The sequence below is a fragment of the Plecotus auritus genome (genome assembly GCF_963455305.1).
Source record: "Plecotus auritus genome assembly, chromosome: 11".
NCBI classification, from domain to species: Eukaryota; Metazoa; Chordata; class Mammalia; order Chiroptera; family Vespertilionidae; genus Plecotus; species Plecotus auritus.
In genome coordinates, this window is record NC_137777.1 from 13945640 (window position 1) to 14017728 (window position 72089).

The following is a 72089-nucleotide window of genomic DNA, read 5'->3' on the forward strand; positions in this document are numbered from 1 at the left end:
ATACCCCATAATTGATAGTAAGAGCTTTCTATGTGCTGGGCACTATGCTTGCTAAGTGTCTCAATGCATTTCTGCTTCACAACAAACCATGAAGTGGGTGCTATTAATATTTCAATTTACAGATGAGAAATTAATCCTGAGAGGGAGAAGCAGCCTTCTTCTTCATTTTTTTTTTCTGTTTGGGGCTATCATCTGTTTCCCCCCTGTTCTTTCAAAGGCTCTCTCTCATTCTCATTTTTCAGGACTCAGCTCAAATGTACCGGCCCGGCCATCTAAAGTAGCCCATTGGCAACCTCAGCCTCTGTCACACTCCCCTGTTCATTTCCTTCATGCAACATATCAGAATCTGTAGATAGCTTGTTTATGTATTGATTTGCTTGTTTATTTTCAGTTTCTACTATTCAAATATAAGCTTAGGAGGGCAGGGACTCTGTCCCTCCCATTGCCCTATGCTAGTGTCTAGGGGGGTGTCTAGAATATAATAGATAATAAAAATTTGTATGAATGAGTGCATAGAATATAATAGATACTCAATAAAAATCTGAATGAATGAGTGCATACATGAGTAAGTTAATCAAGGGGATTTTGACGAGTTTGTCTAATGCCAGAGACCAAGTTTATAGCCCCTCTGCTCACATATTTACTCACTCATCTATTCAACAAGAATTTATTAAATTTATTAAATAACATCCCCTAAGTGCCAGGCACGGAGGTAAGTACTGAAGAATCACATAAGATGCAGTCTCTGCCCTTGAAAATCTCACCTATGAGAATCAGAGGTGGTAGTTGGGGTGAAGTGGAGTTTATTTTTAAAAAGCACAAAAGTATAATGTGATGTATACATCTTGTGATAGAGTTAAGTACAAAGTGACACACAAGAAAAAGAAGGGACCACCTAGATACTGGACTTGGAAGACTTCTGCAGAGCAGGTGACTTTGAACTTGACCTTGAAAGAGGACTCTGGACTGTGGTGGACAGAAGAAGGTGTGCAGAGGCAAGGAGGGGAGGATTATGGGTATACCTTGGGAGTGGCATGGAACTCATCTCCTTGCCTGCACTGCTGAGTTACATTTTTATCTCAGTGCCAGATGTTAGGAGGGCCCCTGACCCGCTGACCTCTTAATGGAAATGTCACAGAAGTGGGGGTAGGAGGGCCGCAGAGGTGTGTCTAGCAGTCTCTAAGATGCCCTAATGAGAGGGTTAACTATAACCAAAGTGTAAGTATTAGCTTGTGGTTTCCAAAACATCTTCTCAAAATTATCTCATTTGATCCTCCAATAGCCTGCTAGATATTCTGAAGCTCAGTAAGATATGTATTTGGGCAACAGTTACAGAGAGAGCTCCAAGCCCTGCCAAACTCGGGCAGTGCCAGGGTGATCAGCCCAGCCCTCTGACCCCAAAGCACTGACTTGCACAGAGGCAATGAGAGCACAGTGTAAAGTGCCGTGACCCCACTCTCCATGTAGGGAATAGATTGAGCCCAGGGACACAGGTGCTGAGTGCTGAAGGCGTGGCTAGCAGCATGGGCTCCTGAGTCAGGCAGTCTTGGGTTCAAAGCCTGTTCTGTACTCACTTGCTCAGATAATTACATGATATAAGTAAAAATGAATTAAAGGAGACAACACGTGAGCTAGTTAGGTTGTAGGCTGGTTACTAAAACAAAGACTCTGAAGTAGGTAGTGACTTTAACAAGATTGAAATTGCATTTTCTTTCTTTTTTTAAATATATCTCTATTGACTTCAGAGAAGAAGGGAGAGGGAGAGAGAGAAACATCAATGATGAGAGAGAATCATTGATGGGCTGCCTCTTGCGCAACACCTACCGGGCATGTGCCCTGACCAGGAATCAAACTGTGACCTCCTGGTTCATAGGTCGATGCTCAACCACAGAGCCATGCTGTTTGGGCCATCTTTCTTTCACATAGACACTCAGCCAGATACTGTGGCTCCAGGAAGTCATCCAGTCCCAGGCTCTTTCCATCTTGTGGCTCTGTTTCTTCTAGTGGGTTGACCTCATCCATCTGGTTCAAGATGGCTCCTGATCACAACACATGCTGTGTTCCGATGCAGCTGTTCAGATGTAGCAGTGGGAGGAAAAATGACCACCACGACCTGGTCCTCTCAGCGTAGCTCCCCTCTCCTCAGGATGTTGGCCATATTCTCAAACAAGCTCTCCCGTCATGTTAGTAAAAGGGGAACTTCACACCTCATGTGCTTTGTGCCCAGTGTCTCCCTTCTAAGAGTCTTGACTCTCAGTAACCTACAGCACTCCCAGCGGCCAAGGAGGTGGGAGAAGTTGGTGAGCTAAGACTAATGAGGGTTCTCACAACTACACAGCTGGGAGTGGAAGAGAAATGAGTTCTCACACAACATTCTCCATACTGTTATACTGGAGAATAATGAATAGGTGCAAGGTGGTAAAAATTATCCCTCACTCCTTCCTTCAATCAATTATACATATTTCTAGGGTACTACAATCCACATTAGTAGTCACTGAACTCTACCATATAAAAACTAATTTTGACTATGCCTCCCACAAATACATTTATTTCTTTGTAAGTACTATATATCCATATACTATTCTACTGATATAGTACTGCGGTGAGGACTGCTAAAGGCACTCCAGGGTCCATCCTTTCCTACTTCCTTAGAATAGCATTCCCTAATGAGCACATGACATCCAGAATAGACTATACATATTTCCCAGGATCCTTTGCAGCTAGAATTTAGCCATATGAATGTTCAGAAGTGTAGGGTGTAATTTTTAGGAGGTGTCCTTAATGGGAGGTGCATGTAGTTATTCCTTTCTTTATCCCTCCTCCTGCCTAGGCTGCAGCACTGAGCAGCTTGCCTCCAGACGCCATTTACATGAGAGAGGAATAAAGTTCTCTCTTGGTTAAGTTATTGTTTTGCATAATCTCTTCTTTCTTAATCTCAGCCAGATCTGATTCTACTTGATATAATTATATACTACATTATAATACTTATACCAAAATAGATATAAAAAAAGAAGAGATAAAGTAACTATAAATGGAATTTCTAATATTTTTTGTCATTCACTGGGTAGAGTCTCATGTTCCCTTGGGGTGCATCCCTGCCCCTTCATTTTAGAGAACTCTGGTGTCCTCCCCCTTGCCCTGTGGTGCCCGAAGGGTTACTTTAGTTACATTTGTGAGTCCTCTTCTTCTCCCTGCCCCCCTCCACTACACTTTGTTCCTTGAGGCAGGGGCCCCCTGAGGCGAGGCCTCTGAACCATCTAGCACAGCTAGGGCGGGTGGGCGGAGTCCCTCTCAGGTCTCACCTTCTGCTTCCTGCTGTGGCTTCCAGGCCTTTCTATCATCCTGACTTGGCTTTTGCAATGGGAAAGAAGACCAGGACAATCTGATGGGACTGACCAAAGGAGATGTGATCTGAACCCAGAGAAGCGGGCAATCCGTAACTGTCAGAAAAATGTGCATGTCTAGCCCGTGCTGTGGGCTGAGGCACACCCACTCACAAACCAGCTGCTAGGAGCTCCAGACTGGGGCCAACCCGCTCACGCCATCTGGTTCCATAGGGGAGGGGTCAGGGGGTGGAGAGGCAACGTGCTTTGCTGTTTGAGAGCTTTCTGCAGGCCTTGACTTTCCCTTCTCAGAAAGCAATGCCCACGGGGCTGTGCCCACCATACCACGTGAGGGGTGGTCAGAGTGGACCTGATTCTATAACTCTGAGGGAGTCTGAGAGTCTACAGACCCCACCAAGGTTGTGCCTGGGGAACCAGGCGCACCTGCTCTCTTCAGGACCTGGGTGAATTGGTGCTCCCTCCCACCCGCTTCCACCCCCTGGAGGCATCAGTGTCCTGATTGTATCTCAGCTTCAAAATTCCCTCATGCCATCCTTGGATTTTTAAAAAAGAGCTTCTTCAAGTGGTGTAAGTTGCATGCTCCACAGCACGTGTGTGTGTGTGTGTGTGTGTGTGTGTGTGTGTGTGTATGAGTGTGTGTGTGTCAGAGGGGCCAGAGAAGGGAGAGGCTCCTGAAACTAGAAGCAAACTTGTATTGCTTTCATTATAAGAGCAATGGACCGCTGCCCAAAGAATGCCTGGCTCTTCACCCCAAGGCGGGGGAGAAGGGAAATGAGGAAGACACTGGGCCATGCAGGTCTGCTAAGGAAAAGCAACTGAGCTGGGGAGGCTGATGGGCTGTTCTCCTACACTTCTAGGTAGCAGAGGCTGCCATGTGGTTTGCTAGTAACCATGGCAACCAACCCTGTTCCTGAAGGGTATGGAGAGAAATCCCTGGGAAAGAGACCCCAGTGCAGCTGGCTCTAACTCCGTCTGCTCTTTATCGGTGCTGTGGCTGCTGTTGCTGAGGGAATGGCCGTGATTTGCTCTCTTCTGAGCTGGCGACATTGGCTTCCTGGGCCTGCCTCTTGATCTCTGCCTCCCATATTGTGGAAGTCAGTCTCTGAAGACAAAAATAGCTCTCTGCCAGTGAGAGGATGCTGATGCACTGTGTGCTTTTAAAGACTGGCTTCTCACTGCAGAACGTCCACCGCGGTCACCGAAACCTCGCGAGGGTTCCGCTCGCTCCCCCTGACCGCAGCGAGAGCGCGCTGTCTGCCAGAAGCCAGAGCGGTTCCGGGAGGCTGAACAGCAGCGAGCGGGTGGAAGGGGCTCAGACAGTCTTTGTTGCATATGAAGGACATACTTATAATGTGGGACCACATGCATTGTTAAGGGCTGCAGCCACAGCGGCCCAAAGCCTGCTGCCAGGTGATGTGGGTGCCCAGGGCCGCCCCTCCGAGCGGCGGTGGGGACCTGCCCTTACAGAGACCCGCTGGTAGCGGCTGCCTTCTGAGGGGGCTCTTCACTCAGCTGTTCACTGCCTGCGTGACCTTGACCACGTCCCTTCGTCTCTTCGGGTGGCACTTTCTCCATCTTTAAAAGAGGCGAAGCAATATTTCTGTAGTCTTTTGGAATAATCATATTTTGATATTCCAAGGGAAAGGAATGAAAAACTACAAACCCCTAATGGTTTCATTATCCTCTTCTGAGTTGTAGAAGTATCCATCCGTAAAGGATTCTGAAAGTTGGAATGAGTAATTAGGCCAGAAGTTATGGTAGAGCAAAGCTAGAGGCATTGCCATGGTAGGGATTTTAGCTACCATTTCATGAATGCAAAGCAAATTGCATATTGCATATTGCATTTCATCTTAACATCACCCCACTGGTGTGATGTTTCCATTTTCTAGATGAGGCCCAAATTCACACAGCCAGTCATAACGTCAGGATTCAAGTCCCGGCCAGTCTGATTCCCAAGTCTTCCAAGTCTAGGGTCTTGACCGCTGCTGGGGCCCTGTGCTGGGCGGGTTCCCTGCTGTTTTTTTAAAATATATTTTTATTGATTTCAGAGAGGAAAGGAGAGGGAGAGAGATAGAAACATCAATGATGTGAGAGAATCATTGATCGGCTGCCTCCTGCACACCCGCAACCTGGGCATGTGCTCTGACGGGGGAATTGAACCATGACCTAGTTCATAGGTTGATGCTCAATCACTGAGCCATGCCGGCTGAGCAGTGTGGGTTTTGGATAGGTTGCTCTGACTCTTACATGGAAGAAGAATTTGAGGTGGACAGGGTGGGAAGAGAGAGACTTTTTAGGAGGCGTAATAGTCATCCAGGCAAGAGATAATAAGGCCCCAATGGAAGGCAGAGGTCCAAGTGATGGAGAGGAGGCAACTGTTTGGAAAACGACTTTAAATGGTAAAATCTCAGACTTTAACGGTTGGTTGCCTTTGCTATACAAGATGGGTATGAGGGGGGTGAGTGGGGGAGAGACTCCTTCCCAGTCTAAGTGGCAGATGGTAATAGAATCACCAACTGAAATAGAAAATGGAGGGGGAAAGCAGATTTGGAGGTATGGTGGCTATTTCTTGTCTGTCTGGGACTTCTTGCACCTCGTCCCCCTTTATGCTGATAACAGACCCACAAAGTGAAGCCGTGACCCAGGCTGGGCATGTCAGACTCGCTCCTGGGAACTTGAATACATGCCTTAAGCTGGTTCTTGCCTCCTAGACGCCTCGTTGTTCTTGTAACCAGAGCCTCAATGGAGTGGTGAATTCGGTTCTGGACATGCTGGGGATCAGGCCCATGAGACATCCTTGTGATGACCAGCTCTTCAGGAAATATGAATCAGAGGGGAAAGGTCTGGGCTGGCGTTGTCGGCATATGAAACGTGGTTGAAACAAAGAATGACTCAGACACCGAGAGAGTGGGGGTAAGAATGCAATGAGCAGAGGGCGGAAAACCAGGAGAACAAGCAGAGTATGACTCCATAGAAACCAAGGGAGTAAGAGCTTGAAGAATGAGTAATTGAAGGTTTTATGTACAACCAATGGCCAAAGTAAACGAGGGGCTGAACTTTGGATTTGACAAGTGGATTGTGGGGGATCCGTGGGCTAGTGTCCCTCAAACAAGGTGTAGAACAGAAGCCAAACTGTGAGTGGGAGGTGAGGAAGAGGGGCCAGTGGCTCGCGGGGAGATTAAAGGAAAGGTTAGCTTTGAGAAACTAGATAATGGCATTGAAGGATCAGGATTAGCCTGACTCAAAGCTCATGCTCCTTGTGCTCAAAACCTGGTCTCCTGTGGCCCGAGAGAATGGGGGTTTGACGGGAAGAGAACCCCAGCAGAGCAGTCTTTTCAGGTCAGTGTTTGTGCCTGCTGTCAGATGCATCACTGTGGGGCATGACTAAGTGTGGGAGGGGCCGCAGAACATTTGGAACATACACTGGCTGGTGGATTTCTTGTGCCTGCTTCCTGCCTGACGTCATTCTAGGCAGGCCAAAACCCAAAACAGCAATAAGTAAGTAAAGGAAAAGAGGAAAAACTCGATTTTCTCTTTTGTGTTCAAACTAAAAACCCCCTTCATGCCCGCCTCACCCCCCAAAAATATTTTCAGGAGGAAAAAAAAGACTATCTGAGACATTAGTATTGCAAGGACAGGAACAGCCCTGTGTGTGTGCCTTCAAGGAAGGCAGGCTTGGCAGGTCCCGTGTGCTGACTAATGCTTCAGAGATATAATTTTCCTTTAGACATGTATTGGCAAAGGATGGATGAAACAGAGTTGAGCCAATGACAAAGTTTGTTAAAAACCATTTGAACAGTCCTTGAAATTATAAAATTTATACATGCTCTTTGTAGACACTTGGAAAAGACAGAAAGACCTAAAGTATCCTGAAATCCCACCACCAGTAGTACCCTCTTGGACTATTTCCTTCTAGATTTTTCATCTAAGAGTAGGCCCCAGTTTTGATAGCTGTCTTTATGGCAGATCCACCAATGTCAGTTGCAAGACTGATTTCAGAAGTGACTGCACAGCAGGGTCCTAACCACAGTGTGTGAGGGAAAGGGAAGAGGATGACACACCTATATCCGGGGCGGGGGGGTGGGTGGGTGTGGAGACGGGGGTCCACTTGACGGTCTAATCTTAACATCTATGGCACAGAAATAATAAGAGAAAGACTGAGTATGCCCCCAACTTAGATCTGGAGCCCAGAAATCCTGACTGTAGTATCAACTCTGCATGAGACTGTCATGTTACAGGTGTGCCTCACTTTAAGAAACCCACCATCCTACTCCGCTCCTAATGCCCATGCCTGGAGAATCACTCTTATTTTCTTTGTTGAGGCAGATTGTATTATTGTTGCCTAGTCTGTACTCCTCCCACCATATAACCTTGCAGCATCTCCTGACAGAGTTGGCCAATACTTCCTCACCACGTTGTCTTTGGATTTAGCCAAGGGACTTGCTTTGGCTAATAAAAACATTAGTGGAAGTGATGTGAGCAGGGGCTTTAAATATGTTTTCATGGCTTGGCTTAGTCTCTTGCTCTTCTGCCACCTGCCCCAAGGTGAATTTGCCTGGATAGTCTCTGGTTCCAGAATGAGGAATAGATCTGAATACAACTGGTAGCGTGGAGCCAACCCTATCTGGTTCCAGCCACCCACGAGAATCCTAGCCTACCTGCACACCCATAAGCAATAAATAAATATTTGTTGTTGTCAGGCATAGATTATGGGATTGTTTCTTACTCAGCACTTTAGTAGCAGACACCTGACTATTGTAATTGCTCAGATGTGTAACTTGAGTCATCTTTGACGTCTGCATTTCCTTTATCTCCTTCAAATCATCTTCCATATTTGTTCCCTGACTTCCATCCCACTGCCATTATTTCATCACTTCATATTTGGGTTCGTGCAATGGCTTCTTTAATGAACTCTGATTTCTTCCCCATCCAATCTGTCTTGCACAGAAGTTCTAGATTCAACTGCCTTCGCACAACAGGAAACCTCCACCCAAAAGCCTGCAAAGGCTTCTGTTTTTTTCTGAACCAAAGCAGCCAGGCAACTCAGAACCAAATTTTATGTATGGTTTTAATAACCAGCCTTAGCTTAGAGTTCTGGTACAATTCTTTCCCTTGCTTTCCATAGCTCTTACCTTTCATCTTTATGGGATGGTCCTAGCGATTATGGTTATTTTACTTTAATTCTTCCCAAATAATTTTTTAGAAGTAACAAATATAAACTTATCACATCAAGGTCAAATTTCTCTCCTTGGTTTTTCAAGCCCTTCTATAATTTTGTCTCACCTAATCGATTAATTAACACACACACACACTTAATAATAATATTTATCTAATACTTATTGAATTGCTTATGTGGCAGATATCGCTTCAAGTGTTTTATAGATTAAGGTTAACCAGCCCTGGTTGGTGTGGCTCAGTTAGCTGGAGTGTTGTCCTGTACACTGAAAGGTGGTAGGTTTGATTCTCAGTCAGGGTACATACCCAGGTTGCAGGTTTGATCCCTGGTTGGGGTACATGCAGGAGGCCACTGATCCATGTCTCTCTCTCTCTCTCTCTCTCTTCCTCCCTTACTCTCTCTAAGATCAATCTACCTAATAAAAGAGTAACATGCTACGGTAATTGACCATACCTTCGTGACACCCACCAGCCAATCAGGAGTGAGTATGCAAATTAACCCAACAAAGATGGTGGGTTAATTTGAATACATGGGCGCTGAGCAGCCAGGGGCAGGGCAGGATGCTTGCATTGTCACCATGGCGATGACGCAGGCGTTCTGCCCCACCCCCGGCCGGTCCGGGCCTCTGAGCAGTGTAGGAAGGTGGAAAGGTGGCTCCGGCCAGAGAGAAGGCGGTGCCGGCAGCCAGGGAAAAGAAGGCCCATTCTGGCATGAATCTTCGTGCATCGGGCTTCTAGTCTAAAATAAAAAACAGCCTGGCCAGTGTGGCTCGGTGGTTGAGTGTCAGCCAATGAACGAGGAGGTCACCGTTTGATCCTGGTCAGGGCACATGTCTGGGTTGTAGGCTCAATCCCCAGTAGGGGGTGTGCAGGAGGCAGCTGATCAATGTTTCTCTCTCATCCATCAATATTTCTATCTCTCTCCCTCTCCCTTCCTCTCTCTAAAATCAATAAAAATATTTTATAAAAATAAAAAACAAACATATTCTCAGGTGAGGATTAAAAAAAAAAGCATTAGGCTCAATCATGAGCAACGAAGGCCCCCAGTAACAGTGGCTTAAATAAGATAGTTGTTTATTCCTTTCTTATGTGAAAGCACAGAAGTAGGTAGTCAAGGACTGGAAGTCTTTAGGGACACAGGCACCTTCCAGCTCACAGTTCTACCATCCTTAGGGTGTTGCCCTCATCTTCATGTCCAAAATGGCAGCTAGACAGCAGATGTCATATCCACACTCCAGGCAGAAGACTGGAAGAAAAAACAAAAAAGAAAAAGGGAGCAAATGGTATATGCCAGCTGACCTTTTCAGGGAGTGACCTTATTAGCATTAGCTTATATCTCATTGCCAGACATAGTTATATGGCTGTACATCGCTGCAAGGGAGGCTGGGAATTGTAGTCTTTATTTTGGAAGGCTATGTGACCAGCTAAAAATTGGTAATCATTACTTGGAAAAAGAGGGAGACTTGGAATAGAAAGGATTACTACCTTGGCCAAGGTCACACAAGGTGAACTCAGATAAGGTGCCTCCAGAGCCTGTGCTCTTCACCCCTATGCCACTCAATTTCCATGGAGTGAGTCGGGTGCACCTGAAGGCTGGAATTGCCTATGTGTTCCCCCAAGTAGGTTCTCTTCTGTGCCCTCCACCTCCCTTCAGGCTCTGCTGCTTCTTACTGAGCTCCTGGAAACCACCGTGGCATCACTGTCTTGGCTTACATGCGGAGAGGCAGAGACGCAGTCTATGCCGCATCAGTATGAACTCCATCTAAAGAGTACAGTGTAGTGATTAAGAGCTTGGGCTCTGGAGTCCAACAGAGTGAGGTTTGAGTCCTGTGTGACCTTGCACAAGTCACTTAACCTCTCTGAGCTCAGTTCCCTGTCTATAAAATGAGAGCTTCGAAGAAACCTGCCTCAAAGGGCGCTTACAAGGGGTAAAGGAGATCATGCACCTAAGACCTCAGGCCAGGGCGTGGCACACAGCGAGTGCTCTATGCAAGGAAGCTCCTGTGATTGTGCCAGCACTGCTGGTGCTTCCACCTTCTAAACAAAAGTGCCTCAGATACACAGAGAGAGGGACCGCAGTGGAAGCCTTTCCATTTAGGCCTCCTTCCCTTTTCCCAGGGATCCGCAGGGGCTGTTCGAGAAGAACGCTCCTCTGTGGCTCTGCCCCTTGAGACACAACCCTAACAGCCATTGGGAGCTAAAGACTTTGACTCCCTGGGTGTTGAATGCAAACTGGCCACCCATGGAATCTTAGTGGGGGAAATGCTGCGACTTAGCAGATGTGAAATGACGTTCTTGGACAGAGCACAAAGCAACCATGGTATCCATCAAAAGGAACCGTTTTTATTGTGACACACAACATTTGCTATCAGAGAACAGTTGCCTCTTCAGAACAAACAGATTAAATACCTGTGGTGAACTGAAGGGCGGCAGGGAAAAGCAGGCCACATTATTTTAAAATTCGGCAACGCTTTGAATTTAAATAGAAGCGAGAATCAGGACAGAGTGAGAAAAGCACTTGCTCATGAGCAACCCGCCTCCCCAGGAGGAGAGCTCCTCATGCCGCCCATTGTTTCACGCAGAGACCAGCTCCCCTTCCCTGGGCTCGGGGAGATGCAGTAACGCCCACACCTGACACGCAAAGACAGGCCTCCTGGAGCCCACCGTTCTGCATCTCTACTAGTAAGTGGGCCAAGCTCATGTGCTCCCGCGTCTGCCCCGGGTACCTTCAGAGACATAAATCAGTTTCACCCTCAGGGGCGCAGGGCACACATTGCCCCTGTAGTCCCACGTGGACAGCCAAGCTCTGTTTATTCGCTGACACCTGTTCCTTCCAGTCCATTCTGACTGCTTCCACCCCTTCTGCCTCACACCAGGGCTGGTGTCGGTCGTAGTGTCCTGACAGTTTACGCTGCCTGTCTCCTGACCTTTCCTCTCTGTTTCACCCACAGTCACTCAGCTATCCAGTCTTCAAGGCTGACCTTTTATCCATCTTTCCTCTGAGTGTAAATTCTTCTATTTCCTAAACCATTTTCAGAGGTGGAGAACTCTAATTCTCAAGGCAGCCCACTTGTTCTTTAAGAGTTCTAATTTTGTTCTGCTAAATCCAAATCTATGCTCCTGGTAACTTCCACTTGGATGGGATATAATTAATCAATCATCTCCCTCTCTTACAGTTTTTCTTCTCACATGGAATTCTTCTTTTTCTCTTTGTGGTTCACTGTTAATTGTTTTTCCAATATCAGTTTTCTCCTTCAAAAGTAATAATTTTAGCTGGGCATGGGGTTACCAGTGAAAAGACTACATTTCCCAAACTCCCTTTCTCCCAGGTATAGTCATGTGACTAAGTCAGGCCAATGTGATATAAATAGAAGCAACGTAAGCAACTTCTTGGTTATGTCCTTAAAATGACTGAGTGGTACACCTTGGTCTCCGCTGAGCATGGTGAGGACTGGGGCAATCACCCTGAACATGCAATTGGAAGCCCTTATTTGCTCTTTGTGGCTCAAAGAGGACAGGGGCCCAATTGTAATCATTGCTTTTTATTACACAAAGCCTAGCACATTGCCTTGGATATGACTGTTCTCAATAACGAGTTCAATGAATGAATATTCTCCAATTCTGTCTATGCACACAATTAATTGAAACAAAATGAGCAGCTAGTAACATGTGGTTAAATAACATATCCAAAGACTGCTAGATAAGAAGACAGAGAATGAGGTGCCAATCAAGCAATCCGCTGGTCTTCCTCCTGTTCAACATTTGCATCAACAACTTTAATGAAACAGTCAGTGTACACCTCACACCTGTGGACCACAGTGGGCAGCCAATAGACTAGACAAGAGCATCAAGAATCAAATAGGTCTATTCAGTCAAGAACAATGGATGTGGATGAAGTTCTAAATATCAGTTCAAAGTGGACAAAAGGAAAGGATGAAGATAAGTCAATTAATTAAGACAACCATTCACTGCGTGCCTCCTAAGTGCTAGGTGTTGTGTGGGAAACAAGGATGAAGAAAGAGTATCCCCTACTTTCAAGCATCTTACAGACCTGGCATGTGTTCCACCTGTAGGACAAGGGAAAAGCTTTCGGTGCCACAGAAACTAAGAGGTAGGGAGCTTGGCACAGTGTACCAGAAAGGGAGTAGATGAATTTAGCTGAGTGTGGGCTCCTGAAGACAATGGGACGATCAGGTAGGAGTGTTTAGCACCAATCTGTCTGGGCCCCGAGTGCCAAGCTAAGGAAGTATGTGAAAGGAGGGGGCACCGGGAGGATTTTGCAGAAAAAAAGAAAAAAATCAGTGTTTTAGGAAGATTTCTCTGGAAGCAGTCTGTGGGGCAGATTGGAATGGAGAGACACACGGCGCCTTAGAATTAGAGGTATCTCTTTAGAGACTGTGTTGCTCAACATCTTCATCTTATACGTGGGAACGGGTAAATCACGTACCTAAAGACAGAGCTGGCAGAGGCACAGCAGAACCCCAACTCAGGACTGTGGCTTCTTTGTCCGGGATGGGTGGGCGAGTAAACCAACAGCAATTAGACTGTGTACAGCTACTGGAGTTTAGACAAGCATTTCTGGACACACCAGACAAGCAGACCTGCAAAGGGACTATTTCCAAGTCAAGGGGAAGAATACTGAGCAGTGGAAATAGGAAGAGGGAGAGTGTGAGAGAGACTGCTTGGAGGCTGGATTGGGAGGGAAGAAGGGGAAGCGAAGTGACTGAATTTCAGAGAGGGGAGACAGGAAGGACAGCAGTGGGATTACAGCAGAGGGACAAGTTGGGGGAGTCCCATGTGGGGTGGGACCCCTTTGAATAAAAGGGGTACTGAGAACTGGAAAGGATCAGTGGAATGTGTCCAGAAGAAGTACCTAGAAAGCACGTCACAGGAGGGAGTGATGGAACTGCTTAGTCTGGAGAAACCTAACTTGGAAGAGTAGAGCTGAGCCAATTTAGGGAGAGAGAAGGTCGCTGGCTTTCCTGCACATATCTGGAGGGCTCTTACAGAACCGTTGTGAAACTGCTCCTAATTAGCATGGCACCAATGGAAGGTCCTGGGGAGTGGCAGCAATTCAGGTTGTGAAAAGCGCTTGGGCATCACACAGACCTGGGTTCTAGGCTCAGGTGCAAGCTGTGTGACCTTGGGCAAGTTGCTGAACCTCTCTGTGCCTTGGCTTCCCCATATCCAAAATAAAGAGGCTAGATTAGAAGACTTCAAAGACCCAGTCTAGACAGATGGAAGTTTTAGGGTTGTCTGATTGGGACTGTGGTGCTGAACCTGTGCTCATGTTGGTGAGGGAGTGTGAGCAGCCAGCCTGCTTCTGTGTCACTTGGTGATGGCATGTAATGATGGAACAGAGCTGACATGTTCACAAAAGCACTTTTCTTAGTGAGTAGGAGTGGGAAATAGTCCCATTTAGCTGATATCACCAATTTTTAAAGAAAACCATATGAGCTTAAGAGAACGAAATACAAATGTGGGAGTGATGAGTCAACCACTAAATTTCAGCTGCATTAATTTTACATTATAAGTGACACAGTTTCAGTTTCTTCGATTTTATAAAACTTGTGATTTTTCTTTAAAAAGCTCCTCCAGATACATGCTAATCCATGTGAAAAGTACTGAACATTTACTCCCATCCTAAAGCACCTTTAAAACAATGATTGGGCTCGTGGCTATTTTTAATAGAATCCATTTTCTAGCAGTCTTATAAACTGGTAGCAGTCCTTTCTGTGAAAACTAGCTTTTCCTACAAAAAACAAACAAACAAACAAAAAACCCAGCCCTTGTTACCCTTGTGGGATTTTTTTTTTTCCTTTTCAAATTGTTTTATAATGGAGAATGTTGCTTTAAAACATTGAGCATTTCTGTTAGAAATGAAATATTCAGAAGGCTTCTGGGTAGGCAATATTTATGTATAACCCCTTTAATCTTAAGGACCTAATATTTCAGTAGCAGGAATGAGAGATTGTTTTCCTTTACGGTGGTAGAATCAAAGTGGTATTACGAATCTTCAGGTAGAGAACAGACACATAAGACCTAGAGATTATGTAAGAAAGACCTGCACTCCCAATCCTTACCTCAGAGCAAAAGACCCAGAGGCAGGAAGGAATTCCAAAGGAATGTGAAAAGTAATTCTATCAAATCAGAGTGTAGGACAATCTTGGACAGTGGCAAGAAGAAAAGAACATTTGGCACACTGTTAAATATAGACGTCCATTCTCTTACCCATACACATATCCATTCTTTTCACATCTCACATTAGCAACACAGAGAGATTGGACCCAGTTTTAGTTCATTCTCAGTCACGTAACTCCTCCAAGCCTCAGTTTAATAATATTACCAAAACGAGGGTCATATTATTTGTTTCCTTCTGAGGTGTGAGGCAGAGCTATTGTCCAATAATACACAGTTGGTATCAAAACTGCAAGTGGCATTCAGATTGAAATCGCATTAGGGGAAAATGGCGCGGCAGATTGCGACTGGGAGACAGGCCGTTCCTTGGCACAGACTCCCACTTAAACTAATTAAGCTCCACGCAATTCTTTTTTTTTTTTTTAAATATATTTTATTGATTTTTTACAGAGAGGAAGGGATAGGGACAGAGAGTTAGAAACATCGATGAGAGAGAAACATCGACCAGCTGCCTCCTGCACACCCCCCACTGGGGATGTGCCCGCAACCAAGGTACGTGCCCTTGACCGGAATCAAACCCGGGACCCTTCAGTCCGCAGGCCGATGCTCTATCCACTGAGCCAAACCGGTTTCGGCCACGCAATTCTTTTTTAGAGATGGAGGCAGGGAGAGGGGAGAGGGGAGAGGGGAGAGGGGAGAGGGGAGAGGGGAGAGGGGAGAGGACAATGCTACAACCAACTGAGCCAGTCGGCCAGGTCTCTAGCTTTAAAAAACAAAACAAAACCAGAAAGCAGCATTCTCTTTGTTTAAATGACAACAAAAAGCGTGGGGAGGGGAGTGTATGTGGGTTTGTTCAAATGCTTGAGACAATTGTTTTAAGCAGCTGGAGGAATGAAGGGAAGGAGCTGGAGGAATAAAGAAAATGTGCTGGAAGCGCAGCACCCAGGAATTGATTGAAAATGCCTGTGTGAGGGGCGAGGCATGTAATGACGAGAACGGATGTGTGCGTATTGACCAGGCAGGTGGAAAGCAGGTTCTCCTTCTAATTAGCTTGGCTGCTCGGAGAATCTTCTCCAGTTTCCGACCACCCTCCAGCCCAGTGTTGTTTGTGGTTTCTGTGATGTCCTGGTGAGGCTGTGGGCTGGCTGACAGGGCGGGTCAGAAACTGACCTCAAGGCCACCTCACACCCGGGGGCCAGTCTGGGGAGGAGCGGCCAGCCCGGAGATAGTGGAGTGTTCCCTCTACAGGAGGAGCAGGGAGGGCACACGTCTTGGCTGTGACTGAGAGACCTGCAGCCAGATGTCACGGAATGAGATCAGGATTCTTCCCCCTCCCCCCTCTGAAATGTTTTCTTTTACAGGAGTATGCTAGAGAGACTACTTGTCTTTCCCCTTGTCTGTTCTCTTCTCTCTTCATAGAATGTTTTCACTGGTTGCCCAAAATAAAGGCACTCCCCAGCCTTACTTGTGGCGTGTGCGTGTGCGTGTCTAAGCACTGGGTGCTGCCTCTGGGCGGAGGCCATGCCCTGCCTCCCTCCTGCCTGCATGTGGGTGCAGTGGGCCACCTGGGGCCTCCCTGACGGGTAACCAAGCAGTGAGGAGCCTGGGTCCCTGACTGAATGCAGACACTGCACTAGTCCTAAGAGGCCGATCTTCAGACTTTTAGCGGGGAGAGAGACAAACCCCAACAGAGTTTAAGCTGAGGGTCTCTGTTAGATGCAGTTGAACAAAAGCACCTTGTTGACTCAATGTTACCCTTTTTTTTTTTTTAAATATATTTTGATATTTTACAGAGAGGAAGGGAGAGGGATAGAGAGTCAGAAACATCGATGAGAGAGAAACATCGATCAGCTGCCTCCTGCACACCTCCCACTGGGGATGTGCCCGCAACCAATGTACGTGCCCTTGACCGGAATCGAACCCGGGACCCTTCAGTCCGCAGGCCGACGCTCTATCCACTGAGCCACACCAGTTTCGGCTCAATGTTACCTTCTTATTCTGATGATTTACATGCAAAGAATAAGTTTAACTTTGTCTGCATCTGGGGTAAAGACGTCTGTAAAGGACCTACCCAGCAGTTCTTCAGTACATCTGGTTTTCTCAAAAATATTCCAGAAAATTCATGGGACTGGAAAACTGGGCTTAGTAAGGGATAAAAATGGGATTTTCCTACAGAGGAATCTTTGGGAAGCTGACCTCCTCAAATGCAGTCTTCAGGGGTGTCTCCAGAAGGCACTCAGTCTTCTGGGGAACGTGTGCGGACAGAGAACGTGGATGCACATGGCGTGGCCGCAGCCTGGGCCTCGGACGTCCGCAGGGAAGGAAGGCCAGGTCAGCTCTTGTGAAATGATTCTCTGTTATGTTATCTGCATAAGAACTGAGCACAAGTGAGGCAGCGAAGGTTAAAGATGAAAACAGCAGCTGAGGCTGGACTAATAGACGGATAGACCAAAGCAAGTCTGTTCTATCTGGCTTCACAGTGTCTGGGGAGAGGGAGAGCTTGGAGAGGAGTAATGTGGGAGAATCTGTGTCCGGCTATTCCACCCCCTGATCCCAAACACACACACACACATATATATTCCTGGGCTGGAGTGTAGCATCACTTGGACAATATTCTTTACATTAAAATCCACTTCCATGATAAAGAGGTTCACAACTGGAGCTTTCAAAGAATCTTAGAACTAGAAAGAGGACTAGACATCCTGTGGATAGAACGTGAGATTCTGTGTGATCTGGATAGATGGAGGGAGGACCCCATCACCAGCAAACTGCCTCCCCCCCTCCCCCCCATCTATCCAAACAGGAATGGTCTCCCCACCTTACTGATTCCTTTTGGAAGCCTCACAGATTGACTTTTTAAAATTAGGCATTCTGTAATTTTTCCAGGAAACAAATTCAAGCTTATTGGCTTGTACTGTCCATGAGTCACCTTTTGGACAACAGGTTGACATTTCCTTGTTTCCTGCCTTTTGGCCATTCTCATGTCTCATGAGCTACACGAACTTAGGGCTATTCAGTCACATGTGGGAGTCTTTCCAGTGTTCTGAAGGTAAGCACTTAGGGCCTTGAGGCATAAGTACACTGTACAGCTATCTACAGAGAATGTTCTCTTTTAACCATGTTTGTTTCATCTTTTCTAATTTTGATACAGAAGAAATAGAAAGGAGTTATTTTTTTTATTTGAAAAGAACTAGGTTTCACGTAGAATGGAGCCTTTTAAAAAGTGTGATACATTTCTAATGTTTAAACAGTAGAGGTTCTCCACCCTGGCTGCACATCAGGGCAACTTAGAAAGCTTAAAACAAAACAGAAAAAAAACACACACACACAAAAACAAGCCATGCCTGGGCCCCTCCCCAGAGATCGATTGAATTGGTCTGGCTGTGGTGGGGACTGAGCATCTGTATTTTCCTATGTGCAGAACTGAGGATCGCTGTAGCTCTAATCACCAGAAAAGGATTACATTTTTAAGGCCTTATTCCACAGGAAATCTTGCCTGTTGTCCAATAAATTAGGCTGCAGCTTTGGTGGATAAAAAGGAATTTTCAGGCTGTGAGCCCCCAAGGATCTTACTGTCCCGCAGCCTTAGCCAGTGGCACGCGACCTCGTGACATGTGGCTCGACAGCTCGAGCACGGGTTAGTGTGTTCAGAGCAGAGCTTTTCAGTGCTGGGTGTGAACAGGTGAGACCTGACACACCAGGGCTGCCTCAGAGTTCAGGTCTGCGCTTGACCTGCAGACTCAAAGGAAATGCCTGGTCCTGGACCAGAGAAACAGATGCTGACAAATCCATGCTCTCTGGACTGTTGCCATCACTTCTGGGGTCTTCCTTTACCAATCCTTCCCAACACAGTATTCCGCTGTTTCCTGTCAGCTGTTGTCTTGAGTTACACTCCTCCCTTGACCTTTGCTCTCCAAATACAGTCTCTAAGTACTAACTAGCCCTGGTTGAAAAGCCTTGGGGACCAGCTTCGGCTGTCCTGCCAGTCCCTACAGTTGATGCTCTTTCAGGTGCCCTCCTGGCACCCCCACCTTCCCCCGCCCGTAAGAGCCTCTGAGAACCTTCTTTCTCTTGTCAATCACATGTGATTATGTGACAGAACTGCCTTATTTAGGACTTCATCTCTTGCCCCCAGTCTCTTTAGTCAACAGTTATGAAATCCTACCTATAGTTTTCTACGTTTTGCATTACATCCCGTTAAAGCGAAGACTCTGTGAACTGGACTCCACCCGGCCCGAGTGAGCTCCGCTGACCCAGGCCCTCCCACTGGAATCCGGGCACAGCTTTTGCTTTTTTGTTTTCACACCACTTTTCCACTGTTAGTTTCAATACCTTTTCTATATGAAATTGCGAACTCTACAATGATGTATTTTTCATTATTGGTGAGAAGTATATCTAGATAGTTGACCCTCATTTTTCATTCATCTTCTCAGAGGTGAAAATGTCAACATGCCAAAAGTTACCAAATGTGTACTCTTTTAGCAGAGTGAACATTCTAGTCAAGACTTAGATAACTGAAATACATTTTTTAAAGATATATTTTTATTGATTTCAGAGGGAGAGATAGAAACATCAATGATGAGAGAGAATCATTGATCTGCTGCCTCCTGCATACCCCTCACTGGGGATTGAGCCAGCAACCCCGGCATGTGCCCTGACCAGGAATTGAACCAAGACCCCCTGGTTCATAGGTTGACGCTCAACCACTGAGCCATGCCAGCCAGGCTGAAATACATTGTTATTTGTTACTACGTCTTACCTTTTTGGAACTTGGACTAGGAAACCATGGCCTACAGATGCTGGTAATGGCCTTTATGCTAACCTCCGGGGTGAATAACGTCTGATTCTCTTTCTGCTCCGCCCAGTCTCCACCATGCTTCTCCTTGTGCATTTCTGTAACTGTTGTACATACACTACTCCTCAGAGGATCCATGTGCTAGTCCTGACCATGTTTTAGGGTACCTGGGAAATACTGATTTCTTCCAGGTGTTAACATCTCAAATCCCTTTTGCTTAATACTTGAAATCAGATATAGTACCTCGAAGAAGACTGTTTCACTATAGCACTGATGAGATACCTTAGGAACTTAACTGTTATTTTGTTGTAAGCTGTCCTTAAAGATGGAGAACCTGTCAACACCATGGGTAAGAGGACTTACTGTATCCTATTCCTTACCTTTTCCCATGCAAACAAAACTAAGGGGTTCTCTAATTGCTCTAAGTTATGTCACACACCTTTTTTTATGAATACCAAGAGTTACAGGTTCACCCGAGCAATTTTCCCACCCTCTGATGTGTCAACTTCAAGCCTTCTCAGTGAAGTTACTGAATCTCCCCTAATCTTCACAGGGTGAGTTCAGGCCCTTGCTTGGAGTCCATCGTTCTGGCAAAACAGTTGTTCCCCAGGTCACCAGCTTGCTAGAGGCAATCAAGGGTTTGGGAAACCCTTATGGCAAAAAGGACAGATGACTTTTGGCTCATGACTTTTTGTGCTATCCGCAGTACGGGTGCTGCTGGATCCCTGAAAAGACCTCACTCCGGCCTCACTGTGGGTTTCAGTGCTCCCGAGGCCCAAGTGCTGGGCTGTCCTTCCTGTGGCTGCTGCTCATTTGCTGAGGTGGGAGCAGGCCTCTGCCGCCAACAGTTGCTTTTCTTTCATTGTACTCCTCAGCAGCGGGCCCTGTGGGGTGGTCACTCGGCATTCTTAGAGGACATTTGGATTCACTCCCTCAGAGCTAAGTCAGGGACATGTGAGTGACACTGCTCAGAACCAACTTCCAAGGGCTGCCACCTGCTGATAAAGCCCAGTCACTCTGACCAGCCCGATCCAGCGGAGTCCCTGCTGACCTGGCCCTCTTCACCCAGTGGCTGGTGGCATCTCTGTAATGAAGACTATTAGTCCCAATGTTCTTTTTACAGATTCTATCTTAAACAAACAAACAAACAACAATCAAGTAGATGAGAATTTAAGATGCCCTGGACTTGGCATCCTCCTCCAGTGATTAACCCATCCCGCAGTTCCCTTTCCCAATAAAACTCTTCAAAAGGGAGGTCTACACATGCTATTTCTACTTTCCCATCTCCCATTCCTTCTTAAACCCACTAATTTGGCTTTTGTCCTCACCGCTCACTTGAAAACGACCGTGTTCAGATCGCCACCATGCCCTCATGTTGTTGAGACTTTTCTAGCTTTGTCTTACTGGCCTCAGCGTTTAGCAATGAGTGTTCCTCCCTGAAGTGCTCTATTCCCTGGGCTGCTTGGCCCTCCTCCCTGGACCTCCCCTCCTCCTTCTCTACCTAACTCCTGACAGTTAGGGTTCCTCAGGGCTTGGTCCTAGAACCTCTTCTCTTTTCTAAGCGATCTCATCCAATCCTATAACTTTAAATACCTCCCACATGTTGACAACTCAAGAATTTGTCTCCAGCCCAACGTCTCCCCCAGAATCATACATGCACTTGGGATAGAATTGCTTCAAGTGCAACGTACCTGACATTGCCCCTTGGCTAGTGCACATCCCAAACATGTCCAGAACTGGGTCCTTACTCCCCGATTATTCCTTCTCACCTCTCAGTATATGGCATCACTATTTAACCAGCCAGGTTGGCCACAAACCTGAGAGGCCAACAGCAGGTCCAGATGCTGCTGCCTTTCAAATACCTTTTAGATCAGTCCACTTCTCTGTGGACACCATCCAAGTCCAAGTCTCTAATATCTTCACCTGGAAAACTGTTACAGTTTCTCCTAACCTGTTTCCATGACCACACTTCCAAATGATCCTCCAACACCACAGGAGGAGCGCTCTTGACAAAATGTAAATTGGATCCCATCACTCCCCTGCTTAGAACATTAGAACATCTTCAGTTCTTCCCATTGCACTTAGAATAAAGTCAGGCCCAGCTGGTGTGGCTCAGAGGTTCAGTGTTGACCTATGAACCAGGAGGTCATGGTTCGATTCCCGGTCAGGGCATATGCCCGGGTTGCGGGTTCGATCCCCAGAGGCAGCTGATCAATGATTCTCTCTTATCTTTGATGTTTCAATCTTTCTCCCTGAAATTTAAAAAATAAGTAACAATTTTAAAGTCTGAAAGCCTTGTCCTAGCTGACAAGGCCTTGTCCTATCTGGCTCCTGCTCTACTCTAACCACATCCCAGGCCACCCCATCCTCGGAATGTTCCCTTCACTCCAGCATATGGTCCCTCTTGCCATTTCTACCACAGGCTGACCTCTTTCCTGCCTGAGGGCCTTTGTACTTGCTATTTCCTCAGCCTGCAAGGCCCAGGTTACTGGCCCCCAGAGAGGAATTTGGTGACCACTCTGTCTACAGGAGGGCATTGGCATTCTCCTACCCGACTGCCCAGCGGACTACCAAGTGCATGAAGGCAGGGGCCCTTCTATTATGCATGGGGTTGCACCCTCGGTTCTTGGCACATAGGTGATCAATACCGAACAATGATCTAGATGTGGGTCTATTTGGCTATAGGATTCCTAAGGGCCTACCTTATATGCCACATCTCCCCACCCTCCACCAAAAAGGATGCATTTAAGGTCTGCAGCACCCATGAGAGAGTGCTGTTCAAATCTCCTTGAAGACAACCAGCTGTGGGAAGCCTAATTGACTAACAGACCCAACTATTGCCCCATTGCTTCCCCATCTTTGTGCTGCGGCCAAGCTCTCCACCTGCCGGGGCACGGCCCCCAGCCACCGACAGTGGGGCAGGGGTGGTGCTGGCCTGTCCCTGCCCTGCACAGGGTTCCTCTCCTGGGTGACTCTGGCTTGGAGACACTCCACTGCCTGACAGTTTTCTCAGAATACACTGCAATCAGAGGCTTTTCTACTCAAGACTTCCTTTCTTCAGCATGAGAACCACACTGTGGTCGGAAGGCTTCCCCACCCTGTCCCCACGTTCCCCCTATTGTGCTTCAAAGGTGGATTCCCGCATCTGTTAAACTTACAATCCTATTTTGGCAGCAGCTTCCCAGGGGCCCCTTTAGAACTTTGTCATAGTGATACTATAAACCATGGCACGGAAAAACAAACTATCTTATTTGAGGCCACATATAACACCATCTGTTCACTTCCCATACTCTCCCAGGCATGACCTTCAATGGGAGAGATTAAAATACCACCTCTACTCAGAGCCCTTGTCTCACCACCAGGGCTCCAGGTCACAAGAGCTACAATCCAGATTCCATTTCACATTTGTTCCAGGAGTTGGCAGAATGAGTCACCACTGGCAAACACAGTCAATGCAGGTACAAGGCCCGTGGCACCAGAAAGGTGGCTTTAAATCCATACTCAGGTATCTATGAATCCCTAGTAGACAATCACCAACTGCTGCCACTTGTTTTACACTAGTGACAAACATCTTCGTAGCTGCTGGTGACTAGACGTTTCATTAATTTTGTGAATAAAACCTCTCTTCCTGAGATTTTATAACTTGAATATGTGGCATTTCTTTCAAACAGTATTAATTTAGTTCTACTCTGCGTAAGCCCCATGAACACCAAAACTGTTTATTTTGTCCACTGCTGCATCCCCTAAAGCCGTGGTTGGCAAACTGCGGCTCGCGAGCCACATGCGGCTCTTTGGCCCCTTGAGTGTGGCTCTTCCATAAAATACCACGGCCTGGGCGAGTCTATTTTGAAGAAGTGGCGTTAGAAGAAGTTTACGTTTAAAAAATTTGGCTCTGTTGACTAATGAGTTTGCCGACCACTGCCCTAAAGCACTCAGTAATTATTTGTTGAGCAAATATTCCTCCAGGTGCTTTTATGTTATCTCATTTAAGCCTGGGAGGTAGGCACATTCTTCATTTGACTGAAACTCAGAAGGATCAAGTGACTTTCTCAAAGTTCCTGGCACTCTCCAAATTCAGACACCAAATAGTCAAGCAGCTTACCTGCCAGGGTCAGAAAATTAGGTTGCTTATTGTGTTTAGTTAACATTTAGTGAATCCTCTGCTCTAAGCAAGCACTTAATACTTTTATCACATTTAAGAGGTAATTAACTTATTATCATCCTACTTTACCCAATGAAACTGAAGGTTGGCTAGACTGAGTGACTTACCTAACATCACAAAGGTAGGAGGCAGGGCTGAAACTCAAACATAGGTGAGCCCAGAGCCCATGTTCTAAATTCTCATGCTATATACTATTTCATCGCAAATGACAAGAAACAATCATTCCCCCCAAAACAACCAGAATTTAAATATTGTTACATTTTTGGGAGACTAATAAAAAGTCAATAAAACATCTGGTAGAAGCAGTAAATGACAGGACAGAATTACACTTTACCTTTCCTTTAAAGAACAATACTGCGTTTTCGGTTGGGTTGGCACCCCTAAGCCCTGCATTGCTCAAGGGTCAATTGTGCAGGGATCCCAGTGTGAAAACACTGACAGTGGTCCTGACATTGACAGCATTCTGTTGACACTGACACTAAAGGATTAAGGCGCCCACTTCAAGGTCCAAAGATACAAGGACAAAATAAGTGGGGCAGTATCCTCTCAGGCGGCAGTGAAAGAAATCTGTGCCTAAGAGAAACAGAAAAGGAAGGTAGGTGTCACCACTTTAGTTGCTGGATATACCATAGGCTGTGCTATTCCCTTAAAGTAGCAGGCTCTCTTATTAGGGCCTTTCTTAACACAGGCCAGTTAAAATCTGTTTTTATATTGAGTTGTTTTAAAGAACAGAGGCCCCGTTGAGCTCAGGAGCAGTCTTCATCAATTTTCCCCTTTAGACAATGCAAACAATCATTTAACAACGGTAGCATTTTGAATTTAAAACCCCCAAATCATCAACCCATCACTCAATGAACCAATTAAAACAAAAGGAAAACCAGTTTCATGGCATGGATGGAAAAGGGACTGTTGCCCTGGCTGATACACCAAGGCTGCGGGTTTGATCTCGGTCAGGGCACATACAAGCAGCAGCCAATAAGTGGGTAAATAAGTAGAACAACAAGCCGATCTCTCTCATCCTCTCCCTCTCCATGTCAAGTTAAAAAATGATCAGTAGTTAGCTTGCTTTTCACGGCTGGAAACCACACACCAGTGTGCTGGCACCGCCCTGGAGAACCACTACAGCCCCCCTTCAAAGGGCTTCACACGGTACAAAAGCACTTTAACATACTTAAAAAAAAATTCCTGCTGCTAGTGCTACCAGGAGCTTCCGAATGTCTCCACCACTGCCCCATGCAAAACAGGCTGGACACAGGCCTTGTACCCTATGTCAAAGGACGGCCAGTGTGAAAGCGGCTGCGTTTTCATGCCCGAAATTTCACTTCTAGAAATTCTTTCAAGAAAATAACCACTACTACATTTTTTAAAACTTAAAAATGAATCTCTATTCCCTGTCCAACCAACTCAAGGAATACTCTGCTTTCATGCTACCAATGAAGGCTAGTAAATTTTATATATCACAGAGGACTAAAACACCGAAGACCTAGGTTAAGATGCTATACTTAAATATGGCATATTTTATGTCTTAGTATTTTATGCCAACATTTTAAGTATAAGTTAAGCATATTGTGTTTAAAAAATGAACACCTTACCGTACATTTTAAACTGTGAGCACTTTTTCTGCCCAACCACAAACAGGTTTCCCTGGCCATCAGTGCTCTAGGTGGCTCTGAAGGACACTTGTCATGTGACACTACCTTACATCTGCTCCTTTCTTACCTCCTAGCTTCTACCCCTTCTGTTTTCCTGAAACTACACTTCTCTGACCTCAGGAAAGCATTTGGAATAATGACCACTGCTGCTGAGAATGTGTTTAATCCACACATTGGCTCAACGCAGACACTCAACGAATGAATGGGAGCTCTTGCCCAACTGCCCAGGCTTGCTCAGTCTCTTCTGCGAGCCCAGATTGGCCTGGTACTCCTTACCCTTTGACTGCTCTTTTGATGACTCTTTCTAGCTCAATCTCTACCCACCCAGTCACCGTGAGGCTTTCTGGTTTTATCCTCTCCTTATTGTCTTAGAGATATCGCTTATTTCTAAGGTTTCAAAGATCACCTTTATGCAGATTAATGCAAATCTCTCTCTTCAGTCCTGACTTAAGTCCCAGCATCATATTTCAAACTACGTGTGCTAAATACTAAAACAAAATTTGCCACAAACCCTTTACAAGTTTACTTTTTCAAGGGAATAATGTATCTTATCTTACACTTTTTACATGCTTTGCAGATGTCTTATATACAGCATGGGCACTTTATACATTTCACTTGCTTTTACTGATTTACACAGATCTATGCATCTGTAAGTTGCCAGAAACTCTTAAGCTTAAAAACAAATGGGAAACTAAGGTCCCAAGTATTATGCCAAAGAGCGATGGTTTCCAAAGTGAAGTGCATGCATTCCAGGTGCTAATGCAAGATGACCCATTAGGATGTGGAAAGAACATATTAGAATGTCTTTTCATCTCATCCTATTTTAATGTCTATTTTTGTGGAGGATTTATAGTTACGATGGAAGAACATTTCAATAATTTATAAATACATTAGTGGTATACAGTCGAGAATTTTTTTACTGACAGAGCTTTGTAATTTTAGTGTGGAATCCACTGACATAAAGAATGGTCTTGAGCCCTAGCCAGTTTGACTCAGTGGATAGAACACTGGCCTGCAAACTAAATGGGCCCGGGTTCGATTCCAGTCAAGGGCACATACCTTGGTTGCAGGCTCCCGGCCCTGGTTGGGGGCATGAGGGAGGCAACCAATTGAAGTCTCTCTCTCTCACATCGGTACTTCTGTCTCTCCTTCTCCCACTCTCTCTAAAAATCAATGGAAAAATATCCTGAGGTGAAGATTAAAAAAAGAATGATTTTGACTTAAACTATACTTACATTATTATAAATTGCTTTGCTAGTTGACTAAAAGAAGCATTTCTAAACTAGGAGGCTATTAAGACACTGAACACAAATACACCCTATAGTCGGATGCAGAACTCAAGTCCAAATGTGAAGAAGATATCCTGACTCCATTTAAAACTTACAAGCATCTGAGAAAGATAAGGACAAAGACCAAGCAGTTTGTATGTTAAAAAAAAGTCAATATAAGAGCAGTTCTTCCTACTATTTTTATTGCCCTCCTGACAAGACTTGCTCAAAGCACAGAACTATCTGTGCCCCCAGGACTGTGAATTACTGGACATCGTAGGCTTGCTGGGTAAGAAGGGACCTCAGAGCCTATCTACTTTTCCTCCCATCAAGTGCTACAAAACCCTGCTGCACTGTCCCAGATGTGATTAGGAATCTCTTTGCAAGAACTTGAAAGGAGGGATGCTCACTCATAAGGCAAACCATTCTGCAATTGGTTAGATCCAGGCATTGTAATAATTTTCCCTACATTGAGGTCATCTCCACCATGGCTTTCACAGCAACTTTCCAAGGGTCTCCCTTGTAAACAGTTCACAGTCTACTCGCCATCTGAGACCTCTTGCCCCCAGTGAATGAAATCTAGCCAAGTAATGTTTCACTTAAAAACAGCAAAACATCCAGAATCAAATATAAGAACTAATCAATGACTATGACTTTATGTAATTAATATGTGTATACTCCTAAACTAAGGTTACATTCCCACCTTTTAAAGCAGAGAAATCAGCCCTAGCTGGCTTGGCTCAGTGGATAGAGCATTGGCCCTCAGACTGAAGGTTTGATTCTGATCAAGGGCATGCACCTCGGCTGCAGGCTCGATTCCTGGCCCCAGTCAGGGTGCATGTGGGAAGCAACCAATCAATGTGTCTCTCTCACACCGATGTTTCTCTGTCTCTCCCCCTCCTTTTCACTTTCTCTCAAAAAAATAAAGCAAGAAATCATACTTGACTCATAAGCCTACAATAAACTAACATATTGGCTCACACATGAAAAAAATGCCAAGATGAATTCCTGTTCATATTTTGGAGTTGCACACTGCAATTTTTATAAACTCTAAATAGATTTACATTTATTCCATCTGAACTGCTTCTTGTCACTTCAGTATTTCAGCCTAAATCTTTCTGAATTGTAATTTTCTATTTGCTTTCCTCATATTTTGTGCTGTCTGTAAACTGTTCACACACATACACACATCATTTAAACTGGACAGGACAGACTGGCTGGTGTGGCTCAGTGGTGCATCAACCTATGAACCAGGTTGTACAGTTGATTCCTGGTCAGGGCACTTGCCCTGGTTGTGGGCTCAATCCCAGTGTGAGGCATGCAGGAGGCAGCCGATCAATGACTCTCTCTCATCATTGATGTTTCCATCTCTCTCCCTCTCCCTTCCTCTCTGAAATCAATCTATACTAATAATAGACAAATATGTAAATTGATGGTCCCTCCACAACACCCACAGCCAATCAGGAGTGAGTATGCAAATTAACCCAACAAAGATGACGGGCCTGTGGGCAGCGCGCAAGGGCACAGGCGCCGAGTGGCCGGGGTGGGACCCTGCCCACTTCGAGCCCGTGGCTAGCACGCACATGTGCGCATGCCGGTGCCAAGCAGCCGGGGTCCTGGGGACGCCACTGGAGTGCCCAGTCCTGTCAGCCCGGCCTGGGGGCAGCTGGAGTTCCAAGTCCTTTTGGTTTCTGCAGCCCCTGGACCGGAAGTGGAAACTAAGAGTGCGGGGAGCACCAGGAATTCTAGGAATTGTAGTTCTGGTGGCAGCCCCTGACCGGAAGCGGAAGCCCAGAGCACAGGGAGTACCAGGAATGCTGGGAATCATAGTTCTGGTGGCAGACGCGTTGTGGGATCTCCTAAACTAGAGCAAAGTGAGCCTGGGGCAAGTTACTGAAATTAGTCCAAATGAGGGTGGGAGATGGAGGGAAAGCAAAGGTGAGAGACATAAGTAAAGTCAGAGTGTCGAGGAAAAATTAAAAGGAAGATATCCTGCAACTTCTAGGAAATCTCCACTAATGGAGCAAAGAAAAAAAAAAGACCTCTATTATTCTGTGAGCACCAAACCAAACTGGGTTGGGGTCTCAGACAATTTGCTCATATGATTGCAAAGACAGACACAAACTCCTGGATTGGAGAGGGCTCCCCTGAGGGCTCCCAGATTGGAGAGGGTGCAGGTCAGGCTGAGGGACCCACAGTGAATTTCGTGCACCTGGCCCCTAGTAAAAACATATTAAAAAAAAAAACTGGACAGGACAAAGCTTTATGAAACTTGACGTTGTTGCCATACATCTATTAAATATATGAGTACAGAAATTCAAAATTAGTTTAATTCAAATGTGCTACTGTCTGTATGAAATCTGTTATGATTACAATATATTACCCTGCCTTGCTGAAATTAAGGTATATTATCACGCTTTCTTCAAGTGTTTTTTCATATGCATTTCAAAAAAGCAGAAATACTTTTTCAAGTATAAAGTATTCTACATGCATGGCACTGCCTGTAACAAACACTCTATGACTTTAGTCATTTATTTTTATTTATTTATTTTTAATATATTTTATTGATATTTCACAGAGAGGAAGGGAGAGAGATAGAGAGCTAGAAACATCGATGAGAGAGAAACATCGATCAGCTGCCTCCTGCACACCTCCCACTGGGGATGTGCCCGCAACCAAGGTACATGCCCTTGACCGGAATCGAACCCAGGACCCTTCAGTCCGCAGGCCGACACTCTATCCACTGAGCCAAACCGGTTTCGGCATGACTTTAGTCATTTAAAAAAGTAAGTAAAAAAGCTTTTAAAAAGTAATCCACAAAAGGAATGAGAATTGTGTCTAGTCACATGGTTGGTCATAAACATTCAAGTAGGCACAAAAACAAGTAATTCCTGTTCCCAAGGACCCTAGAAAGAACAGAATACATAATGATGCAAAGATAAAAGACTACTCCAACTGGCTACGCAAGTAAGAAGGAGTGATCCTAGTACATTAGGGAGCATCGGGAAAAGTCAGAGATAAGTCTCAAAGAAATGGAAGAGAAAGAGGGCATCCTAGTTTACAGACCAAAAAAACTGTTTGGAGGTAAGAAAGAGCCATCAGAGTTACTCAAGTACAGCACGTAATTCACCTTAGCAGGAGCCTGGGATCAGATATGGCAGCAGAAGGGGTTGGCTGGAGCACATGGTAGGCCCGGACTGTGGAGGCACTGCCAGCCACAGCCCAGGAGTGCGGGCTCATCTCATGGGCAATGGAGAACAGACAGCTTCAGAGGGGATGTGCCTGGAACTGGGCTGCGGGAGAATTCCTCATGTTGCAGGGAAAGCAAATGTGGTTGAAGGAAGAGACTACACATGAAGTTAGTCCAAATGAGGAAAAGGGAGGCTCACAGTAAAAAGATAATGCATGTATTTACCTAGAGACTAAGAGTAAATATACAGTTCTGCACTTCCTTCAATGTTCTCTTTTGTGCTTTTTGAAAATCAAGACACAAATTACCTACCTCTAGTCCTGTGGGTAGCTTCCCATCTATATCACTTTCCTAGAATGACAGTGGTTCTGATTTAAGGTGACTTCTTATAGCCTTATGAATTATAATTAATCAAGGCCAGGTGAACACCCAATGAAATCAGATGTCCCCATATTATTTCATATTAGGCTTGTTTCATTTTTACAATGAGACTTGACATGGTGAGTAAACACAAGTGGCTAAGGCAGTGCTAGTGAACACACATTCCTTGTTACTGGTGCATAGCTGAAAACCAAGCTTTTTTTCTTTACCACCTTTTAGGAACTTTGCCCTCCTAAAACTCAAGTCTCCTGACACTATTTTTTTTTTATAGTTTTCAGCCTTGTTTCATATTTAGTACTATGTATTCCTCTTTCCCACATTTAATACATTTTTCTTAAAGGGCTAAGCTTCATGAACAAAAACAAAAAAAAAAACAACACAAACACAAAAAAACACACACAAAAAAAACCACAAAAAAAAAAAAGAAGCATTTGAGTTGAGCCCTGAAGAATGGGTAGTATTTCTACAGAAAGAGACTGGGGTTAGATGGAAGCATTTCAGTGAAGAAAAGCACAAGAAGAAATGGGCAAAAATAAGGATGAGCACCAATGATGGGCGCAATTACTTATACTTATGTCATTCATTTCCTCCTTAAGGTAGAACAATCCTTTGAGGTAGGTATTAGTTTCTGCATTTTATAAGGTGACAGAAGATACCATAGCTCAGAGAGGTGAAGTAACCTGTCCAAGTTCACTCAGCTTTGAAACAGAGCCAAAACTAAACTTAGACTTTGCCATTTTTCTCACGGGGTCTCCAGCTTTAAATTTTCATGTTTTACAATCTCCTATCCGATTTCAGGAACTCTTCCTATCAGAAATATTCCTGACTACTCAAAGCCAGGCTTAAGTACTGTCTATTTTGTTACAATAAAATCCAAACATGAAAATATTAATAACAGAACCTAAGAAAATGCAGAACAGAAAGATCTAGAAGCATGAAAGGCTATTTTGTTCCTGTAACTTTCTGAACTGACTTATAATAAAAATTACTTTTCCTATTTCTTCCAACAGGCAGGTGTCAATAAATTAAAAGCAGATTTCATTAGTCTTGAATAACAAATTTCCCTTAAGGTGGGGGTTGAAGGGTGGGTGGGAAGTGATTAACCGGGGAACTTATATACATATATGCATGGCCCATGGACACAGACAGTAGAGTGGTGAAGGCCTGGGAGAGGTGGGTAAAGGTTGAAGGGGGTCAATGGGAAAACAAAGAAACAAAGGGGACAACTGTAATTCTTTCAACAATAAAGATACATTTAAAAAAAATTTCCTTTAAATACAAAGTGTGGTTTTATACTTTATCTATAGCTAACACTTAATCAAGTTGTGCAGACAGAGCTCACAATTTCGTACTGTGCAAAGTTAGTATGAGTTTCATAACCCTAGTTATCCAATATCCTCTGGCAAGTTTCAGTTCTTCCTAGTTTACTTTAGAGAGCAGATTTAATGTAATTAGAATGCCTTAAACATATAAATGGGCAATGGACAATTCACAAAAATAGGAAATGTAACTGGTTAACAAATGTAACTCCACTAGAAATCAAGAAAATACACCATGTTTAAGCTATCAAATTCATGAAAAAAGTACTAGTATTCAAACAAAAGGCGGTATTGAAACACTGTTGGCCAAGTATAACCTGTTTCCCTTTGCTATACAGCCTACAACTCTGGTTCTATTTTAATATACATAACACATTCTTCAAAATATCGTCACCTATCTCTCAACATGAGCATTAAAGTTTATGATGCTTAATTCTAAATGTTGGAGCCCTGGCTGGTGTGGCTCAGTTGTTTGAGCATCATCCCCATGCACTGAATGGTCGCTGGTTTGGTTCCCATCAGTGCACATGCCCGGGGTTGTGGACACGATTCCAGTAGGGGGCATGCAGGAGGCAGCTGATTAAAGTTTCGCTCTCACAGTGATGTTTCTCTCTCCCTTTCTTCCTAAAAATCAATTTTAAAAAATCTTTAAATGTTGGAAATAGACTTCTACACATATTAGAAACAGGGGAATTGTTTTAAAAAAAACGTATAGCAAACCTACCCAATGGATCATTATACAGCCACAAAAATTTCACAAAAAGTTTATAACATGAGAAAAACCCCACTTGTTATGTGTGTTAACTGAAATGGCAAAGGACAAAACCATAACATGCAGAAATGACTACATAAAAACAAAAATATGCATTAACTTATACATAAAAGATAAAAGCTTATGGTACAAAACCAACAACAGTCAACAAATTGAGGGTGCACAAATACTGAAATGATTCTTGATGTTTGCGATTCCATTGCTTTGCGTTAACAGCAACGCCTGGACCAGAACAGTCATCAGTTTGAAAATAGGCATCAATAAAAATAACTGTTCATTTCTGTAGATTCTTTTAAATGTCGAAAATGAATTATATGTTAGTAAACATTGACTTCATAATCATCCAAAGTGTGTATACATTTTTGGGGGACACCCTGTATTTGCATGTATGCATGTGTAGATGTGTGTCTATGTGTGAGAGAGAATAATCATCAAAAACTATCTATCCTGGTAAATACTTAAAATTCAACTTCACTATATTCTCCAAATTTTTAGATGTAATGAAAAGGTATTACTTTTATAATAAAGTAGAAGACAATAAATATCATTTAGAGACACTGTAGTCCGGGGACCATGTAGTGCAGAGGCAAACGTTCCTAAATACAGCACTCTGAGCACTAGCAGTATCACTGCATTACAGCAGAGCAAAATTACTGCCTGTAAATCTGCATTCATAATGACCTTGAATAATCAGAGGTTAGATTATGGATGATATACTCTGCTGAAAAAATAAGAAAAGTACAAGAGTTTGTAAAAAAAAAAAAAAAAAAATCTCACAGTAACAGGATATATATCACTGGTAAATATTTATCTTCCTAACTTGTCATTCCCCCACCCCCAAACCCTGAAAGGGTCCTCATAGTGTTAGGAGTAATTTGAACTATTTATTGCAGTGTGCACACATCACACAATATGGTTCCATTTTAATGACCATTCCCCACTCTCATTCGTAGGCTCAAAGGCTCTTATTCACAAGCCTTACGCTCTGGCTGGCCTACTCACTTTCTCTCAAAGAAACTTATGTACTTGACTGAGCTTTTTGCTCACTCAGCCATCCTCATTTTGATTCCCTATTCACTCCTACTCCTCCCCCATTCTTTCAGGCACAGATCAACCTCTCCAACCCATAAGTCATCTCCCTCTTATGTATTCCCATAGAAATTGTCTATACACTTAGCCATATAGCTTAAAATTATGTAAATAGATATATGCACTAACTCCTAATTTCTATAGATAAGGAAACTTAGTTATATTTCTTTTCTAATAAATTGCTTTTATGTAATGCTTTACAGCTTATAAAGCAACTTCACATACATTATTCTCAATAAATATGTTGAAGTTAAAAGAGAATGCTTCAGCAATGATGCGTAGAAAACCCAGAGAACTCATCCCCTAAAGATCTGGGATAAAGATACTCTTCTTCCTACAACCCTCAAATAATATTAGTTAACAGTGGGGAGAATTTCAACATTTCATAATAAAAAAAAAAAAAAGCACACAAAAAAACCCTGCCACAAACCTCAGACCCAGTGACCAGATCTTGTTTCTAAATACCATTCTCCAATAAAAGGAATCAGGGCTCTTTGAAGAAATGGCTCAATCTAGGGCTGGGCAGAAAATAATACAAGATGAGCTGGGAGCTCTTGTAGTACTTCCTTACAGAATTCCAAATAATATACATATATACATATACTCTGCCCTCCAGGAGGTGGAGCTAAATCCCTACTCCCCTTGGTTAGGGTTAGACTTACTTTGAAAAATGAGCATATGAAAAGGAAAAAAAACAGTAACTTTCCAGTGAACTTGGCAGACAGCACCTTAATCAAGTGATGTCATGTGGGGATCATTCACTTGCAAGGTGAATGAGAAGGGCACTTCACCTCTGCGGTCTTCTTCCCAAAAACCTATTACCCTAATGTAATCATTAAACAAATACAAATTGAGAGATGTTCTAGAACATACTTCCCTACAAAACTTTCAAGGTCATGAAAAACAAAAAGAAGACTGAGAAACCATCACAGACCACAAGAGACCAAGGAGAAATGACAACTAAATGCAATGTAGCATTCCAAGTTGGATCGTGGAACAGAAGAAAAAGTCCATTAATAGACATATGAGTTAATGTTAACACACCAATGCTGGTTTCTTAGTTTTGACAAGCCCAACACAGTTATGTAACAGTAGAACTAATTAGGTATGGGTTGTACACCTGAAATTAATATTTTACATAAACTATAATTGAAAAAAACTATTATTAAAAAAAAAGAAAAACATTAAGCCCAGCCAGTATGGGTCAGTGGGTCAGTAGTTGAGTGTTGACCCATGAATGGAGGTCACGGTTCGATTCCTAGTCAGGGCACATGCCCAGGTTGTGGGCTTGATCCCCAGTGTGGTGCTTGCAGGAGGCAGCCAATCAATGATTCACTCTCATCATTGATGTTTCTCTCACTCTCTCCCTTCCTCTCTGAAATCAATAAAAATATATTTAAAAAAAAAAAAAGAACATTAGGGATAAACTGAAATTGAGTGAGGGACACAAGAACTCTTTTAGACTTCTATTGCAACTTCTCTGTAGGTCTAAAAGTATTCCAAAATTAAGAATTATAAAAAAGAAAATTTCAGCCCTGACCGGTTTGGCTCAGTGGATAGAGCGTCGGCCTGCGGACTGAAAGGTCCCAGGTTCGATTCCAGTCAAGGGCATGTACCTTGGTTGCGGGCACATCCCCAATAGGAGGTGTGCAGGAGGCAGCTGATTGATGTTTCTCTCTCAACGATGTTTCTCTCTCATCGATGTTTCTGACTCCCTATCCCTCTCTCTTCCTCTCTGTAAAAAATCAATAAATTAAAAAAAAAAAAATTTCAGAGATCCAGATCAATTATGTAGAAGCACCCTGTATCAAAATCAAAAGATTTGCCATAAGTTTTCAATACTATTAGCCCAGCAGACATCTAACTTGCAGCCAATGCTGATTTCCCTTCCTTCCTCAATAAGTGTTCTATAGTAACAGGTAGCAATACCTCTAATCCCAACTGGCATTTTCCATTATGTCGTTTGGGTGTAAAGATGATAGAAAACAAAAGTATGAACTTGGTACAAACACTATGTTTATATGAGTGCCTGTGAATTAAAGGTATTTCAAAGTTTTGGGAATCTAGTTCATTTTACCAGATACTTAAGTCTCAGTTAGGAGTTTTAAAATAACAAATAAAAATAGATTCAAGGACTTTAAAAGACAAACCTTGCTAAGTATCACATGTTCCCATTTAATGAGTAAGAATTTCTGAGTATGAGTTTTTTTAAAGCTACATTTTAAAAAAGCAGTTACTTGACATAAACTGACACGTGTGAGTAAAAGTGGGTAATATTAACTTATAATGAGCTACCTTTCTATCTAATATTAATTTGATGTTTAATCTGAAATACTTAAACCAAGACTGTCTTTGGCAAACCAGGATGTATGGTCACCCTAGCCATAAGACCTCATTTTGAGACACACTATTATACTGTTATAGAGGAAATATTATAATGGCTTCCTTCCTAGTAATTAAAATTTTAATAAGAATCCAAAATACAAGCTATATTCTCAATTTTATAAGACAGTAAACAGTGATAAAGTGAGGTACCTATGTGGCCTATAAAAACCTAAGCTATTATTAATATGTATAGAAAAAGATGTTGTATACATAAAAAATGATTAAAAATACTGATTTTACCAAAATTACTTCACACTGTAGGTATGCCCATATGGACATAAATAAAGAATTTAAGTCTGTTTCTACATGTGCAGATTTTAAAATATGAAGCCATACTGAGTACAAAATTAGAGTTAAAGAATGGTTGGTCAAAAACAACCCCTCCCCCAAAGATGGTATACTCAGTAAACAGTTTATCCAAAGAACATTTAAAATAGAAGACATTTAATTTTCATCTTAATAAGTTAATATACAATTAAAGACAGGATAAACTTTTATTAATAAAACATCTATTTTTTCAGTCAAGTTGACAGATGTTTTATTAAATCTACACATTGGAAATGCCTAAGATTTTTCTGAAACTTTTACAATAGATAAAATTAGGCTAGTCTAGAAGATTTCAGAATGTAAAGTTACAGTAAACACAACCCCCTAGTGTTGATCTTCACTGTTAAACACTCCAAAAATTATGTATCTCTGACCAAAACCAAACCAAACCCTAAACCACCACAAAAATGAAAATCTAGCACAAATGAATTCAGATTCAATAGTTTAAATGATAATGTTGGTAAAGTCTATCTTATCCATGTGACATACATCTCAGAACTCAAATTATAATGTAAGTAATTAGCTATACAGTATTTTAAATAAAGCCAAAAGTGCTATCTCAAATCTGAGTCAATGTCATAAAGGACTTATCCATCCAATTCAATGAACTGACCTAAGCATTTTTTAGTATTATTTTTATATTAAGTCAATTACTTCCCCCTTCTAACAACTTATTCTATAGAGTGAGGTTTCAGAACGACAACCTTTTTCCTTTCATTTTTAAGAATAGTCTATAGATCCAAAATAGACTACAGAAAAAAAAAAAAGAGAAATGAAAGAAATCTCTTGTCACCCTTAGAACTACTGAGCTCTAAACTCGAGAGATAAATTCTAAGTTGAAAAATTAAAAGAGAGAGAAGAGGCAATATAAAAACCCCTACAATGTAGAAGAAATTAGACTAGTTTAGTTTTCTTTAATATCTCCTTTAATAAGACATTACAGCACACAACGGAGCCCCCAGTGTGTCAGTTAAACAGGGGATGTAGATCCATACGGAGAATGGAAACAAGTTTAATCTTAACCCCATTCCTTTTGGCAACTAATGGAAATACAGAATACAATTGACCAATTCTCTCAGTGTATTTTATCAAGTCTTTGAAGACACCATAACAGTTTTATAATAAACTTTGCTGGGATCTGTTAAAGAATCTTCAAATTGAATAACAAGGATAGTTAAGAATTTTAATTTCTCCTTAATAGCAGATTTAGCTCAAACACAATAAAGAGGGGATTGTACTAATAATCCTCACATAGAGGATGAGAATGCAGCTCTTCCCATCACTGAAATATAGTTAAATATGATGTCGTCAGCTGCTTATAAAAAAGAGTTAAATACAAGAACAAAAAGCTTTTATTCTGAATTAGAGTCAGTCAAACAAATGAAAAAAAATTAAACAAAAACTTGTAAGCGGTTTTTAAGTGACTTGTTGCTAAACATAAAGATACATATGTTCAAAGCACTTTAAAAAACTTTTAAATTGTAATTTAACCATAACTTCTATAATACCCACCACAAGCAATTAGGCAAACTCTAATGTTCTGGTAATCAACATATAAGGAAATAACATATTAAATCTGAAACTCAGGAAATTAAATACATGAAAAAAATCATTAAAGTAATAGTATAAGAATAGGAATTGCTAAGAAACTATCACCACTGAAGATTTTCCTTGAAAATATCTTATTTTAAACTTACAGTGAAGACAAACAAGGTGGGCAGAATATGCACAGCTACAAAACAAATGCAGCAATGAGTTGCAGCACAAGGAGGGAATGCATTTTTTAATCCACAGGATCAGATTTGTGGCTCTAAACAATTACCAGGAAATATTTGAGTGTTCTTCCTATTATATTAACTTTAAAATTTCAACTGAATTAGAGCAGTTTCACTCGTAAAGTTAATAGCTGACAAAGCGATTTAGAAGAACCCTAAAATTAGTCTCCCTTAACTGGGTAGGATTTACCTCATCCATCTGAACCAACCCATTTCTCCATCCCTGGAACCAAATCAATCTAGACACTGGCCTATTTTAATACTTTCTAGTTTAGACGGAAGTCATACTGTACACAGTCTTTGATTTTAGGAAGCTGCACAAAGTAAACTCCTAAAATCAATGATTCAAAAAGGAACGGAGGGAGAAGGTTCTGGGAATTAACCCAGCCACAAGTTATTCCAATCTTCCTGTTAATGCAAAATTCATTCTAGAATTGGTCAAATCATTAACTTCCAAAAACTCCTCCAAAATTATGCGTTTCACTTTCAAATGAAAAAATTTGAAGACTTTTCCAAGAATCCAACATAATTTATAAAAGATAAATCTTTATCAGTTCACACATGTTCCATCATATTTTGTAATAAATGATTAGGCTTACTGATTATTTCATGACACATACTTCAAAACCTAGTTTTTCAGAAGGGCTTACTAATGATCTAACCGCTTTAGGAATTTATCACGTATCTACATGGTATACCTGGCTGGCAGCTATAGCCAAGTCATAAAGCAAGTTGAAATATTCCAACCTCAAACACAGGAAATAATCAGAGGGGAAAATGACACATGATCGCAATATACTAAGGCAGCAGGTAAGTCATTCTTTTAGATCAGCGGCTGCCAATAAAACTGTGTTCACAAATTTAATGAATGTGTCTGCTCTAGTTTAACGAACCTGCCACTGAGCTGAGAGGGAGATAAGAATTGCGCTTACAATTCTAGCTGATGAATTCATTAGATTTTTATAAGGCAAATAATGTGGAAAGTTAGAACAGAATTTCTAGAACCATTTATCCTGTGATGTTGTAAAATCAAAGTACTACTTTATTAAATGAGTTATTTTACACAATATGAACATCAATATAATTACAATTGTAAAAAATTTTTTATAACAAGGATGGACTGATTTTCAGATTTCCAAATTAGAGTCAACTGTACATTTACACAGAATTGTCTTTGCATGAAGCCCAAAAGGGAACAGCATAAAAATGAGTGTTTCTGTAGCCCCTTTATTTTTGCTGATCAACAGTTTGTTAGAAAAGCAGCTGCAGGTTTGTTACCTAAGGTCTGAGACAGTAGAAGAGTCAAAGGTGTCATGAATTCACCTATAAAACAAAGCAAAATTTTCTGTGAAGGCAAACATTGCACAAATGCAACTTATATACATTTCAAATGCCTAAGGAAAAAAACACATGCCCAAGCTACCAAGTTAGTCTGATAGATCTGCCAATGGGATTTTATAAACTGAACTTTGATTTACTTAAAAAAAAAAAAAACTCTCACACCAACATCACAACCATTTATGAGAAAAAAACTCTAACCATACAGAAAATATAACCTGATTATTTGCAAGCAACTACCAAGTTTATACAATGTACCTACATTTTGCCCTATATTTTAATGTACTTACAAGTTCTGCTAAGCACTGTTACAGTAAAATACCTGCAAAAGGCACTCAGGAACATTGGTCTGCATCATTTCTCTGAGCAAGACCCTCAACACTTTTGTAATAGTTATTTTCAAGCTTACGTGTCTTTTCCATTCTTGGACCAGAGTTGGTCAGCCTCCCTCCATCCCCCCAGTAGAAAATAGAACTTCTATGTAGTTAGGAACTTCTATTTCATCAGGATATGCTCTGGGAAAATGGACTTTTAATAATTGTAAAGTTAAACAACTGAAAAATAGGAAGCAATAAAGTCAGCTAGAAGGTAAAAATCAACTTCACAGTTACAGAAAACAATTTTGTTCTTGTATACAAGCCTGACAGTAACAACAACAACAAAGTCAATTACCTGTAAACAACTTTATGCCTGGACATCAGCCAATTCTGGGGGAAGTGGAGTCTTAGGATGCTTGCTCTCAAAGTGCTGCTTGAAGGTCTTAGGGTCTGGCATTTGTGTCTAATTACAAAAATTGTACAAAAAAGGAGTTAGGCCTTATTCATAAATGTGTAAACTTTTTAAAAATCCTGAGCCTGCTTATAATAGATAATTGCTGTCATATAAAAAAAGACCACGTAATAGAGAAATTCCTAACATATTCCCACATTTCACATAGGGGTGGTTACAGAGAATGAAGAATACTGCTTATCTAAGAGCAAACAGGTAGCTTATACTGAACTATTATTATGTTAAGCGTGTTACCTGAATTCTCACTGAACCTTCATAGTAATCTTAAATTAGTTCCTACTATCCTCATTTTACAAAAGGAAATTAAACTCTAGAGCTTAATTTGCCCAAGACCTATGCATTAGCCTAGGCCCTAGTACTAGGTACTCTAACTCTCAAATATTACACTATACTATACTGACTTCCTTAGGCAAGATCCAAGCTCTTTTATGCATTAATTGGGTGACCATGTGCAAGTGATATAATCCCCATGACAATGTATTCTTCTGTAAAATGAATTTAATAAAAGTACTTTATCTCATTGGGTTGTGTGGATTAGTGGGCTCATACATATACAACACCTGGATCAGTGGCTGGCACCTGAAAGCACTCAATAGCAGCTGCTATAATTATTCTTCAAATCTAATAAATACATTAATTTTAGTAAAAGCCCTCAATATGAACAAACTCTAGTTTTACAGACATCCTAACTATGAACGTAGTGAAAGGAAAAAAAGCCAATTACATAAGAGTTTTATTCACTGGTATCTTAGTTTTACTGAGCTCTAAATTAAGAATGTAGATCTGACTTCTTTATAAAGTTCAAAGTGTACTGTTTTCCCTTAAGAAGGCATCTTTATTCTCCTCGAGGAAAGGAACTTTGCTTTGTTCACTCCTTTCCCCAACACCTGGAAAACAGCCTGGCCACAGGAGCCATTCAGTAAAATATTTGTTGAATGAAAGATGGAGTCCTAAAATAACCAGCTCTTAAGCCTACTATTTCAGTAAAGCATTTATTTTGCCATGATTGCAAAATTTTAACCTATACAAACCAATCTCTAATGAAAAACTGTGCATGGGAAAGCTATGTCTTTCAATTTCCCTTACCCTACAGACAGTGCAGGTATATATTAAGGCAGCTTTGGCAGCAGCCTTTTGGTCATGTCCTTGTTTCTTCTTTTGTCCAGCTTGCTTTTTGGCATTTTTCTGCTGAGACTGAATCTTCTGCTGTCCACGAGCCATATCTAAAAACAGAAGTTGAGGCATTAGAGTGATTTATTTACTCGAATACAGAGTAAACTAAACATGATAATACTCTGAGTTGACAGTTTAAGTTTCATAGAAACAGTTGTTAATCAAAATGTAGGCGTTTCATAACCCATGGACACAGGTAATAGTGTGGTGAAGGCCTGGGGTAGAAGGGTGGGTACAGGCTAGAAGGGGTCAATGAAGAAAAAGAAAAAGGGGACATCTGAAATACTTTCAACAATAAAGTTAAACAAATGTATGAGTTTTCAAATTCTCACATACAATGCTACTAGAGAATAATTGGTACAATCATTGTGGAAAACTGTTGGTAGCTATAACCTAACAATTCCACATTGGTATATATCCAACAGAAATGCAAATGTATGTACACCAAAAGACACAGTACCAGAATGTTCAGAGCTACTGTTTCCAATACTGGAAAAAATCCAAATGTCTATTAATAGAAAAAATCCCAAACTGGAAATAATCCAAATGTCTATTAATAGTAAAATGGATACATAACTTGTATATTTATACAATGAAATACTATGCAGCATTCAAAAAGAAGAAACTATGTTACAGGAAACAACATGATTACATCTGTCTTAAAGGAAAGACACCCAAAAACAAAGAACATATATTGTATAAAGTTCAAAACAGGCAAAGCTAATCTGGAAGGTAGTGAATGGGAAGAAAGAGCATGAGGGGATTTTGGGGGTGCTGATAATGTTCTATATCTTGATCTGAGTAATGGTTACACAGGTGTGCACACCTGTAAAAATCACTGAGCTACATACATATACACCTAATATCTTTGCACTTTATGTAATCTTTAAGAATTTACAAAAAAAAAAAAAAGTTTAGCCTTCCTCAATCATTTGTTTGGTCACTTTGCAGAGGTACGGAACGTAACTTCCAGTATTCACTGTTGTGATCTGAGACTTACAACTTGAAGAGAAATAAGAGCTGTCATCTAATGCCTCTAAAGGAGATCATAAGGGCAATGGGAACTGTTCTCCTAAATACTTAGGTTTCATAAAACTACTGTGCTATTCTAAATCTTTCTTAAAAGTTGGTCTTTGCAGGATTACTGGACAAATTATTAAATAAGATTATATTAGTTCCCAATTGAGAGAATAACCCTTATAAAAGGGGTAAGGATACTTAAATAAAAATGAAAAATACCACTTTCTACTACTGGTGGACTATAAATTTTAAACTTTTATTTTTATTTATTTATATTTTAAATATGTATATTTTTATTTGATTTCAGATAGGAAGGGAGAGGAAGAGAGAGATAGAAACATCAATGATGAGAGAATCATTGATCAGCTGTCTCCTGCACATCCCCCACTGGGCAACCCCTGGCATGTGCCCTGACCGGGAATCAAACCGTGACCTCCTGGTTCATGGGTGGATGCTCAACCACGGAGCCACAGTGCCTGGGCTAAATTTTAAACTTTTAAATTATTGCAGGACATGAACATACAATGGATCTACCTCTACTTCACCAGAAAGGAGTGCTGGCTTTTTTTCTGACTGGAACCCTAAATAGTTCATGAATATAAGGTCAAATCATTTCATAGAAACACTTGAGCTTCTCTCAATAAAGGAAACTGAAAAAATACACCAATTGGACAAGTTCTCTCCAGCTTTAAAAACTGAAAGTCAAATAAAATATAGATGAGAACCAGCGCTTTTCTAAGAAGCCAGTTGGATATTCTAACAAATTACAAAAATGTTTAGCATGTTAGCCTAACATAAGAACCCTATTCCTACCAAATAATGGCAAATGTTACCAGATGTGCTAGTCCTTGAAGATTAAACTTCCATTTTTGTGTGTTTTTTAAACCAAAATTTCTAAGCCATTTGGCTTGGAATGATTTTTTTAAGTGCATTTAAGTTCAAATGATATGGCAAGCTTACAAACCTATCCCCATGGAAACAGATTTGGATACTTACATATTATTTGGATGACAGGTATTCAATCTTTATGGACCCAAATGTTGTCATGTCTCAGTGTCTTAGTACCAGTGCCTTAAGTTAGAATACTTCAGTCCTCTCCTGCATCTGAACTCTTCCATGCAATGTGTGCTATGCATGTCAATACACTGATTGTGTGGGTAACCTTTTAATTGCTCTGAGGTGAAAAACACATAAAATGGCAGGCCACTAACCACAGAAGTTTCTTTGATATCTAGAAGTTATTAACTATTTTGATAACCCTTTCAGGCAGTAATCTGTACAAAGCAGTGTCATTAGATACACATTATTTTTTTTAACTTTTGTATTTATGACTTCTCCGATATTACATTACACAATAGATTTAACCCATTTTCCATTGTATCTAAAAGGAACAAAAAAGCCATAAAAGCTTTAATAAATAAAAGACTGTAGTCACTTTTCCTGACTTTTAAAACTGAAAACTTAATACCAGGTAAAGGAAATAGAATCAAACTTCGTGGGGGTAGGCCCCTAACTTCTAACAATATACTGCACCGATTTCCTTTCTGAAAGCAGGAATGCAAACGAACAGACCACCTGCTTTTGGACAAGTTCAATTTAGGACTTGCTCAAGCCGATCGAATTTTCTACAAAATCTTAAGCATAACTGCTCCTTGATTAAATGCGACAAAACGAGGGGCAAGACGTCCTTTTCAAATACGTAAAGGCTGGTGTTTAATATAACTCATTTAGTGTGGCTTTCTGAAGGGGCTGCAGAGAGGGAAATAGTAAAAAGAATAACGAGATCTTTTGAAATGAGGAGCTCTTACAGGAGGCAACAAGTAAGCACTGCCCCAAAGACTCTCTTAAAACCAAAACCAGAATTCGTAGAGAGGAGATTTTGGATCCAGGAAGTAGGCTCATTCTCCCTAACCATCTGAAACGAAGAGGCCCGTGCAGGGGCCAACATCCAGACCCTATAGCTTGTAACTCCATCCTTTTGTGGAAGGGAAGACGATGAAAGCATCAGGACTCAGGTCTATTTCATCAACACTTCACTGACCTCAGTCGCAAGCTGGCCCACCTTCCTGCCCAAACCGGCCTCTCCCGCCTCGGGGAGCCACTTAAGGGCCACACCGCCCCCACTTACCCGCCACTCCGCACGACCCCGGTCCGGGACCCGCCTCCCGGAGGCCTTGACGGCCCGAAACCCGGCCCCCTCGGCAACGGGGATACCCGGCGGCGAGAAACCGACCAGCTGCTGTCGCCAGGGGGTAAGGTTACCGCTCAGCTCCCGCGGCCGGCCTGCGACCCGGCCACCTGCAGGGCCTGGCAGGCGCCGAGCTTCCCCTCCTTCCCGCGGCCCGCGCCGGGGCAGAACTAGCCCGGCCTCCCCCAGGGAGGCGGGGGAGGCCGGCGGCCCCTCGCGATCCGCGGCGACCCTCATACTCCCCGCCGACCCCGCTGGCGAACGCCCACCCCGGTTCCCCACCAGCGAACGCCCACCGCGGTTCCCGGCGTCCTGCGGCGTCAGCGCCGCCCCCACAGCAGCTCACCCGGGCCGGGACAGTCTTGCGTTGGAGAGACCTCGCAGGGCGAAGGGGCCGGGGGAGGCGTCCGGAGGCAGAGGAAAGGGGAGCGCGCCCAGCACCGCTTCGGTCTCCTCCACCCACCGAGGAGGGGAAAGAGGAGAGCCGGGAGCACAACAGCCCGCGCCTCGCGCCGCCGCCGCGCGCGCCCGCCGCCGCCTCAGCCTTGGGAAGGCCACTGAGCCTCGTGCCCGCGCACGCGCGGAGCTCTCCCGGTCGCCCCGAGCCCGCCCGCTCCTCGTCGCCCCGCCCACTCGCCTTCCGGCATCGGACTGCTCCCCGCCCCGCGCGCACGCCTGCGCCTCTTCCGGCCGTGTCGGCCAATGGCAGAGCTCCCCTATTACATAAGCGCGGAGGGGCGGGGCCTGGCGGCGGGGGCCGGCCCTGCGGGACGGGAACTGCAGGGGAAGTTGCCTCCTGTCCGGGCGCCCTCACCTTCCCTCCAGCCTTATCAGTGCGGGCCCCGGGATCCGCGTGATCTCGGCTCTGGCAAGTGACGGCCCGCAGTGTGTTTCCCAAGTCGCTCGCTCGCTCACTTACTCAGGTGGCGGCCAGGCCTCAGCCCCCACGTCCCTTCTCTCGCGCTTCCTCGGCGGTGCCCTCACGAGCACCAGGCGGGGGAGGGGCCGGAGCGCCAGCGCCGGGCGACGTGGGTCAGCGACAGGGGAGCCCGCCACCCGCGCACGCTGCCGCCCCCGCCCTTAGTGAGGCCGGCGGGCCGGGCGGCCTTTAACGGGGCCGCGCAGCCATTGTTCTCTCATCGGGCGCCCTTTGCCTCATTCGCACGGAAACCCGGTTACTTGATCCATGTGAGGTTTCTGGTGAGGTCAGGATGAAGCCTGATAGCCTCTGTGACACTTACTGGCTAGGCCTCCCTGAACGGTTTAGGTGACTACTAACAACGCACTGGGTTGCCAGTAGCTGGGAGAAGGGTTAAGTTTGTTTTTGTGTCTTGATTTACAGGCCACTACATTTAACTTCCAATATCTACCAAGAGCGATGGTGCTTGTGAAGATGATTATATCCGCTGACTTAACCTGGGAACGGCATTTGCGACAGTGGCTTGATTCTGCATATCCCCTACCCCGGCCTACACACACACTGCTTTGTAGTTAGATCTGACAACAGGGGGAAAAGGAAGCCTTTGCATTTGACATGCTCAGCTTGCTCATAGCCTCCACTCTCCCAAAGTTGCCTGTCAGCGCCCAGGAAACGTTAGTTGAGAATATATACAGCTCAAGCGACCCGGACTGGGTTATAGGTATCTGGGTTAAGAGAGCCGGGAAGGCGTTAGCTGCTTACTGCTTTTGGGTGGCATGCATTGATCTGGTTGTTCCGTCCAGCCTCATCCTGCTTTTTCCTTCTCCTTTCCGCTCCACTTTTTACACCTTTGCTCCTGTACTGCAGTTTTAAATTGTATGTTTAGATTTTTGTTAATATCTCTCCAGGACTCAAATGTCAGCTCATTTTCATCACTGTGTACCTAGTGTCTGGTCATGTGTTAAACATCATAAGCACTGAATAAATGGATATTGAACCAACTGGCATGTGTTTAAAGAAAGCCGGACTTTCCTTAGCATATCATGAAGCTATAGCTTAATCATTAATAGTCACCATAACCAAAATAATTGTATTAACTTGGCGAAGAGGAGGTGGATGGGGTACTTGGAGGCTCTATCGAGGGGAAATCCAAAGAGCTGTGTTTGTTTAGCCATGAATGAGAGTGGACAGTGGAAAGGGATAGAGCCATCTGGCTGGCAGGATGTCCTTTTAACTGGAGAGGCGATTTCTGTTGTGAAATGGGATTAATGTGTCACTTGTTACCAAGGCCTAGATGAAATATCCATTAAAGCCAGTGGTTCTTAAATTTTTAAGTTATACCACCTTTGATAATCTAATGAAAGCTATGGACTTTGCCCCAGAAAGTTTATGTACATATAAACATATCCCCATTGGTAGGGTTTCTCAACCTTGGCACTATTTACACTTTGGGAGAACTAAAAATGTCTCCAGATGTCCTCTGGGGGTCAAAGTCTCCTGGTTGAGAACCGCTGCTTCGAGGATATGGTATTATGGTAACTTTATATGTAAAAAAAGAAAAAAAGAGAAAGAAATGGATAATATTCAAGATCTGTGAAGTGACAAACAGTAAATGAAAGGTAGATGAATTAGCATTACTATCAGCTGGTGTCCTACTTATAGAAATGTGACAGCAAATATCCTATTTTGTAGCTAGTCTTGTAGGACTAGTTGATATTTTTTAAACTGTGTGCATGTATTACTGATAAAAGTAAGTAACAAAATGATTTTTATTTCTAATAATTGTCTAACTGTGTTTGTTTCTAGGCAGTCTGTATGGCTTGACAGTGCTCAATGCTTCAGAAAGATGGATGAATAAGGCCAGGTATTATCATAAGCTCAGGTATTCTTAGCACTCTTGGCATCTCCCTGTAATTAGAGTCTCTATGTTTCATTCCAGGTAAGGGCATGCCTAGGTGTCTACCATTTCATTTTTTTCTAATTCTTTGCATTCCATCATTATCATTAGACTCTCAAGCAGCTGAACAAGCTATGGAAAAAATAAGTTCCAAATTTATCCCAGGATGGCTGCGTAGCTCCTGATACACCAAGGTTTGGGGTTTGATCTTTGGTCAGGCACATGTAAGAATCAACCAATGAATGACAAATCAACGTTTCTTTCTCCCTTCCTCTTTCTCTCTAAAATAAAAAGAAAATCAAATTTAATGTGCCTGCCCTTGCTGTTTTTCCATTATTACTCGTTTAAAATATTTTTGCTAGCTATTTATTTATTTAAATTGAGATATAATTGACATATAACATATTAGTTTCAGGTGTATCATATTAAATATATATATACATATATATATATATGTGTGTGTATATATATATATATATATATATATATATATATATATGATCACCACAACAAATGTAGTTAACATCTGTCACCATATATGGTTATAAAAATTTCTTTCCCCTTGTGATGTGGCCTTTTAATATATATCTCCTAGCAACTTTCAAAGATGCAATATAATATTATTAACTATAGTCACTATGCTGTACATTACATCTACATGACTTATTTATTTATAATTGGAAGTTTGTGCTTTTTCACCCCTTTTACTCATTTTGCCCACCCCACCCCCAGCCCTGGCAATCACCAATCTGTTGTTTGTATTTATGAAAAAAATTTTAATTTTGCATATAAGTGAGGTCATAGGATATTTGTCTTTCTCTGTCTGACTTATTTTACTTAGTATAATGACCACAAGGTTCATTCATGTTTTCACAAATGGAAAGATCACATTCTTTTTCATGGCTGAGTATTATTCCAGTGTGTGTGTGTGTGTGTGTGTGTGTGTGTGTGTGTGTGTGTGATCTCAACCATTATTATTATTAAGCAGGGGCTAAAACCAAAACAAAACAGGAAACTAGAACAGGGTGATCCATTTTTCTCTGGTAGGAATTCATACAGGTGTCAATCAGGTGAGGGCCTTTGCCTTGATTTTACCTGTAAAGCTAGCTGTCTTGGCCTGGTTGATGGCCTTGATTTTGTCTAACGTCTGCTGACTACAATGGTGACGGCAGGATGATTCCAGATAGAGAAATCTATCCTGGAAGGGATTTCTGTAGTTTTTTTCTAACTTCTGATGATCTGCAGAGAGTTCTTTCTAATGTCTCTCCTTTGAACTATTACTTTGGAGGAGAGGAGCCAAGAAAAGAAAAACAAGTTTAGTTACACCCTGGCATTTAACCACTTTTTGGCTAAGCGTGGCTCTTCATGCTTTTAATTACATGCTTAATTATATTCTGTTTGATTTTAATAGTAGTTAAGCCATTACGCCTCAGAAGAATTTTTTATGACTGATTCCCCAGATGTAAAATGAAAGAGTTGGTCCTCGTGACTTCCAAGACTCCTTTTAGACCTTGAACTTCTATACTGGATCACTCAACATGAACTTCAGGGTCTAAAAGAATTATTTTTATGAAAGGCAAAATAATAATCACCCCACACTCCATCCAGATGAAAATTTGAAACAAAGTTTATTTACTATGTATATATAAAATGAAAATGTAATTTTTATAAACCATAGGAGAGTACTAAGTGATTAAGGGATGAGTAGAAAATAGCATGAACTGTAACTAATCCTGTTTTTTATTTTCTGTATCTTAAGATGTTTTAATATTTTGGGGGCCTTCCAGACCCAAGGAGAGGCTGCCATCTCCCGGGGGTTAGCTAATTCCCAATTATAGTAACAACTTGCCTAGGAATATACCTTTTGTATGCAAATCAACCAATTTTGAGACTATACCTCCAGCTATTCCTCTTATCTAACTCTCACACTCCACACCAATATTTTCCCTGACCTAAGTTATCCCAGGGGCAAGAACCAGGCCATTAGAGAGACCACCCCTAAAGCCTAAAGCTTGCCAGAATGATTCACGCTGGCTAATCCTAAAATGTTTACCCTGCCCTGCCTTGCCTTTCCACGCAACCCCCAATAAAGGTTTCTCGACTTTTCACTTCTGCTTTTGCCTCCTGACCATAACTTAGTGCTCCCCGTGTGGCTGTGTATGGCATGGCGTGCCCCCTCCTCTCTGGAAATGTGAGTGTTAATTCTTCTGTAAATGGCATTGACCGCACCATGTCATCATTCAGTCACCTCCATAGATTAAAATTGCGTGGGTACAAATGAGATAATGACCTACATTCAGTTTTGTTGCCTAGTAAACTGGGGGAATTCCATGCTCCTTGTGGCTGTGGCTGGTTGTTTCACTTGCATAGGACACCTCATAAATGAGAACCCAGACTTTTAACTCAGTCTCTGTGCAGGCCGGGTAGCTTTGTAATATTTTAGGATCACACATCCATCCCCTGGACTGGGCCAAATTTTCAAAATAAATTATTTGGTTTTTGAAGTATAAGGTGACAAAGGCATCTGGGGATAGGAATGGAGAATGGCAGATGATCACTGCAGCTATTGCTTGTTCCTTCTGGAACACTTAGTCATTGAGCATGCCCCTGTGAAGCTAGCTCCCTGATATTATCTTCCCATATGCAATTGAGTTCATTATTGCTTAAAGCCTCCTAACGATAATAATAATAGCTACAAATAATTGGGCACCTCCCATCTATTTCTAATACTCAAACAGACCTTCACACTAGATCTGATTACCTCCAATTTATTGATGAAGAAACTGGACTCTAAGAGATTAATTTTCTCATTGTCATACAGCTAGAAGATGGAGAGCTAGTAAGTAAAGGGCCAGGATTGAGAATCCAAATCTATCTGATTCCAAATCCTTTACTCTTTCCCCTCTCCTACTCTGCACTGGAGTGAATTCCAGGGTGAAGAGCTCCTCTTCCATCTGGCTGTGAACCACTGGTGCCACGCATCAGCCATGCAATAGTTAACATGGCCACTAAGGCTCTTTCCATGGCATGACCATGTGCTGATACTCTTCTGGTTTCACAGGGAAATCTTTTTATCATCTCTGGCTCTTGCTTCTTAATCTGAAAAATGAGGGATTAGAGTAGATGTCATTTATGATAACTTGAATTCTTTTTTTAAATTTATAATTTATTTCCAACCTACTTTTTAAAAAATATATTTTTATTAATTTCAGAGAGGAAGGGGAGAAGGAGAGAGACATAGAAACCATCAGTGGTGAGAAAGAATCATTGATTGGCTGCTTCCTGCAGGCCCCACACTAAGGATTTCGCCCACAACCCGGGCATGTGCCCTGACCGGTAATCAAACTGTGACCTCTTGGTTCATAGGTCAACACTCAACCACTGAGCCACGCTGGCTGGGAAATAACTTGGTTTGTTAAAATATGATTATAACTGTGCTAAGTATGATGTATGAGAAATATTTGTATTTTATATCCTTATTTCCAAAGTAGATCTGGAGTACCCAACTATCCAAGTGTGTTAGTTTTATTTAGCTGAACATTTTTACTTTTCTTCTTTTACGTAATTTCAGAAAGTTAACAAAGAACATAAACTGGTTAACCTTAAAGAGAGCTATCTTTAGTAACTCAGAATTTAAAGTACAAATAAGAAATGGATGTCTTTAATAAACAAATGATGTGTCATTTGGAACAAATGCAATATGATGTGTGGGTTCATCCAACAGTCATCAGGATACTTCAGCATACTTGGCGTAGTTAAAATTTCCAAGGTGTATGTGTGTCTACTTGTCAATCTTAGCATTTAATTTCACCACTCATGGGCTTCACCAGGGCTCATGCTTCCAGCTGTCTCTCTGTCAGTGGGGAGAGATGGATATACACAAATCCTTCTCTTGCCCGATCCATCTTTTGACCTTTGGCTTACATGTGTCAGATGTTTGACTCACTAGAATCAGTAACCATAATAGTGAATTATTATCTGTCCTACCAGGGGATTGGACCCAAGGCTTTTTCCTATTAGCCCTAGAGTCTAGTCCACTGTCTTCACCAGTCACTCAGTTCAGGAGATGTGAAATTGTTGCATCAGCCAGGCAAGTCACGTTACCTCATTGTGCTTCAGTTTTTACATTTTTCCACAGGGATAATAATACCACTGTGATACTCAATGGAAGCCAGTATTTTACCTGATAGTATATAGTATATTGACTATAAGTAGTTGACTCACTTTTAAAATAACCCAATCGACTGGAGAGAAAGACAGTATACAAAATTAAAAACCGTTCTATTGACTAAAACCTAATTATAACTAAGTTGAAAATTGGCTTTTAAAAAAATGTTTCTTCAAACATTTTCAGATTGGAGAAAATTTTATATGGGGAAAGGACATTGAGAGAATAGGAAGATAATTTTTCCTCTTTTTGAGTCAAAAGTTTTTGTGGAAAATACAAATCCTAATCCCTGATTTTTCTTGCTATTGCAATAAAATGTACTAGTCAATAAAAGTTGCTGTAACACGATGTTCCTTAATTTTCAGGCCAACTACCTTTTGCTGTAACATATTACTGTAATTATTAGAGCGTATTTTTCAGGCAACCCACTCAACCACTGAGCCACGCTGGCTGGGCAATAACTTGGTTTGTTAAAATATGATTATAACTGTGCTACACCAAGTATGCTGAAGTATCCTGATGACTGTTGGATGAACCCACACATCATATTGCATTTGTTCCAAAGGACACATCATTTGTTTATTAAAGACATCCATTTCTTATTTGTACTTTAAATTCTGAGCTACTAAAGATAGCTCTCTTTAAGGTTAACCAGTTTATGTTCTTCGTTAACTTTCTGAAATTGTGTAAATAATTTCTTGTTTCCTAATGTAAATGATTAGTCTGAATTGTGATCATGAGTGGCAGAGTTAACACTTCAGTCCATAAACCTGCATTGAACTATGAATGGAGGTAGCAGGTCCAGAATATTGGAAATGAGGCTGAATAAGCATTTAAAGCAGGGTGTGATCCTAAATAACACCAACGTACCTGGTTGCTGCCTAGTTAGGAAAGGGATGAGCCGACTTGCTAGACGAGTCCAACAGAGACTGATGTGAAGCTCTGAATTGGTGAGAGAGTTCTCACCTTCTGTTCCCACAGAATGACATTCGTCAGGTGAAAAGAAAATTGCCAAGAAATGTGCTTTTCAACAAAACCTGAAACAGGGCGGATTGGATTTTAGTAATGTTAAAGCTGGGTGTTGGTATTATCAGTGCGGTTAGTCTCTGAGAGCAGTTGGCTGCTGTGTTGCCTGTTATAGCTGAATACCCCACATGTCATGTCACTGTACCCGGAGAATCCCTAGCGTGTCCCAGTGGCCTGAGGCACCTGCAGAAGCACTAATGACAGTCATTTTCCCGTCATCTAAAAATGTGATCAGTCTACTTGCTAAAATGAATTCTGGCTCCACAAATTTATTTTCATTTTCTTTCTCCTTCCAAACAAAAAAAAAATAAGTTAGATATTTTCTTCAGTCATCGGGAAATGTAGACAGGTTGTCTTAATTCAGTGTGCAGACCAACCAGGACTCCCTCTGGAAAATTACAGGAGACAAATCGAGTCCTGCTCAAATGGAATAATTATGAGATTGATCTTATGTATAAACATATATTGATTTCTATGAATACCTCAATTACATCATTTCTACTTCCTTTATAGCCTCTTTGTAGTTACATTGAGGAATATTTTCTTCTTTTTCTCTTTATATCCTTTACTTCTACTGCTACTTTGAAATTGTCATCACAGCCGGTAAAGCATTTGCCTGATGTAAGAAGAGGAGCGCTTAAAGATCTTTTAACAGTGATGAAGAATTGAGAAGCTTCCTGGCTTCTGGGTTCTGGTGGGAGTGGGGAGCAGGTTCATCGTGTGAGCAGTGAGAAGGGATGACTGCATAGTCATTCTCTCACAAATACATGAAAGATAACCTCTGAAAGAGAGTGAAATTGTGCAAGTGAGCGTGGCAAATCAGATAATCACCACTTTTTTTTGTATAAGCAAATGTCTTCAGGCAAAGGTTGGAATTCAGATTTAGATCAGACATTGAGTTTTGTGTCCTGTATAGTGAATTTCATGTTAAAATTTTGCAAATCTTTTCCATTAACCGAAGTAATAAGATATTTTCCATTATTCATTTCACTTAGAAATGTATGTTTTCTGTGATTTCTTTTCTCTGCCACCTGGTGGGTTATACTCAAAACTGCAGTGGTAATATCCTGGGTTGAACATGTCAGCTGATGTTTATGTTTTATGATTTATCTCATTTAAATGTGATTGACAGACACTGTTAATACACATTTTAAAGCCCATCATTGGTTAATAATAAAAATCCCAAGGGTATCTAGGTTTCTTTTAATATTCCTTTAAAATTTATTTTTATTAAGTTATTTTTTTACTTAGGCCCATTCTGATGGAGAAATGAAGGAGTCATAACTTTGGGCAAGAGTCTTGGTGAAGGTCTCTAATTTCTTTTGGATTTTAAATTTATTTTTATTATAGTTGACATACAATATTACATTAGTTTCACATGTACAACAAAGTGATTAGGCATTTACATATCTTAAAGTGATCACCACACTAAGTCTAGTAACCATCTGATATCACACATAGTTATGACAATATTATTGACATGTTCCCTATGCTGTGCTTTACATTCCTGTAACTTACTTTATAACTAGCAGTTTGTATTTCCTAGCCTCCTTTCCCCCCTTTTTTTTTGCCATCCCCCTACCCTCATGCCATCTGGCAACCATTAGTTTGTTTTCTGTATCTATGAGTTTGTTCTTCGGAGTTTTTTAAAATACAAAAAATTTCAAGCATACAGGAACATGGAAAGACTTTTACAGCATAGAAGCATATACTACCCCCCGCCCCCACAGAGATTCTACCATTAACATTTTACTTGATTTGTCACGTATCATGCATAGACCTCTCCCTCTGCCTATTCTTATATTTTTAATGAATTTTAAGTTATCGACATCAGTATACTTTTCCCTGAATGCACTTCTCTGGTGATAGTTCAATATTTGTTAACGAGAGGCCCGATGCACAAGACTCGTGCAAGGGGCTTGGTCCTCGCAGCTGCGACAGCTTGCCTCGGCCCTCGCAAGCCCGGCCTCATCCATCCAGAAGGTCGTTCAGCTGTCCAGTCTAATTAGCATATTATGCTTTTCTTATTATAATTACTTTTCTTTCTTTTGAGGTAAAGATTACATTCAGGTTGGTGCACGAATCTTAAGAGTACCATGGGATGAGTTTTGGTCTCCTTTGAATGCCTGTAAAATATAGAACATTGGCATCACCCCATTTTCCCTTCCCTGTCCCAGTTGATCCCTTCCCCCACTCCATCAGAGGTAACTGCTCTTCTGATTTTATCCCCATAGATGGATGGATAAAATGTCTGTTCTAGAACTTTGCATAAATGAAATTGTACAATGTGTACTTTTGGTAAGGCTTCTTTTAGCAACAAACATAATACATTTATTACATGATGTTCTACTCAAGCTATACAGTATTTCTTTTTTCTTGCCTCTTAACCAGTATCTTTTTTGTTTTGACCACTAATAATCTTATATTTGTTCCACACTGATCTAATTTACCAAGTACTTACAAATCAAGGTTAAATGAAAGGAAGCAAATTACAGAAGGATACACACAGATAATTTATATGTAAATTCTTAAAATACAAAATAAAATCACATGCATGCTCATCTAATTCTCTCAGTCAGAGATTATCCCATTTCCCCCATGACAAAATTTAGGCAATTTGTTCTGGGCCCTGGAACTAGATTAGAATCCTCATCTTGACTCAACTCCAGCACAGTTCTAAGTGTTCATGTTATTCCCTCTTCTAAATTTTCATCAACATAATGTTTTTGAAACGCATCCATGTTGTTGCTTGTATAAGTTGATCTGTTCTCTTTATTGCTGAATAGAATTCTGTTATACAGGTCATCCACAGTTTGTTTATCCATTCTCTTATTGATGGACACCCAGGCTTTTTCCAGTTTTTGATTATTCATAAATAATCCTGAGTGCTGCTATGAACATTCTTGTTCAAGTCCTTTTATTAACATATGTTATAATTATGTTGGGTGAATACATAAGAGTGAAATTGCTAGGTCATATGATAGGTGTATATTTCATTTCTAAAAAACTGCCAGGCAGTTTTCCAAAGTGGTTGTACTATTTTACCTTCCCAATAACAATGTTTAAGAATTCTGGTTGCTTCACATCTCCACTAACCTTTGATGTTCTCTAGGTCTTCTAATTTTAATAAGGGGATGCCAAGCCTACATTCTGGTTAGAAGATTACCCATTAATCAATTTTCCCTTCATCAGAAATGTGGGTAAAAGGCTTTTAGGCTCCTTTTAGAAAATATAACCTAACATTTTCTGCTACTTAACTCTTATAACAAATTTTGGTATAAGTAATCATAAATAAGAAATCATTTCTTGAGAACATATAATCTTTTTCCTGAGCAATGGATAGTTTTTGTTTGTTTGCTTGCTTGCTTATCTTACACCCCCTGCGACTCTTATGATTGGTCCTTCCTCTCTTTGTTTGGTAAGTAGGAAGTTTAAAAATTACCTACCTACTTTGCCAGAATTTCTGGTATATTATACATTTTTGTGTAGGTAACTTCTAGCTTCATTTTACAATATCATTTTGTTTTCCTCATCTTCCTCTCTACCTATTTTGATCCTTTTGTATTTTGTAAACTTCCTCAAATAATTTTTAGGTTGAGGTTAAAATTAAGTAGACTTGTTTGGTACACTGTTTAAAGCACTGATTATTAAAAGAGATTATCACTAGTGATATGTGTGTGTGTGTGTGTGTGTGTGTGTGTGTGTATTTGAAATAGAGGTGAAACACAAGAACAGATTAAATACCATTCTTTTATAATTAGGGTAATTAGAATTGCTAGTCATTTAATAATAGCGACAGGGCGGAAACAACCTAAATGTCTATCAAAAGATGAATGGGTAAACAAACTGGTATATATTCATATTATGGAATATTATTCAGCCACAAAAAAGAATGAATTCTAATCACACTACCACATGGATGAATCTAGGAAACATGTTAAGTAAACAAACCAGATCCAAAAAAGACAAATATTATATGATTCCACTAAATGAGGTATATAGAACACACAAATTTATAAAGATAGAAGGTGGGATAGAAGTTAATCAGGGCTGGAGAGTAGAGAATGGGAAGTTATTGCTTAGTGGTTATAGAGTTTCTGTTTGGGGTGATGAAAGAGTTTTGGAAATTATAGTGGTAACAGTTACACAACATGGCAAATGTACTTAATGCCACTGAGCTGTACACTTAAAAATGGTTAAAATGGTAAACTTCATGTTATATAATTTTTACCACAATAAAAAATTAAAAACAGGTTAAATACCATTCTTTTGTGTTTATGGTAAATAGAGCTGCTTGTCTCTTAATGGGTTGTTAGAAGTTGTCATCCAGTTTTTCCACAAGGCATCCTAGAACCCATGTCAGATAGTTGATCATTGTAAAGAAGATCATGTTTTATTAGAGGAACAATGTTATAATTGAAAATTACGTTTAAGGATATAGGACCAAGGAAACAGGATTCTGTGAATTGCAGAGATGACTAGAAATATACCGGAAGAGCCAAGACACTGTAATAAGACTTGAGACTATTGTGTGTGTTCATACATAGAGAGAGAAGGAAGTTTGGAAAGGTAGCACCTGACTTTACCAAAGGCAGGGTGACCCAGTGCAAGGGGTCCCGAAATTTCTAATGTGGTTCAGAAAAATGGTCTGTCCTGGGAGTCAGAGCAGCGGGGCGGGAGTCTGGGAAGGGAGACAGGACAGCAGTCAGGCAGACGGGTCTCCCTGTGACATACTTGACAGACAGAGGCAGACAGGAAGTAGATATCTGGGAGGTGAGCATCTGAGGGCACAAGTTCCTGCCCACTGGGAGAGGCACAGGGCAGCGCTCCAGCTTCAGGGTGGAGTTAAGAGCTACTCAGTTTCGTAGATCAAAAACTCGGAAATAGGGTGTCTGGAAAAGTTAGCAAAAGCCTTGATAATATTTATATCCTTCAATAAAGAATTTGGTTTAGAGGAACTTTATTTCACAGAAGTAATTACTTAGCACAAAGATGTTAACTGTTAGTACACTTGTATAATAACTGCTTACAAATAAAAAAATGTGATTAACTTAAATGCCTAACGATAAGGAAATCCCTACAACAAAAAAAAACATGTAGCCATTAAAATTGCTGGTGTGGAAGAATTCTCAAGGCATATAAAGATGTTTCCAGGTTTGTGTATGCTATAGACTGTTCCTTGGTTAGACAGCACTTCTGTAAGTACCCCTCTGGAAAACTGAAAGGAGACCACAACGCCAACATTTTCTGACACTATGTTACTCAGACCTTCTTTTGGTTGCAGAGTAAGCTCTTGGGATGAGAGGTCTCTCTTTCACTCATTTCATATGGTTGATATGTAGAGTTAATTTTATTACCTTAGCATATTTTACAGAAAGATTTTCATAACTTCTTGCATAAATGCACAATCAAAAGACTATTGAAAAGTTTGCTTCTATTATTGCAGAGGGGCCCTGCTCAGTAGTAAATACCACTTTCACTCATTCATTCTTGGAGCACCTACCGTGTGTCCAGGAACATCTATCATGTGCCCGGCATTGGTTCACATCACACAGAGCCCCTGGTTACAGGCTGCTTACATTCTGAGGGGGAGGGCAGAGTAGGCCACCAATAAGTAAGCCATGAGTGTAGGTAGTGATGATGCTATTGAAAAACTGAACAGCAGAGAGCAAGGCTGGATGGGGTGGCTGCTTTAGGTACAGTGTTCAGGAAAGGCCTCACTCCGAGAGGCGGATATGTGACCAGCCATGTATGTCAGCACACCAAGAGAAAGTATTTTGTACTTGACACTTCTATCAAATAATAAATCATGTCATTTGGTACAATTCATACTCATATGCTCTGTGATAAAGTATGGCAGGATGCAGGTGGTGTATTATTGAGAAACTTTTTAAACCTTTTTTTTTTTTTTGCTTGTTTGTTTTATATTTTTATTGATTTTAGAGAGGAAGGGAGAGGGAGAGATAGAAACATCAATGATGAGAGAGAACCATTGATCGGCTGCCTCCTGCACGCCCCCTAATGGTAATCGAGCCCAAAACCCAGGCATGTGCCCTTGATTGGAATTGAACCCAAGACCCTTCAGTCTGTAGGCTGAGGCTCTACCCACTGAGCCAAATCAGCTAGGACCCCATTCTATTTTTAACTGAACATTTAAAAACATATTGAAGTAGAGAAAAATAATGAACCCCATTCAGAGCGCCCAACTTTGATGATAATCAACTCCTGGTCAATCCTGTTTTCTGTACCTCTCTCTCCTAGTTCACTAATGTCCCCTCCCCCACTCTGTGGCTTATTTGGAAGCAGGCATCGTTTTATTTGTAAATATTCTTGTATTTATCCTGTGTTTATTTTATCTCCCGCTCCTTGTATAGTATCTGCTGCTCAATAGCTAAATTGATGTGTTTGCTGAACCAATAAACAGTGGGGTGGATGGAAAGAAAGGCAGGCCAGGCCGAGATGAAGGGCATTGTCTGCCATGCCGGAGCGTGGACTCAGTTCTGTGGGTCCCGGGAAGCCAGGGCAGGGCCTTGAGTCAGCGAGTGACATAAAGCCGTCACTCTGCCCAACTCAGGAGAATTGGAGGCCTCTGCAGAGGGGCTTTTAGGAGGCTGTGGTACAGATGCGGCAACCAGATTACTATCGTGTGTGGGAGAGAGGAAGAAACCTTGAGAAGTGGAAGGGGGAAAAGACAAAAATAACACCCAGCGATACAAAGAGTGAGAGGAAGGGAGGCAGACGGTGAGGCAGCGCAAGGAAAAGGAGGGAATAATAAGAAAAAAGGGGCGGGTGCTGCAGTCCTGGGGAGAGGGGCGCAGAGGACAAGGGGCTGGAAGGCTCCTACCAGCGGCTCTCACGGTGCCGGTGCCGTGCCAGGCAAATGCCTGCCGAGAGGCATTGTCCCTTTCCTTCCAGTTCTCTGCCTCTACTGTACAGTGCCAGCAACTCTCAGGGAGAAGTCTGGTTTCAGTGTTTGATCCAAGGAGGGGAGAGAGGGGGCCGGGACGGAGGAGGAGGGAGGGAGGGAAGTGCAGCAACAGTAGTTCCCAGGGTCCTGTGGGGATGGGCAGCATCAGGGAAGATGGGGGGTGGGGGTGAAATCTGGGCAGGAAAGGAGCCTGGGAACCAGCCTGAGGGAGCATCTCAAGCCAAGTGGGAAGCACTCCGGGCCAGGTTCTCTCCCAGAAGGAGCTGGCCAGCCGCAGGGCACAGGGGCTCTGGGCAGGAGACCACTGTCTCTGGCACAGTGTGTTTATTGGAATGCCGGTGGCTCAGGACACTGGCAGGGGGGTGAGGGCAGCCGTCCTGTCCCCAAGCACACACTGCACTTGAGGTGGGGAGCCACCTGCTGTTCCGAGTCCCCCTACCTCCAGACTTTGGGGCTCAGGACCCTGGCAAAGCAGATCTTGTCAGTGAACGGCATTTGGAACCCAAAGTTTGGCAGGCAGGGAACCAGTATGTGAGGTATTCCATTTTCCTGAACTGGCAAGGTTTAATCAGGTTGTCTAACCATCATGAGTAGTCTGTTTTAGGGGTGACACGTGGGGCTGCCTCTCCTCTGGGCCAGACGGGCTGTGGAGGATTTCCCTCAGAACAGCCAGCTCAGGCCCTAACCAGTTTGGCTCAGTGGCTAGAGCATCAGGCTGCGGACTGAAGGGTTCCCGGTTAGATTCTGGTCAAGGGCACATGCCCAGGCTGTGGGCTCAATCCCTAGTAGTGGGTGTGCAGGAGACAGCCGATCAATGATTCCCTCTCACTGATGTTTCTATCTCTCTCCCTCTCCCTTCCTCTCTGAAATCAATAAAAATACACATTTAAAAAAACACACAAAACAGCCGTCTCTGACGGGGTGAGTCCTGGGGTGAGTCCTGGGGTGCTGGGTGACAGTCCTGGTTCAGGTTTGTTGTTGGGCGGTGCAGTCTCCCTCAGCGCGTGGTCATGGATGGGTGGGATTTGTTCTTCTGTTTATTACTTCCAGGCCAGCAAGAAGCTGCCACTTGGAAGTGTGCTTGCTTTGCAAAACCCACCACCCCGCCCTGGGTGTGGGCTGACTTTGGACTGGGGTTAGCAGACCTGTCTGGACAATGACCCTGAGCTATGCTCCCTAACATAGCTTTCAACGGCAGCAGAGGTGATGTGGCTTAGCTCTCTGTCACCTCTTCTGTCCAGGACTTGGGGACTTGCTATTCTTGGGCCCCAGAGGACTGGGCTATGCACTGTGCGGCCAGGCTGGGTAGGCAAGGCTTGGCCTCCCGCGGGAAGATGTCCTGGTCCCATATGTTATTCTCCCAGGTCCCCCAGTGGGATCCACTGGCAATGTCTTTTTGGTTTATTTGTGATATACATGGACAGTTTTCTCTAAAACGCGTTTTTTTGTTTGTTTGTTTTAAGACATGGATGAATTTTAAAAATTGAGTTCAGGGAGAGAGAGAGGGAAACATTGATTTGTTGTTCCACGTATGCAATCATTGGTTGATTCTTGTATGTGCACTGACAGGGGATCGAACCCAAAACCATGTGGGGATGACACTCTACCTGAGCTACCAGTCCAGGGCTCTAAAACTCTTAATGGGGTCATTTGTATCAAAAGATAAACTAACAGGAACAGTACCCAAAAGGGTATGGGGTTGGCAGATATCATTCATATTTCCCCAGAATGAAACTCCACGTATCTGACAGAAAGGGAACTGCCACCCTTAGCTTATCTAGCTCGAGAGCTTTGGTCACAATCTAATGTGCACTTTGTTCCCGTGAAAAGGACAGCCTGTCCCATTGCAGCTGCCAGGGCCTTCAGGCCCCATTTGACGGTTTTGCTACTTCTCTCTCTGGCCCTTCGATGGCCCTGGATCAGATCAAACAGGAGCGCCTGCCTTCTAGTCTGAATGTCTGTATTTCCAGCTGGTGCAATCGCTCGTCATGCATTAGCAGAGAATGGTTCTAGATAAGGATGTTGTTTCTGAAACATGACAGTTTAATTTCTAAAATTTATAGAACAAGCTTTCAACAACATGTTCTTCCTTGCTCTGCCTTCGTTAACAGAGTGGGCGGAGCGTCACTGAAGCTACTGTTAACTGACCATTGCTCATGGACACTTCAGACCCCACACTCTGCCCATGGAAGAAACAGCCTGTCTTTCCCCGGCATTCCACCAGATTGCCTCCTGGGCAGCTGTCTTTGGCCCTGCTTCTATTTTTAAAAAAATTAATAGTTTTACTTTTGCACCATTTTCCCTCTGGTAGGCTCTCTACAGCCCCAGATTTTCATAGGATGAGAATTTTCGGAGCTAGAAGGAAATTGGAGCCTCCCATCTTTGTTGTCACCTAGCGTAGAACTGCGGGTTGCCAAGGCAACCAGATAATCCAGTATTGTTTGTAACACTACATTAGAATTGCTCTCTGTGCACCTGAAGGAATAACGTTTCAACACTTTGTCACAGTTGCAGGTGTTGAGGTCAGAGCCTTTCAGACGTGTTTACCGTTTGTTTTTATGGTCACTGTGCATCTGGGGGTGGTGGTCGGAGAGGACCACTGCGCCCAGGCTGAACCCCATCTACAAGACAGAAAGGCTCATAGGGTTTGGAACGATCCGACTTCCCAGCTCAGGAGCCTCTGGAGCCAGTCAGTGTTGGTTGCAGCCACAGGTAACGCTGGGCAGTCCGGGGTGTCTGAAGTGGTCCAAGCCGAGGGTTAGGGAAACAGGATGAGAACAGAAGAACGTCCACATCCGCTAGATGTTCCAACCTGAGAACTGGCAGGTTTTCTGACTAGTTCCCTGAACATAAGGGGTGAGGTAGGGGGTAGTTAAGTCAGCTTTCTGACTTGGGTGTGACACACACCAAGATTTAGAGCACAAAGAGAGGGGCTGTTTTACAACTTGGACCGTAGGTTTCTCTTTTTATAGGTATTTGAGGGCAGGTGCAGGGGAAATACAGGGGTCCTGGCTTAACACCCATTCAGGTTATAACTGTTCTGAAAGGTATTCATGGAATAGTCCCAACTGTGAAGACCACGTGGAGGAGAGTCAGGACATTGGTTCTCTTGGGCCAGGTTCTCCTGTTTCCTTCAGCAGGTAGTCTCCAAAATGAGACTGTTTTCAAGGTCTGTTCTAGCTGGAACATCCATAGCCAGGTGTGCTTTGATTCACTCCAAGATGGTCTCCTTGCTTGTTTTCCAAGGAACGTATTTGTGTATTTCCACTTGGACAGCTATGTCAGTTAGTGTCTCGGCTCCCGCAGCTGAGTTAAGTGGAATCCTTGTCTCTCCGTCAGGGTATCATTGCTTGCCTGCTGTGGTTTGAACCTAGTGCATTATGTGATGGTTACTTTCTTAAACAGTTGCAGGATGGAAACTTCCAGTGCTATGCTAATTCATTTGCCAAATCATTTGCTATGGTGTAGCCTTAGGAAGGTTTCTTTTTTTTTTTTTCTTTAAATTGTGGTAAAAAAAAAAAAAAAAATCATGTATCATAAAATTCACCATTTAAACCAAGGGTGGGGAACCTTTTTTCTGCCATGGGCCATTTGGATATTTTTAGTATCGTTCTCGGGCCATATGAAATTATCAACTTAAAAACTAGCCTGCTATACTTGGTCAAACATTTAATTAACTCACCCCTAATGCCTTGGCAAGGCCAGACCAAATGATTTTGTGGGCCTTATATGGCCCATGGGCCAAATGTTTCTCACCCTTGACTTAAACCATTTTAAAGTGTCAAATGGCTTTTATTCACAACTAGAGGTCCGGTGCATGAAAATTGTGCACTCAGGGGAAAGGGGTACCTCAGCCCGACCTGCGCACTCTTACAGTCTGGGAGCCGTCAGTTGGACATCCTTAGTGCTGCCACGAAGGTGGGAGAGACTCCTGTCACTGCTGCTGCGCTCGCCAGCAGTGAGCCCGGCTTCTGGCTGAGCACACTGACCACCAGGGTGCAGCGCCAGCATTGAGTGTCTGCCCCCTGGTGGTCAATGCACGTCATAGCGACCGGTTGTTCTGCTGTTCGGTCGATTTGCATATTTGCCTTTTATTATATAGGACTTTGTGCAACTACCACTGTTACCTAGTTCCATAATATTTCCATCATTCTAAAAGGACACCCTGTATTCATTAAGCAGTTACTCCCCATTTCCTTCTCCCCCAGGCCCTGTCAACCACTAAATCTGCTTTCTGTCTCGATGAATTTGCCTATTATGGACATTTCATATAAATGGAATCCCACAATGTGTATTCTTTGCGTTAGCTTCTTTCACTCAGCGTAATGTTTTCAAGGCGCATCCACGTTGTAGCATGGTCAGTGCCTCATTTCTTTGATAACATTTTGTTTATCTGTTCATCCATTGGTGGACGCATGAATTCTTCCCACTTTTTGGAAATTGTGAACAATGCTTTTATGAACATTTGTATACATGTTTTTGTTTGAATGCCGTAGGGTACATACCTAGGAGTGAAATTTCTGTGTCATATGGTAATTCCGTGTTTAACTTCTTAAGGAAACACCAAACTGTTTTTACAGAGTAGCTGAATCAGTTTACATCCCCCCAAGAAATGTGCCAGGGTTCCATTCAAAGCGAAAGACAGCTGTTTGCTACATCTACTGTGAGGATGAAGACCATTCTCAGCAATCACACAGACTGTGGGCATCCCAGGAAATGTCGACATCACTCTGAAGGGATGCACAGTTACTGTGAAGGGCCCCAGAGGCACCCTGTGGGGGGACTGCAACTTCTTCAATGTAGAACTCAGTCTCCTTGGAAAGGAAAAGACGAGGCTCTGGGTTGACAAATGGTGGGGAAATAGAAAGGAACAGGCCATAGTTCACACTGTGTGCAGTCATGCACAGAATGTGATGAAGCGTGCTACGTTGGGTTTCCATTACAAGATGAGGTCTGTGTACACTCACAGGAGGGCCCACCCTCTTGTTGTTCCAAAGCTCCACTAGAATTGGGACTAAATTGCTGATGGTGAAAAAAGAAGAGCAGATCCGCAAGCATGTGGCCTCATTCTCTTATCCTCTTGTTCGTTGACTCCTCTTTTAGGGCCCTTTATACTAGACTGAATTTTCACAACACTGAAAACCTGGGTTTTTTCTCTCCCTCAGTTGGCATTGAAATCAGAACTGCCTGAAAGAACAGCTGAGCAATGCATCAGGCTCTTGTGGCTTAGAAAGAGCTTCCGGCCCACTCTGACTGAGATTCCTAATGCCACACAGGCTCCAGTGGGCATGTTCCAATTTCATGGCCATACGTTATGGGCATTGTTCTAAGCCTGCATGAAAGCTTTTGCTAAGCCCAGCTGCTCTGCGCTTTGCCTCAATTGCTTGGGCAAACTGGCAGCCCCTGTGCCACATTCTTTCCAGACCAGAAAGATTGTTGAGGATCACTCACAGATTTTTTTTCTGGTGTGAAGCATCCTTCAATATAGGTACACGTGTCCTTGAGATGCGGCAAAGGCCAGTGGGATTTTTTGTTAAGAATTTATTTTTAGCCCTGGCTGGTGTGCTCAGTGGTTAGAGTGTTGGCTCAGGCACTGAAGGGCATGTACCCGGGTCATAGGTCCAATCCCCAGCCACAGCCGGGTTAGTGCAGGAGGCACCTAATTAATGTGTCTTTCTCACATCTATGTTTCTCTCTCTCCCTCCTCCCTTCCTTCCACTCTCTCTAAAAATCAATGGAAAAAATATCCTCAGGTGAGGATTAACAACAAAAAAGAATTTATTTTTAGTGAGGTAAATTTTATATACAATAATTCTCCTGGATCTTAAGTGTACAATTGGATGAATTCTTTAAAATGTATAACCTAAGTAAGCAAAACCCCAATCAAGATGTAGAACTTTTCTGTCACCCCCAGAAACGGTCCTCTGTCCCCTTCCTTTCTATCTCTGCTCCACCCACTAGGCAACAACTTTCCTGGTTTCTATTGCCACAGGTTAGTTTGTGTCTATTCTATAATTTTCTATAAATGGAATCACGCAGTATATCATTTTAAAATCTACTTTTCTTGTGTCTGGAGTCTTATTTTTTTAGATTAATCCTTGTTGTCACTGGTATCCGTCATTCATTATTTTTAATTGCTGGTGAATATTTCATGGTATAAATATACCAAAATTAGTTTACTCATGTTTTGAGATTTACCATTATTATGTGTATCAACTTTTTGTTATTTTTTTATTGCTGAGTTATATTCCATTATACAAATACACCATAAATTGTTTATCTCTTCTCTAGTTGAGGGACATTTGGATTGTTTCTACCTTTTTGGGAATTATGAACAAAGCTGCCATAAAGATTCCTATAAAAGTCTGCTTTTGGAAGTATGTTTTACCTAGGAGTTTGATTGCTGGTCATACAGTAAATGTATGTTTCACTTTATAAGACACTGCCAGATCTTTCCCCGCAATGGTTATACCATTTTACATTCTCACCAATAATGTGTGAAATTCCAATTGCTCTACATCCTCATTTCAGCCATTTCCGTGAGAGTGGCATGGTGGTGTCTCATAGGGTTAGGGGGATTTTCTAGGCAGGACAGTTGGGACCAGCAGGAGGACCCTGGCAGCAATCAGGGATCTGGTGCTCCACACTCTCCTCTTTCTAGCCTTCACCATGTTCTACTGATTGTCCTTCATAGTCTTCCCACATCGGGCCTTGTTTTATTTTCAGAGTTATAGTTAGTGCTCTGACAGTTTCCGTTTTGGGGTTGAACCCCTGAACCTAGGCCAAACTCCAACTTCTGATCCAGGAGAGAGAGGGTTGTTGAGGGCAAAGAGTATCAAGAAGGATATCTTCCTCTCACCTCTACCTTATTTCAACCTTGTGGCCTCCTTCAGGATTATAGTTTAACTGGAGTATGCACGTCAGATCAGATATCATGGTCATTTTATCATGTGGAACAGAAAGCTCCTTGGGTATTGAAGATGATTCCCAGGAATCATAGAGCTTAATTCAGTGATCACCAGAGCTTCACCAGGCATATATGGTCAAGTGGGGTGGTGAACATACAATACAATATACAGATGATGTATTATAGAATTGTACACCTGAAACTTACAAAATTTTATTAACCGACTAGAGGCCCAGTGCACAGATTCGTGCACCGATGGGGTCCTTTGGCCTGGCCTGTAGGGATTGGGCTGAAACCAGCAGTCCGACATCCCCCAAGGGGTCCTGGATTGCGAGAGGGTGCAGGGCAGGCTGAAGGACCCCACCAGTGCACAAATCCGTGCACCGGGCCTCTAGTATGCATATAAGATCTTTGGTTAATCTCTTCCCGCCCTCCCCCCTCCCCTCTTCTCTCTGAGATTCATCAGTCTGTTCCATGTTTCCATGCCTGTGCGTTGAGCGTCTGCCCTCTGGTGGTCAGTGTGCATCATAGCTACCAGTCAAATGGTCGCTTAGGCTTTTATATATATATAGATGTCTCCCCAATAAATTCAATAAATAAATAACAGAAGCTCCCCCTACCCCCCAAAGACTATACAGTCAAGGATGACTTCAAGGTTTTGAGACTAAAAGGCATCTCTCTATAGATCCTAGACTTTCATCTTCAGAAAACCGTTGTTTTGTGGGAGCTCTCCAGGGTACTGGACTTCTGCCTGAAAATGTCTCTGACATCAAAGACTAGTGTTCCACACCTACATTTAACTAACATTTCTGTGTGTCTTGAACACTGTCCTCTTTATACCAGATTTGTTTTTTATGTTAAAATAACTTTAACTTATCTTGCATTTTACAGAAGTCTATGAATAATTTTTAAAAAGCACCGCCTTACCCCACCATGTTTCTCTGACAGTTGTTAAAGTAGGCAATTAGTATGTCAGTAGCTTGAGCATCAGCATCTAGAAAGGATTTCATACCATCCAGCCACATGCCAAAGAATTTGGCAGCTTTTCTGTGTTGTTTTTAATACAATGGTCCTTATAACAGCTTTTAATCCCAACATCAGTTCTGAATGCCTGTGACTAAGACGTTCTCTCTTCCATCTCCGCAGCCACTACGTAGATCAAGCTACCACGGTTTTCCAACTCAGTGATTCTCAGACTTTAATGTACAAATGAATCACTTGGGAACTTTTTAGAATGCAGATTCTGATTCTAGATTTGGGGAGGGGGCCAATATTCTGCATTTCCCAAAAGCTCTGGTCTATCTGATGCAGCTGGTCTTTGAACCACACTGAGCAGCAGCAAGGCTCGAATTTTCCCACTTGCACTCTTGCTCCTCAACACTAGAGTTACTTTGAAACCAAGAACCCTTTCAGTGACTTCTAGAATGAAATTGAGACTCAAGGACTGCTGCATGGACCGGCATCTGTTTACCTTCCTTGCCACATTAGGTACAAGCTTCCCCTCATTCTCCATACTTCAGTCACACTGTTCTTTGCACTTGCAGAGAACCACATTCTCCCCAGTCTGAGAGCTCTGTGCATGCCATTTCCTCTTCTTTAAACTCCTTCTCTTCTGTAGAACTGCCTCTTTCTAAGTCTCTGTGCCTCAGCTTAAATGTGTCCTTTTTAGAAACACCCAACTAGAAGGTAAGCTCCATGGAGATAGAAACATGTCTGTTTCATTTACTGTTGTAGTCCTAGCATGCAGTACACACTCAAGAAAAGAAGGGGTCAATGGGGAAGAAGAGGGACATATGTAATACTTTGAACAATAAAAATTTAAATTAAGGAAAAAAAAGGAAATATTGAGTGAATAAGTGTAAATACCACAAGCTTTCCCCAAACAGGTCTTGATTAACATGGCTTTTAAGCAGTTTTAATTAGATTAGTTAGTCTTCTGGCTGGTTATTGTATCTTTGAATAATTGACTATAGCTTTCTCACTTCGCTTCATCTCTAGGATTTCTTGCTTGTGAATTCATCTTGTTCTCCGTCATCACCTGCATATGTCTATGTCCTAATGGCCAGAACCTGTTATTGTGATACCATACACGGCAAAGGGGACAGTGCAGATGTGGTTAAGTTGAAGATCTTGAAATGGGAAGATTTTCCTGAATTATCTAGGATCAGAGTTAAAGACAGATGATGACAGAAGGGGCTGGGCGGGGGAGACGAAATATGGATTTGAAGTTGCTATGCTGCTGGTTTTGAAGACGGAGGAAGGGGCCGAGGAATGCAGATGGCCTTTAGAAGCTTGGAAAGGCAAGGACATGGATTATTCTCTAGAGCCCCAGAAGGAACATAGTCTTGCTGACCCATTTTAGACTTCTGGTCTCCAGCACTGGAACACAGTAAATATGTGTTCTTTTATGCCACTAAATGTGTGGTAATTGATCACATCTGCAATAAAAAAACTAATACAGTTAATAACAGAGAGAGCATTACAAAGTCCAAGGTCTTTGGTAGGAAGTCATGAGCCCAATGCATCTTGTCTCTTGTTCAGAAACTTTTGTTTACACTGGTCTGTTTCATGTCAACCACACAATCCTTGTTCCTTCCTAGCTCAGTACTTTTCTCCATGTCATCCCTGTATCTAGACACCTTTCCCATCCATATCTTTGCCTCCTGTTTCAGAACGTAACTGACAGGCGTTTGGCATGTACTTCTGTGAGCTCCCAAGCTTTCAAGGCTAGTCAACTGATGCCATGTGGGATTCGGTTAGGATCATGCACTGTGTTACCAGTATTACAAAGGCCTTTAAGGCATTGCCATCTGTAAGCTCTCAAAAGAACAAATACTTTGGAAAACATTTTCCCCTTAGATGAGAGAGTAGCATCGGTGAGAGAGCTGCCAAAGTTAGTTTTTTCTCTTGAGTGAGAGGGAGGTTTATTGATTGATTCTTTGAGTGTTCATGGAACTCTCATTTCTTCAGTCCCATAGTCAAACTGTCTGGTGTGCTCATGGGCACTGTGACTATTATTGCATTTATAAATGTTAAGAGCTCATCTGGCCCCAAGTTGAGCGGCTTTCATATGTCTTTGCCATCAAAGAGTGAAAGCCAGCTACAGAGCCTTGAAACCAGCCAGCGTTCTGAGGCAAGAGCTGCAAATCTTGTTGATGATCACAAAATGGCGACTTGGCAAACGCTCTTATTGCACTGAAATAAAGAAACAAACACTACAGCCGTTAATTGTGGAGTGCTTAGTCTGTGCCAAGCCTTGGGCTCAGTCATGGGGATACAGAGGTGAATAACACAGAAATAGTTCTTAACCTTATGGAATTTATGATGTAATGTAAAAAATAATAAGAGTAAATAAATTTTTTTAGGTCAGCAATGTGATATAAAGGCATTTGAAGATTTTAAAAAGTCTGACAATCATATCATCCCAAGAATATCCATCTTTTGTGTCACATAACATTCATTTCTAATTTTTTTAACACTATTCCATCACAGTCTTATACTCAACAAATACGTCCTGAGTGCTAACTCTATTCTAGTCACTCTGGTTGACACTGAGGAAGTCGTGGAAAAGAACAATGTAATCCCTGCCCTCCTGAGCTGTGCATTCTCGCTAAACGTGAACAGAAATAAGGACAAAACATCTGGGCCACAAAAGTGCGGCTCGTGTTGCATTATTTAGGTTTTGCATTGTTGAAATTTGTACATTTTGTTAAATCATCAAACACACTCCTAAACATTTTATGTGGGGTTTTTTTTTCTATCCAAACCCTTATCAAAGAGACATATAGAGACATATAGATTAATTGGATGGTTAGAGTTAGGTTATGTATGAACATGAGGAATGAAAGAACTGACCCTGGGACTTCTGGTGATGTTTTCAACAGACTCCCCAAGTATCTCACTGTTCGTTCAGTGGATGTTGTGGAAAGAGCACTGGATTTGAAATCAAAAGTCCTGGTTTCCACTTTTTTTTTTTTTTTGAGTAGAATATTTTACACCCTTTAGTCTATTTGAATTTATTAAAAAGTCACATGCATATGTTGTTTTTGTAATAAATACATTAAAAGTAATACTGAGCTATTTCATTTATTTATTTATTTTCTTAGTTTCCACTTTGCCATGAATTGCCGCTCTATGATTTGGGGCTTATCATTTCACCTTCGTCTTCTTTGAAAACAGGAATTTCAGCTCTGCTCAGCCCCAAAGTCTGTATCTCTCTGATCTATTGTTCCCGTGTAGTTGCTATTTCCATTTCCTAAAGTTTAACTTCAATAGAGAGACCCAGCTAACTAGAGAGAGGACTGCTGCACAAGACTAACGTCAGGTGTTACTATCATTCATTTCAACGGCAAGAACATGAAGTAGCAAAGAGCGTTTGCTCATCAAAGAAGGCTTGTTTGTGTGTAGGCAGACAGGATTTGGGGCAGCAGCCGGGTAGGATCACCGATTGTGAACGCCTGACTTAGCCACTGTTTCAGACAGAAAGAACACTCAGCTTCAGTTTCAGGATGTCAGCCCTGGCATGGGGTCCAGAACACAGGGAAGTGGAGCCAGGGCGTGCGGGGCTTTGTCAGTCTGCCCACTCACAGGCCCAGGGACTAAGACTAGTATGTGGACATGCCTTTTCCACTTTTTTTCTGCTGCAGAGCATGAACGGTTTCTGCCTAAGCAGCCCAGGAATCTCTGAGGATTCAAGCTTTGTAACTCAGTCATCTTAAAAGCTGGGATAGGGAGATTTCTTAGTTTGAGATGTAAAGAGGATTCAAACAAAATGAGAAACTATAATAATAAGATGCCCCAAACAAGTATTGATGCTTTAAGAATTTCAGCATACTGGTCCTAGTCAATTTGGCTCAGTGGCTAGAGCGTCGGCCTGCGGACTGAAGGGTCCCAGATTCAATTCCTATCAAGGGCACATGCCCAGGTTGCGGGCTCAATCCCCAGTAGGAGGCATGCACGAGGCAGCCAATCAATGATTCTCTCTCATCATTGATGTTTCTATCTCTCTCTCCCTCTTCCTCTCTGAAATAAATAAAAATATATTAAAAGAAGAAAAAAGGAAAGAATTTCAGCATACTGGTTGGAGGGGAGCTGATTGCTTCTCACTAAGGAATCTTGCACATGAAATCCCTAACAGTACCAACCAAGTTGATGGCTCACTCCAAAACCCTGGTGGAAGAATGACGACGTGGGCAAATAAATATTCATGAGGCTATCTAGGGCGTCAGTATTTATAAAGAACCATTAATGTGACAAAAGACAGAGGGCACAGGTGGCAGCATGCACACTCTACTACAAGGAGCTACCTGGCTGCAAAGAAATTCTTGCACCTCCCTGAATGCATCTCCCCAGACACTGGTTCTCTCCCACATCCCCACCATGGCCTCATTCTTGAGAGTCAACTTCTTGGGGGCGGGGGGAGGGTTTGTTTGTTTTTAAAATATATTTTTATTGATTTCAGAGAGGAAGGAGGGAGGAGGAGAGAGATAGAAACATCAATAATGGGAGAGAATCATTGATTGGCCTGTCGGCTGCCTCTTGCACGCCCCCTACTGGGGATCGAGCCCACAACCCAGGGATTTGCCCTTGACTAGAATTGAACCTGGGTCCCTTTAGTGTACAGGCTGACGCTCTATCCACTGAGCCAAACCAGCTAGGGCTCAACTTCTTGTTTTTACAAAAGGTACGTTTTGGTTATCCAGGATTCAATATCTCTTCCTTACATCTTTATGACAAATGTCTAACCCGACTGTGACATCGCCTGTGCCCTCTCAGGTTCTGGAACACCCTCCCGTTCTCTGCCACAGCTGCTCAGGAAGGGCAGGCACCTTTAACATCAGCCTGGATAGAACCCAAGGTGAAGGTGAGTCTGCTCTGAGCAAAGCAGCCTTTCAGACAGGCAGGCCGTCAATGCCACAAGAGCATGGTTTCATGGACTTATATAAGCATCTAGCTACATGGATG

General features: G+C 42.5%; 1 protein-coding gene across 5 annotated transcripts; it reads right to left on the reverse strand.

Annotated features, from left to right (window-relative positions):
• Window positions 1-9571: 9571 nt before the first annotated feature.
• Window positions 9572-45274, reverse strand: ZNF706 (zinc finger protein 706). Of its 5 annotated transcripts, none has more exons than XR_013959341.1 (5): window positions 44627-44800; window positions 40986-41122; window positions 39783-39890; window positions 39051-39095; window positions 9572-9765 (listed from the first exon to the last, which is right to left on the reverse strand). XR_013959341.1 is itself a non-coding variant. In XM_080647005.1 (4 exons), exons 2-3 carry the CDS (start codon window positions 41118-41120, stop codon window positions 39795-39797), a joined length of 231 nt encoding a protein of 76 aa, XP_080503131.1. In that variant the 5' UTR covers window positions 41121-41122; window positions 45200-45274; the 3' UTR covers window positions 36094-39095; window positions 39783-39794. The 5 variants fall into 5 exon arrangements, 3 of the variants coding, with proteins under 3 accessions (XP_080503131.1, XP_080503130.1, XP_080503132.1); XR_013959342.1 differs by lacking the exon at window positions 9572-9765 and adding an exon at window positions 16428-17034; XM_080647005.1 differs by lacking the exons at window positions 9572-9765; window positions 44627-44800 and adding an exon at window positions 45200-45274 and having other exon boundaries at window positions 36094-39095.
• Between the last annotated feature and the right edge of the window lie 26815 nt (window positions 45275-72089).

Coding starts and splice junctions, on each gene's coding strand:
- ZNF706 (XM_080647005.1), bottom strand. CDS start 41,120: ATGGCTCGTGGACAGCAGAAGATTCAGTCTCAGCAGAAAAATGCCAAA. Junction 39,891..40,985: donor ATACCTGCACTGTCTGTAGG/GTAAGGGAAATT, acceptor TTTTGTAATTAG/ACACAAATGCCAGACCCTAA.